The 72,089-nt window shown below is 38.5% G+C and overlaps 1 protein-coding gene across 1 annotated transcript; it reads left to right on the plus strand.

The window, feature by feature from the left end:
* The first annotated feature begins 1,503 nt into the window (after window positions 1-1,503).
* Window positions 1,504-46,614, plus strand: LOC126185123 (protein transport protein Sec61 subunit alpha). The gene is made up of 9 exons (XM_049927942.1): window positions 1,504-1,661; window positions 1,863-1,930; window positions 2,035-2,100; window positions 17,858-18,068; window positions 25,439-25,696; window positions 26,035-26,201; window positions 29,858-29,998; window positions 37,982-38,230; window positions 43,589-46,614. Exons 1-9 carry the CDS (start codon window positions 1,655-1,657, stop codon window positions 43,850-43,852), a joined length of 1,431 nt encoding a protein of 476 aa, XP_049783899.1. The 5' UTR covers window positions 1,504-1,654; the 3' UTR covers window positions 43,853-46,614.
* Window positions 46,615-72,089: the final 25,475 nt, after the last annotated feature.

The following is a 72,089-nucleotide window of genomic DNA, read 5'->3' on the forward strand; positions in this document are numbered from 1 at the left end:
AGGGGGGGGGGGAGAGGGAGAGGGAGGGAGAGAGAGAGAGAGAGAGAGAGAGAGAGAGAGAGAGGGAGAGAGATTAAATTCCAAACCTCTTCGCAATGTCTTAAGAACTGAGAGCATGTGACACTGTTGATGGCGATCCGTCCGTCGGATGTGGACGTTGAGCGCATCCATTTCGCTAACCTACGCTCTACAAAAACACACACGGCGGAATTCTTACATATCCACCGAGCCAGGTGGCGCATTGGTTAGCACACTGGACCCGCATTCGGGAGGAAGACGATTCAAACCCGCGTCCGGCCATCCTGATTTAGGTTTTCCGTGATTCGCTACAGGCAAATGCCGGGATGGTTCCTTTGAAAGGGCACTGCCGACTTACTTCCACATCCTTCCCTAGTCCGATGGGACCGATGACCTCGCTGTTACCTCCCCTCCCCCGAATTAACCAACCAACCATCTTACATATCCGCAAGGAATGGGGCCAATGTGCGGCAGGAGGAACATCCTTTCCGACAGGTGCCTGAACGTGACCCGTGGGGCTTCCCATCCAATAATGCCATACATTTACAGTGTGATTGTGCTAGACAATAAATTATTTTCAAAATGCATTCAGTCTACAAAGGAGACTTTTACAAACACACGTACGTCCTATTTCCTAATACTGTATTAAGTGTGTGAGATCCATATAAAACAGAACTAACAGGAGATATTGAACGCATACAAAGAAGAGCAGAACGAAAAATCATAGATTCGTATGGCCTATGGGAGAGTGCCACGGAAATGCTGAAAAATCTGAATTAGCAGACGCTTGAAGACGTAAGTCCATTACTCTGCGAAAATCTGTTTACAAAGTTGCAAGATCCAGTATTACATCAACAACGTAGGCGTACATTACAGCTCCCAACTTTGCCATTCTTCCCGTGCTCCCTATGAGAATAGAACGGGAAGAAACCATAAAAACGTTGTATGATAGAAAATACCTTCCGCCACGCACTTCACAGTGGTTTGCATATAATTTTGAAATTAGTAGTATACCTAAAAACAAGTTGCATGCCTCTATTTCACAAGGAGCAGATATATATATACGTGGAGACATGAAGGATTCATAACGCCGTGCTATGGATTTTATCGAACCCGAAACATCCATTTATGAATGACCTTTAGCGGGAGGTGGGTTATAGAGGTAGTCCCATAATAGTTTGCTGAAATATACAAACAGACTAGCAAACGACTCAAATGTAGGCGATGCGCTGTATCTGTAACATTTATTAATTACTATGACTGAACTGAATGAATGAATGACAGATGAAGGAAGTTTACTGCACTACGTAGATATATTAAGTGTCCGCGTCCACCGCCCTACCCAATGGTGCCACGTTGATCGAATACTGCCGTCGTGTAACTGTACTTCCATGCTCCAACAGTAGCCGCGTTGGAACCGGATGATCCCCACCACAGAGCTCTCTAGCGGTCCTTGGAACGAAACTGCGCCTGCGTCGACGAGTCACGTGACTGGTTGACTGTGGACGTGTAAAGCATAGTTGTCTTTCGAAGCGGTGAGAGGGTGGCTTGCGGACGGTGTTTTAATTGTCACGTGTTGTAGTAGAACGTATAAAACAAGAATTGCTGTATATAAATAGTGTAAAACTCCGTAAATATGGGGAGTAAGTATTGATTGTTCTAAATGTGACAGATTTATTTCCAGTTTCTAAAGTTTTGCTGAACTTCATGTGGTACTAGTCACAGTTTGTTTTTGAGTGTTTAATTATCTCACATTTCGATCTGTGATTACTGCGTTATTGCTTTTTATGTATTGCTTGGTGACATTTTAAGTAATTACTTTGATGGTTGATCGTGTGTTACAGTCAAGTTCCTAGAGGTAATCAAGCCGTTTTGCAGTATACTTCCAGAAATCGCGAAACCTGAAAGAAAGGTATGACGTTTAAGTGCTTTAATACGTTTTGTTCATATATTTTGTGTTTACCTTCTATGGCGAATTTCTTATGAAGTTTCTAACGAACCATATGTTTGTTCCAGATTCAGTTTCGTGAGAAGGTGCTATGGACAGCGATAACGTTATTCATATTTTTAGTCTGCTGCCAGGTCAGTATTAAAATGTGACTATTCGTAAATTTATTCTTGTCTTTAAAATTGTAGTTTCGCCTTGCAACTTTTTGCCACTCCCTCATTGTGGGTTAGACAACCATGTTTCTCACAGCGTTCCGTTACTTGAATTTACCATAAGTACTTGCTTTAAATTTGTTTTCACGTGTTTTGTGTGTGGAATTGTTTTTTTTAAACATTTGTAAGTGCGTCGACAGGTTTTCAGCTTCTGCGTCACACGTGCGTATATATTTGACGAACGTCAGTTTCAAACAGTGTTTCTATGCAGCAGTGTATCCATCACTGATTGTTCATGTTTGCCATATAACTTGCAAATTGGCAGCCGAAAGGCCGATTTCATTGCTTGGTGGACTCGAAAAGTCTACAAATGTCAGTACAGAACGTGCTGAAAGCTATGTTTTTATCGTCGCCCACTATTGCGCACGCCGGCCCCAGTTATTTTTATAGTTTATGTACCGTACTTCACATGTCATAATGACAAATGTTAAATATGGAACAAATGTTGGTGACTAACCTAAACCTCAGATTACTCTTCAGATTCCCCCCCCGAAAAACTTAAACAACGCTGTTTATAGGGGGGGGGGGGGTAGTAGTCAGTAGCACTGTAAAATTTGATCCCACTATCTCAAGTAGTATTATGGCTTTGAGAGTACAGAATCATTTAGGAAATAGAGATACAGTTGACAGCTGTAAGATTTGTAACCCAAGCATTTTAGCTATGCTGTTATTGTATTCAAGGCAAGATATAAGTACCTTGAGACTTCCTTGTTCTGCACTTTCTGAAGCAAAAGGTAAACTTATTGTTCATCTAATACACTGCATAATTTTAAGAACATGTGGTATCACAGTTTTTTATACATTAAGAGAACACGCAGTAATGTAAGGTAACATGATGAGTGTGGGAGCTACAAGAATGATGCAACAAGTAATGGAAGTAAGCTATTTAGTTTGCTTCAGCAATAATTCAGTATTAATTAGACTGGCTTGCAAGGGAAGCAGAACACAAATGGAGGCAAGGAACTGCTATGAACAAGACTATGTTCGAGAAGGAATAATAGACAGGTGGGGAGACTGATTCCATAGATTGGCTGGTGACATTAGTAGAAAAGCAGATGGTGTGGATGGGGAGGAGAAAAACAAAGGATGAGTTAGTGTGGGTATGTGATAGTTTTGGCAGGGAGTAACAGCTGATACTGTGACAGCATGTTCCCATGCAAGTCTCCGTGTGACACTTTTGGTATTTTGTGACTATCTTATTTTGTTACTGTGGTTTATGGAGTCAAAGTGTTTGTACCAAAGTTAAATCATTCAGGGCCATAGTACAAGGATTTAGATTAGGAAATTGTGCTAAAAATAGTTTTGTTATGTGGCTAACAAAGTAACTGGCTGTCTGGAGTAGTGAGTGTGTAAAAGGCAGACTGGCTGTAGCAAGAAAGGCATTCCTTAAAAAGAGAAACTTGTCAACATCTAATATAAATTTGTCAGGAAATCTTTTGAGTGTGGCCTCGTATGGAGGTGAAATGTGAGCTTCAAGCAGCTCAGAAAAGGAAAGTACTCTTTGAAGTAGGCTATGATGCTACAGAGGAATACTGAAGATTACATTGGTTGATTAACTAATAAGGAACTACTCAAACAGTTTGAGGAAAAGAGAAAGTTACAGCACATCTAAATTGAAAGAAGGCATCGGTTCATAGAGCCCATTGTGAGGTATCAAGGAGGTAATTTAGAGAAGTGTGGTAAGTGAAAACTGTAGAGGGGTCATATGCATTAATACAGTAAACAGGTCAAACTGCATGTATGTTGCAGTTGTTAGACGAAGCAGTATGCACAGGATAGACAATTGCGGAGAGCTGCATTAAACTGGTCTTTGGACTAAAGACCACAACAACAGTACAAGAATAGTTTATGCAGATTCTTTTGCTAGATTTGTAAATAATATTGAGTTATTTGATATAAAGGGTGAAACCAAACTCTGACAGAATTTCTGAAGTTATTTAGGGATATTTTTGCTACATTGGGTCCAGTCCCTGGTGGCTCATTACAGAGTAATAATGCAGTTGTGATTTATTTGGTTTGTTTCCTCAGTCACCTTTGTTCCTGTGGAAATACACTAACAACAGTGAAAAAGCCTGTAATATTGTCACCAAAGCATTAAATACATAACACAGAATGATTTTATGTACTTGCCTCCTTGCAGCAACAGCTAAGCGTAGCATGATTGTGTCAGTCTTCTGGTTGCAGTCAGTGAACTCGTACGTGGAATGTGTATTGGCCAACTCTTAATCAGTGAGCAAATCCGTAATACTGTGTCACTGTTAACAAACAGCTAACGCCACTGGAAAAACAATCCAGAGACAACCAAACAGTGCTGAATGCGAACTTAAAGGCAAGGAATAAACTGGGCGTTGGGCATTAATATTGTACTAAGAGTGTGTGTGGAACATGGGTTACAGTGTGGTACTGAACACCCCTTTCCCCCCTTCGTTTGAAATCTTTAGTGTGGCGATAGACTGGACAATTTGGTTCTGAGTTGTCAAAGCAAATTGACCAGTTGAGAAGCCTAATTGGTACTTACACGTTATACTGGAAAATGTGAATTGGTTCTCTTGGTGTTTAGTATAGAAATACTCAGAAAATATCACATATAACTATCATGTAGGCAATTTGTATCGTGTAAAAGTTTAGTGAATTCTAATCAGCTTTGGAATAGGGTATTTGACTGTTTTCTGGAAATCCTTGTAAATGAATGTCATTTTTTGCTAATAACATGCATCCCCTGCACCCTAATGAATTTCAGAAGAAAAAAAACAAATACGTAACCCCCACTAAAATGCTCCATTTGAGGTATGGTTCCTGTGATATCACTGGCTAGATTTCTGCTCTTTAACTGTCTTAAATATCATTCAGAGAGATCTTGCTTTGAAAAATGGGTTACAGATGGTGTTTTATACCACATTGTACAAATGCATGTACAAAAACTACTGAAATTGAGTGTTCCAAAGAATGAGGAGAATCGTTGCAGCTCTTTTAGAGATCGAAAAGAGAGAATGGTCACTGTGTTTCTTTCTGTGACAGTCATTTTGGTGTCACTAATAGTGATTATAGTACTAGTAGTGATGATGATGATGATGATGATGATGATGATGATGATGATGATGATGATGATGATGATGATGATGACAGATATAAAAAGAATTTATAGGTGTACAAGACAGGTGTTTTCTGATATGGTGAGTTCTGGGGATAGGAAATTTAGAGACTGCACCAGCTAAGCTTACTGGGAAATTATGAATATCTGGTTGGAAAGGAGGTTGTAGAAGGGTAATCCTTATTGTTGCTATATTAGTAAGTCATTAACTGTCTTCCGAAGCTGGAGATGTTGTTCAATTCTCTAATATAATGTGGGAGGTTATTCCAGAGTCAGGTTCCTGATACTGAGGACTCGGAGAAAATGGCTGAACGTTGGAGGGTGACAAAGGATTTTGCTCTGATGGGGATGGAGGTTTCTGCCGTCTCGTTCGGACAAGATTATTAAAGTTGAGGAAAGACAGGTTAGGAGGGACAGTGTTTATTGATAAGACTGTTGACAAGATTGAGGGTATGAAAATCTCTGCACTTGTCTGCATGCACAGAACAGTTGTGAATATGATACACAGGATAGTTGTGAATATGATAAAGTTAAACATCATCAATATAATGAACACAGGCATCATGACCAGTTATTGGTGCTGCATGCTTTCCTGAGAAAGCCCTGGCAGGACAACATTGCTCTAATCAGTAAGTATAAGTCTTTGTGTAAGTTTCTTTTTCAGGAGGCATGGAGAGATGCTGATGGCTTCCTGCATATTGGGGTCATGTGCTCAGTCCAGTTTAGATTTTCATTTATTTTTACTCCTAGACTGTTTGCTGAAGGAGAAAAGTTGTCTCCCATTTGGGGTTAAAGATGGTAGGGATTCCAGATACTTCAGGTTAATGAGCTGGAATGACCAGTCAGTATCACTTTGTTCTTTTATGGGTTGTGGTTTAATCCTATATCCTGCACCCATTTATGTAGTGCGCACAGGTCGGTATTGAGATTCTCAATAGGTGTCGTCAGGATAATTGGTTTTGCACTCGGATAAAACTACAGGTCATCAGTGTACATGCGGTATTTGCAGTAGGACAAAACTGATGGCACATCATTTACATACAATGAAAATTATGTAGGGCTTAATACTAAACTGTGAGGATGTCTGATAGTACCTGCCCCCATTGTAACTTTTATGGGGCTGAATATGATGCATGGATGGCGAGACATCAGGTATGAGCAAAACCATTGCACTGCACTTGGCAAAAAGTTAAGGCTGCTAAGTTTGGCAAGTAAAATGTCAAAGTTGACTGTCGAAGGCTTTTTGGAAGTCAAAGAAGCACTTGATGCTTGCCTCTTGTGCATCTATGGCAAGCTTCAGGTCATCTGTTACCTTTCTTAAGGCAGATGTGCTGTGATATTTACAGAAACCTGATCAGTATTTGTCTAGTAGGTTGTTTGTGTTTTAGCTGGTAGTGGCGTATATGCTCTCAGGTCTTGGACACTGCAGGAAGAATGCAACACCCTTTTCAGGTAGTGGCTTAATCTGTCACATTTCCAGGCCTCAGGGAATTCACATGTTGTTAAGGGGTGATTAATGTGTGTTACAGTGGGCAGTAGTGGGTCAGTAATAAGATTCATCATATGGACTGTGATGCCATTTTGTCCGGTAGATGCTGATCTGATATGAATGGTTACTTTTGTGATGGTATTCAATGTAATGTCCTTTAGATAGAATTTTTCACAGCTTGTCATTTATCTCCATGAATAAGCAATGAGTCTGTTTCATTTGTGATTCAGCTGTGGTTGTAAGTAATGTAGAGTACCAGTTCAGTTCTGTGATGGTGCCAATCAGATCAGCTGCAGCTTTTACTTTGCCTGTACGAAGACCATGTAGGTTTTTGTGTAGCACAGCTGTTCTTTCTGTTGTCTGCTATTGTAAGGATATGCAAGAGTTTTCAGTTTCACACAGCTTGATTGGCTCTGTTCCAGTTCTACTTGTAAGCAATAGGGCTTTCAGGCATGGATATAGTTTGTATGCATGATGTGCAACATCTCTGAGATTCATGAGCTGTTTTAGTTCAGATAGCCAAGGTACAGGTTTTCTTCTTACTTTTCCAGGCTTCAGGGAAGGGGAGGCATATTTGTCATATAGTTAGGTAAGTTTGTTAATAAACCCATGAAGTTTTTTTTTCATGTCCGAGAAAGAAATAGAAGACATTGCTCTATTTCTTACGCCTCAGTTGCAAGTCCAGATAAAGTAGTGTGTTTGGGGTTTGGTATGTAGTCAGTTGCAGTTTCCTTATGAGGCATTCTATCAAGAACATCATGAAATTTATGGGCAGATGTGAGGTGCAGATATTTGAGGGGTATGAATTATTCTGTTAGGGGATTTCATTGCAAATATATGTATGAGATTGTGATCATTGTTCATGTTATGGGTAGGATCAAACTGTAGTAGCAACAAGTTTGAAGAAGAAAGAGTCTGCTTAAATTTCACACTGTAAAAACTAGTGTATAGAAAATTTGTTAGTGTCACCACCTATAGTTACCTGCTTGTATGTCGATTTGAGACTTAGAGTAGTTTCGAAGCAGGCAAACCTGCCTGTTTTACAAGGTTTGTGAAGGATACATCAGGCTCTTTCTGTTCAGGGATTTGATCTCTGTGAATGAATGTATTCCACTTGTTTATCATCCATATTGTTGGATATTTGTAGCACAGTAGATGATAAATCAGAGCAATATGTGCACTCGTACTCCAGCCTGTCGTTGATTACATCTGTCGTGTCTTAGAAAGATGTAGCCCTCTAGATCTACTGAACTTGTGGCAGTACTTGGTTTGAGCCAGATCTCTGATACAGGTCTTATATGGATATCTGTGTCTCAAAATATGACAAAACTCATCAGGATGAGCTGCCAGAGATAGACTTTTGTGTGTGGAATATGCAGCTAAGTGCATTCAGGTGCAAAGCTCATGAGGATGCCACTACTGGACATTAGTGACTCTGGGCCAGTGAGAGTGGGGGACAATGCATAGTGGAGCATTCAGCAAGTAAGGGGTGCAGATTCCCAGAAGTGAAAGTGGTAGGTGTCTTCAGGTAGAAGCTTTTGTGGGCAAGACTGAAGGCTTTCACAAGTTGCCCTGGAAAACCTTTCCAGCATGGTCCAACCAAATAATAAAGTTGCAGATTTCCTCAGTTATAAGACAGGTCTACAACTTACTGCCACATCACAGTACTTTTGTTCCAGTCACCACACAGTGCAGTTTTCATATTTCTTACTTTTGGAACTTAAGTCTGGTTTGTTTCCTAAGCATGAAGAGGCCTCAGACACCAACTTTTGGAAAGTTTCCCCTATCAACCTTCACAAAATTTGTTTCCATTCTTACTTAAAAGTGGTAAATGCAGTTTCCACCACTGAATAACTGTTTGCAGGAAGTACAAAAAAAACCAAGTAATCATTGATGGAGACTTTGATCATCCAATTATTACTTGGGAAAATTTGTTTTGTTAGTAATGGGCATAAGACATCCTGTGAAACTACTGAATTCCTTTTCTGAAAACTACCTAGAACAGGTAGTTAGGAACCCTACTCATGATGGAAATGTATTGCATCTAATGGCAACAAATAGATCTGACTTCGAGGCTGCCCACATTGAAATTGGTATCAGTGACCATGATGCAGTTGTGGCAACAATGGTTACTAAAGCACAAAGAATAACTAAAACAAGCAATATATATTTTTCAGTAAACCAGATAAAAAATCAGTAGTGTCATATCTTGAGGTGGAACTTGAAACTCCTTCTGAACCAGCTTACTGTGTTCATCTCTTGGTCTCTCTCTACAATTACCCCCCCCCCCCCCCCCCCAGCACTTTCTTCCAATACTAAATTGGTAATCCATTGATGTTTCAGAACATGTTGTATCAACCGATCCCGTCTTTTGGTCAAGTAGTTCCACTAACTTCTTGTCTCCGTGATTCTGTTAAGTACCTCCTTATTAGTTCATGAACCACCCATATACTCTTTCGCATTCTTCTGTAGCACAAAATTTCAGAAGCTTATATTCTCTTCTTGTCTAAGCTGTTTATTGTCCACGTTTCACTTTCATACATTGCTAAACACTGGACAAATACGGTACTCATCGAAAAGACTTCGCAACACTTAAATCTATATTCGATGTTAACAAATTTCTCTTCTCAAGAAATGCTTTTCTTGCCGTTGGCAGTCTTCATTTTATATCATCTGTACTTTGACCCTCATCAGTTATTTTGCTGTCCAAATAGCAGAACTCATCTACTACTTTTTCATTTTCTGAACTAATTCCCTTAGCATCACTCAGTTTAATTCAACTGTATTCCATTATCCTTGTTTTCCTTTTGTTGATGTTCATCTTGTATGCTCCTTTCAAGACCCTATCCATTCTGTTCAATTACTCTTAAGTCATTTGCTGTTTCTGAATGAATTAAAATGCCGTCGACAAATCTTACAGTTTTTATTTGTTTTCCCTGAACTTTAATTTCTACTCCAGATTTTTATAGGCTACAACCATGTTTCGCTCCCTTCTCAACCACGGCTTCCCATTTACGCCCCTCAGCTCTTTTAACTGCCATCTGGTTTCTGTAGAAGTTGTAAATAGCCTTTTGCTTCCTGAATTTTATCCTAATACCATCAGAATTCCAAAGAATATTCCAGTCAACATTGTCAAAAGCTTTCTCTAAGTCTACAAATGCTAGAAACGTAGGTTTGCCTTTCCTTAATCTGTCTTCTAACAACTTATAGGTTCACTATTGCCTCGCATCTTCCTGCATTTCTGTGGAATCCAAATTGCTATTCCCTGTGGTCAGTTTCTACCAGTTTTTCCAATCTTCTGTAAAGAATTCATAATTGTATTTGCATCTGTGACTTACTAAACTGATAGTTCAGCAATTTTTACATCTGTCAGCTACTACTTTCTTTGGAATTGGAATTATTACATTCTTCTTGAAGTCTGAGGGTATTTTGCCTGTCTCATACATCTTGCATACCAATGGAAGAGTTCTGTCTCCCAAGGCTATCTGCAATTCTGATGGAATATCTTCTACTCCTTGGGCCTTGTTTTGACTTAGGTCTTTCAGAGCTCTGTGTCAGCTTCTTCACACACTATCATATCTCCCATCTCATCTTCATCTACGTCCACTTCCCTTTCTATAATATTGCCATCAAGTTTGTCACCTTTGTGTAGACCCTGTGTATACTTCTTCCACCTTTTTAGCTTTCCCTTCTTTGCTTGGGGCTGGCTTTCCATCTGAGCTTTTGATATTCATACGGCTGCTTCTCTTTTCTGCCACGCCCTCTTCAATTTTTGTGTAGGTGGTATTTATCTGTATCTTACTGAAATATGCTTCTGAATCCGTACATTTGTTCTCTAGCCATTCCTGCTTAGCCATTTTGCACTTCCTGTCGTTCAATATTTTTTAACGTTTGTGTCCCTGTTCACCTGCTTAATTTGCTGCATTTTTATATTTTTACCTTTCATCAGTTAAATTCAATATATTGTGTTATCCAAGAATTTATACTAGGCCTTGTGTTTTTACCTATTTGATTCTCTGCTGCCATCACTATTTCATCTCTTAAAGCCACTCATTTGTTTGCTACTGTATTCCTTTGCTGCCCCTGAAAATCTCAGCAACTTCTGGTTCTTTCAACTTATCAAGGTCTCATCTATTTAATCTTTTACATGTTTCCAATTTCTTCAATTTTAATCTACAGTTGTTTTGCAACCTAAAACCTGGTTCCTAAATCTGTCTCTTACCATTACATAATCAGTCGCAGACCTCCCTGTGTCTCCAGGTCTCCTCCACGTATACAACCTTCTTTTATGATTTTTAAACTAAGTGTTACCAGTGAGTGAGTTATGCTCTGTGCAAAACTCTACCAGGGTGCTTCATTTTTCTTTCCTTTCTCCAAGTTCATACTTATCTACTATTTTTCCTTTTCCAAGTATCGAATTCCAGTCCATCACCGTTAAATATTTATTTCCCTTAACTATCTGAGTAAATAATTTCTTTTATCTCGTCATGCAGTTTTTCTCTCTCTCTCCATGTGTGGAAGTAGTTTGCATATAAACTTGTATTACTGTGGTGGGTATGGGCTTTGTGTCTATCTTGGCTACAATAATGCATTCACATTGCTGTTCATAATAGCTTACCCACATTCCTTTTTTCTTATTCATTATTAAACCTACTCCTGCGTTATCCCCTATTTGATTTTATATTTATAACATTGTCTTTACGTGACCAGAAGTCCTGTTCCTCCTGCCACCAAACTTCACTAAATCCCACAATATCTAACTTAAGCCAATTGTTTTTAAATTTTCTAACCTACCTGCTCATTTAAGGAATTTAACATCCCATGCTCTGATCCTTAGAATGCTAGTTTTGTTTCTCCTGACATCATCTTCCTGAGTAGTTCCCGCCCGGAGATTAGAATAGGGGACTGTTTTGTTTTAAGCAAGAGGATGCCATCCTCATTTAACCGTACAGAATGCTGCATGCTCAGAGGAAGAATTACGGCTGTAGTTCCCCCTTGCTTTCAGCTTTTTGTGGTATTACCACATCAAGGCCGTTTTGGTTGATGTTAAAAGGACAGATCAGTCAATCATCCAGATAATTGCCCTTAAAGGCTGCTGCCCCTCTTCAGGAACCACATGTTTGTCTGGCCTCTCAACAGATAGCCTTCTGTTGTGATTACACCTATGGTGCTGCTGTCTGTATCGCTGAGGCGCGCAAGCCAGCTCACTGATGGCAAGGTCCATGGTTCAGTAGAATAGTTCATAATGGGAGGGAACATCCATTGTACACATCCACTGTAAAGAAACTTCTAAAGAAACAGAGATTACAGCATAATAGGTGTAAAACAAAGTGTAGGGTTGTAGATAGACGCTGAATGAAACTCGTTTGGCTGTTAAAGCAATACATGATGCCTTCAATGGCTGCTGTAGCAGAATATTGTCAAATGATTATTCACGAAGGCCAAAGAAATAATGGTTGTATGTAAAGGCTATTAGTGGGACCAAAGTTAGTGTCCAGTCCATAGCAAATGAGACAGGAACTGAAACTGAGGGTAGTGAAGCAAAAGCTGATGTGCTTAACCCTTTTCTAAAATTTTGTTACGAAGAAAAACCCGGGAGAATTGTCTGAATTTAATCCTTATACCACTGAAAAGATGAATGAAATAAGTGTTGGTGTCAGTGTTATTAAGAAACGGCTAAAATCTTTAAAATTGAACAAAGCCCCAGGGCCCAATGGAAGCCCTGTCAGATTCTATACAGAATTTGCAACTGACTGTCGTAGATCCCTCGAACAAAAACCCATGTCCAGCTCTTGGAAAAAAGTGCAGGTCGCACCTGTCTACAAAAACAGTAGTAAGTGATCCACAAAACTACTGTCCAATATCCAAGACATGGATTTGTTGTAGAATCTTAGAACATATTCTGAACTTAAACATAATGTGGTATCTTCAGCAAAATGGTCTCCTCAATGCCAACCAGCATGGATTCCAAAAACATTAATCATGTGAACCAAACTTCCACTTTTCTCATGTGGCATACTGAAAACTTTGGATCAAGGCAGTCGGGTGCAGTATTTCTTGATTTCTGAAAAGCATTTGACTCAGAACCACAAATACACTTATTGTCAGAAGTACAATCATATTGGGTATCAATTTAAATTTGTGACTGCATTGAGGACTTCTTGGTAGGGAGAATGCAGCATATTATCTTGGATATTGTGTCATTGTCAGATGTAGGAGTAACTTCAGATACACCTCAGGGAAGCATATTGGGACTCTTGCTGTTAATGTTGTATGTTAATGACCTTGCAGTTATTAACAGTAACCTGAGACTTTTTGCAGACGAGTTACGTACAATGAATTACTGTCTGAAAGAAGCTGCATAAATATTCAGTCAGGTCTTGACAAGATTTCAAAGTGCTGCATAGATTGACATCTTGCTTTAAATGTTCAGAAATATAAAATTGTCCACTTAACAAAATGAAAATAAAAAAATAGTAATGTATGACTATAATACCAGTGAGTCACTGTTGGAATCAGCCAACTCAGCCAAATACTTATGGTTTTTTTTTTTATATAAGACATGGAGCCCCTCCACGCCCACACCGGCATGATGGCCAACACAAAAGGTCTACTGCCATCTCTGCATAAGGGTTAGTATTCACTAAAGTGAGGTGTCGTGGGATGTGGGTACTGTGATGTTTGCGTACGTCTGGTTAGGGTTAACCATTAATACGCGCTCATCTGGAGATAGATTGGTCGAAATCGGACGAAGGGTAGTGGTTTGAAGGGCAGAGGAAAAAAAGTGCCAAGGCAAGAGCCAAGGGGAAAAAAACCTCTGTGATAGTTAGGTCGGGTGGTAAGAGCAGTAGCGGTTGTCTTGCTGCCTGTGATAGGTCGTGCAAGGATAGGCTTTGTTAGTAGTGGGTATCATGCATGTCAATACCTTGACGTTCTGCATTTGTGCTGCTCGGCAGCTGGTGCTGGGTGCTGGTACGGAGTCCTTGTTCAGCGTCAGCAACCTGCAACAGTTAGGTTTGTTATCGATCTTGTGTCCGATAGGTCATATACCGGAAGCACAGTGTGAGGGAATGTTGGCAGATTGTTTGTGCGTCTGTGGGGGAGCTCGGCAGTGTCCCTGCTGTGGCCTGTTGGTCGGCTCTAATAGCAGCTGGTAGTTTCTACATCTACATTTATACTCTGCAAGCCACCCAACGGTGTGTGGCGGACAGCACTTTACGTGCCACTGTCATTACCTCCCTTTCCTGTTCCAGTCGCGTATGGTTCGCGGGAAGAACGACTGTCTGAAAGCCTCCGTGCGCGCTCTAATCTCTCTAATTTTACATTCGTGATCTCCTCTGGAGGTATAAGTAGGGGGAAGCAATATATTCGATACCTCATCCAGAAACGCACCCTCTCGAAACCTGACGAGCAAGCTACACCGCGATGCAGAGCGCCTCTCTTGCAGAGTCTGCCACTTGAGTTTGCTTAACATCTCCGTAACGCTATCACGGTTACCAAATAACCCTGTGACGAAACGCGCCGCTCTTCTTTGGATCTTCTCTATCTCCTCCGTCAACCCGATCTGGTAGGGATTCCACACTGATGAGCAATACTCAAGTATAGGTCGAACGAGTGTTTTGTAAGCCACCTCCTTTGTTGATGGACTACATTTTCTAAGGACTCTCCCATTGAATCTCAACCTGATACCCGCCTTACCAACAATTAATTTTATATGATCATTCCACTTCAAATCGTTCCGCACGCATACTCCCAGATATTTTACAGAAGTAACTGCTACCAGTGTTCGTTCCACTATCATATAATCATACAATAAAGGATCCTTCTTTCTATGTATTCACAATACATTACATTTGTCTATGTTAAGGGTCAGTTGTCACTCCCTGCACCAAGTGCCTATCCGCTGCAGATCTTCCTGCATTTCGCTACAATTTTCTAATGCTGCAACTTCTCTGTATACTAAAGCATCATTCGCGGAAAGCCGCATGGAACTTCCGACACTATCTACTAGGTCATTTATATATATTGTGAAAAGCAATGGTCCCATAACACTCCCCTGTGGCACACTAGATTACTTTGTCTGTAGACGTCTCTCCATTGATAACAACATTCTGTGTTCTGTTTGCTAAAAACTCTTCAGTCCAGCCACACAGCTGGTCTGATATTCCGTAGGCTCTTACTTTATCAGGTGACAGTGCGGAACTGTATTGAACGCCTTCCGGAAGTCAAGGAAAATAGCATCTACCTGGGAGCCTGTATCTAATATTTTCTGGGTCTCATGAACAAATAAAGCGAGTTGGGTCTCACGATCGCTGTTTCCGGAATCCGTGTTTGTTCCTACATGGTAGATTCTGGGTTTCCAAAAACTACATGATACTCGAGCAAAAAACATGTTCTAAAATTCTACAACAGATCGACGTGAGAGATATAGGTCTATAGTTTTGCGCATCTGTTCGATGACCCTTCTTGAAGACTGGGACTACCTGTGCTCTTTTTCAATCATTTGGAACCTTCCGTTCCTCTAGAGACTTGTGGTACACGGCTGTTAGAAGCCCTGCATATAAGTGTTGCTGATATGCAGGGGCTTACAGACGTTTGTCGTTGTTTGCGTATGATAGTTTACCATAGGTGGCTATGCCCTAGCTAGCAGTGTCTTTGGCCGCTTGTGCTTCCACCTGTGGTTGTGATCGTAGTTTACCAAAGTGAGGATGAAAGGATTGTTAGTGTCTCGAGTTCCTGTATAGTCGTGTGGTGTGTTTTTTGAATACTTCCTTGAGGGTATGAAGGCGGTATTCATGGTGCAGATCCATGGTGCGTGTGCAGCGTGGAGCGTTGCTAATGATTCGTAGCACCTTGTTCTGTATGATCTGCAGGCGGCGCACTCGTGTAGGAGCTGCATATCCCAAGACGGGAGCTGCGTACGTCATCAGAGGTCTAATCAGTGTCGTGTATATGGACCTCGACACCCTCCTATTCAGTGTGCTTTCCCTGTTGAGCATTGGGTAGAGCTGTTTGAGCCTCGCGTGCGCTCCGTTGGCAACGTATTCGATGTGGTCCCCCCATGTAAGTTTCCAGTCCAGCCAGACACCAAGGTACCTGACTTTCTCTCGGAAACGTATTGGGCGTGTATGTAGTGTTATTGGTTTACAGTGTTGATGATGTTTGCGCAGTAGTTTCGGTCTGCGTGTGAACAGAACTGCTTCGCACTTGTCGACGTTTACTTTAATACGCCATCGCTCCAACCAAGGCTCAGCTGTTCTGAGTGCTGTCTGTATTCGTGAATTGATGTTCGACGGTTTCCAATCTTGCGCAAGGATGGCGGTGTTATCCGCGTAGACAGCTAACGTCGTGTTTTGTGTCGCTGGGAAGTCATTAATGTACAGGTTAAACAAGATGGGCCCTAGGATGCTTCCTTGGGGTACTCCAGCTTGGATACCATGTTGTGTTGATTGTTTATCCTGGACGATAGTATTGAAACATCTGTTAGTGAGATATGAGTGTATGAGACGTAAGAGTTCGTCCAGGAAACCAGCTTCGCTTAGTTTGCGTATGAGTCCATTGTGCCAGAGACGATCGAAAGCCTTTTCGATGTCCAGGAACACGGCCCCTGTGGCTTTGTTTATGTTGTAGCCGTGTGTTATATGTTCGACTACGCGGAGGAGTTGTTTTGTTGTCGAGTGGTGATTCCTAAAGCCGAATTGCTCCAGTCTTAGTGTGTCGGTGGCGTTTCAATGCCTAGTGATATGTTTTAGTATTACCTTCTCAACAATCTTGCTGAGCGAACACAGCAGACTGATGGGTCGGTAATTTTGTGGGAGAGAGTGGTCTTTCCCTGGCTTCCTGAACATCAGGACCTTGGCCGCCTTCCGAAAGTCAGGGAAGTGTTGGTGTGTCAGGATGGCATTCATTAAGTGTGTGAGGTATTCTACAGCTTCATCTGTGAACTCCTGCGGGACACGGTTTTGAATGCCATCAGGCCCAGGGGCTTTTCTAGCATTGCTGTGCTTGATAGCCCATGTGATTTCAACCTAGGGGTAACACTTTGTAGGGATTTTAAATTGAACGATCACATAGGCTTAGTCATGGGTAAAGCAGGTGGTAGACATCAGTTTATTGGTAGAATACTGGGGAAGTGCAGTCAGTCTACAAAGGAGATTGCTTAAAAATCACTCGTTCGGCTGGTTCTAGAATATTGCTCAAGTGTGTGCGATCCGTACCAGATAGGACTAACGGTATATTGAATGTGTACAGAGAAGGGCGACTTGGATGGTCACAGGTTTGTTTAATCCATGGGAGAGTGTCACAGATATACAACTGGAACTGAACTGGAAGATTCTTGAAGATACACGTAAACTATCGAGAGAAAGGCTATTAACAAAGTTCGAAGAACCAGCTTTAAATGGTGATGAATCTAGTAATATATTAAAATCCCCTACATTTCAGAGAGGCATTGAGTCAATCATTCTTCCCATCCTCCGTACATGAATGGAACATGAAGGAACCCTAATAACTAGTATAGTGGGACATACCGTCTGCCATGGACCTTCAGTAGTCTGCAGATTATAGATGTAGATGCAACTGCTATGTGGAGTGGCCACGCGGTTTGAGGCGCGTTGTCACGAACTGTATGGTCCCTCCTGCTGGAGAGTTGAGTCCTCTATTGGACATGGGTGTATGTGTTGTTCTTAGCATAAGTTAGTTTAATTACTGTGTAAGACTAGGAACCCTTGACCTCAGAGTTTGGTCCCTTTTCACACACTTCTTTTTGGAAGTAACTTTGGCTAGCACTCTTACAACACATACAGCTTCATCTTACTCTTATTCCTGTGACATCACTAGAGTTTCAGCCAATAACAAAACAGTTTTGATCATGTGGCCAAATCTTTATATTTAATGACTTTTAAGCTTAAATTACAGAAAAATTGAGAATATTGACTGAAAATTCTATTAAATGTTAAAATCATTCAGAATGGTGAGTGTGTAAACCATATTTTCGACATAGGAAAATAGCCTGTTGTTTGATGTAGACTTCATGAACTCTTGAATTCGGCACCCTCATTTGAAGGAAACCTGATATATTGTTTGCTTTGATATTTCAGATACCCCTGTTTGGCATAATGAGTTCAGACTCTGCAGACCCATTCTACTGGATACGTGTTATTCTAGCTTCCAATCGAGGTACTCTTATGGAACTTGGTATTTCCCCCATTGTAACTTCAGGTTTAATTATGCAGCTATTGGCTGGAGCTAAGATAATTGAAGTTGGCGACACACCAAAGGACAGAGCTTTATTCAATGGAGCACAGAAATGTAAGTATCTTTCCATTACTTAGTGTTGTATGCTAACTTGTCTGCCATGTTTTTGGAACATTTAGTAACAAAATAGATGAGATTAGCATTTTTCTCTCCATGAACTATTTATACTTGAAAATTAACTGCCAGGTAATATTTTCCTAAAGTAAGCATACTTAGCAATACATTAAAAATTGTAACAGTATTGTCAGTATAGAAGTGTTGCACTACCATTAACATTATTTTCTGTAAATGGTAATTCTGTGTTTATGTATAAGAACTAACCCCATGGGTTCTCCTGAGCAGGAATGGAAATTGTTTTTGAATAACTTGTGATGCTATAAATCGTAAATTGTACCTCTGTAGGTCATGACATATGGTATTTTAGATTTTGATGCTTCGGAAGTTAGTCCCCTTCGAACATTTAGTGACTTCTGTGCAATTGGTAAACCTACTTGCTTTGGAGGTAGTAGTTCCAACTAAGCTTCCACATATCAACATTTAAACAACCTTGAATTGGATATTATTATTTACATGAGGAAGGTAGTATTTTGTGTCATAGGCTTTTTTGAAATTTTATGTAAGGTTTAAAAACTCGCTGCTATATGCCAGTATATGTATATGAATCGAGGTTTATAACTAATTTAGTCAGTCATAAACCTTGATTTATATACATATATTGGCATGTAGTAGGTAGCAAGTATGGTTTTGTCACAGTTACCTTCTTTTCTCACACACAGTTTAAGCAGTGGATAGGGAAGGGATGAAAAGTATACAGGATATGAGTGTCTGTACTTTTTGCCCTCTTCAAATTTACCGTGGACATTTAGATTTAAAATCAAGTCAAAATGCCCTGTAGCAGCTTTATATGTACTTTTTGTATTTTGACATTTACCTGATACGAAGCTAGCTGTTCAGGGAGATCGTGTTGTAATGCTAATGAGTGTTTTGGAGACAACTTGCTGGAAACTCCCATTTCATACAGTGTTAATTAAAATGGTGTGTGTCATTGGTGACAGCATTTGACCTCTGTGTTAGGAGTCAGTTTATGAATGAAAAATTAGTCATGCATTGAGAAAATTACAGCCCGACCTATACTCGGGTGCAGTCTAAATAACACAAAGTTGCAACCTGAGCTATTCTTGGTCTCCAAAGTGTTAAGAATATCATACTTTAAAGGTAGCTTAAATATGATAGTACTTAAGATATACTAACAATTTCAGCCGATTGTTTCTTGGTACTTCGGCTCGTATTTTATGCTACATGTCAGTGTAATTTCCACAGCTGAATGCTTTCATTAAAAATAAATCCTCAGTTGATGATGAATTGTGGAGGTGAGTCGGTGAAGAATTTGTTGCCAGATCTTCATTTATCTGCACCAGTTTATTTCATCAAAACATTGTTTATGGTGTTCCTACTTAGTTGGTATTTCTGCTGTTCCCAGTTGTCATTGTTGAGAGACAAGCTTTTCTCCAGTTGTGCACAACATTTTCAATGCTGTATTTATAAGAAGTTACAGTAGGTCTCTGTTTCACCAAAGATGAAACAGTTAGCTCTTCTTGAATGAAATGCATTTCTTTTAATGTGGGTCTAAGTGTGTAACCCATGTTAACATTTTGAATCTTTGTTCCATCAAAGATGAAATTTTTATTTATAAATAGTACATTACAATATTTGGCCATATTATCAGTCATTTATCTACCTGCCCCAAATAAAGAATCTTAAAGTATTGTCAGCTAGGTTTTTTTTATGGAGGGCATTCCGCCTATAGTTACATTAAGTTTTTTTCATTTCTATGTAGGCCATGACGAATATTTATGGATATTAGAAGCTTTAATATCGGAGTATTTTAGAAAAGTAAAAGTCTAGATTGGGGCCAGTTATGTTCGTTTGTGTTCTCTGCAACAATGTTGCCAGTGCTCGCCATGAGGGTTGATGGGAAGGTAAGGGATGTGTGTGGTGATGGGTTTTTGCAGCCAATGAGAGATCAGTGGACAGGCAATGTGTTTCAAAGTAATATAGGCACATTTTTGTGTCAGTATATCACAGCCTTCGAAATCATAACACATTAAAAAGAAACAATTATTTTGGCAATTAAGATTATGAATGTAATTTTTATGAGTAAAACTATAATTTTCCAATGTAACCTAGGCCTCTGGCTAAGTTGCAGATCAGTCTAGCACTGCAACCTGATATTTTAGCTTTCACATTTGTTGATTTGCCGAATCACAACCCAGCTGTCACACACCAACCTAGTCATAATCTCATGATTTGTGACGTGTTCAGAGAAAAGGGTCAGATACCTATGACAGCAGTGAAGAAGAGTAATTTGTATTTCAGCACTAGAAATTCATTTTCTCACCCATCATTGATCCCGTGAAAGTACCATCCCAATGGATAAGTGAAACTGAAATGTTGTTAACCTATGGGCAGCAGAGAAACATTGCCGTGACTGCCACTGGCCCTGATTGAGACTTCAGCCTTTTAGAAATGGTCCACTCTATAGGCTTTGTCCAATTGTTCCCATTATATTGTTCTTCCTCAATTTGTTCTCCTGTTTGGAGAGTACTGTATAACAGATTTACACAGCAGTACTGTGTGTGTTACATAGGTGAGTCAGCTTGAAATATTACAGGAATTAATGTGTGAACATTAGTCTTGGAATAAATCTTCAACATTGTATTAGAGGCCAAGTGACACATACATTTTTAATAACTTTTAATCTTTATTAGTTTTAATGAGATCATTAGTAGGTAATTCATTAAATTGGTTCTCACCTAATGCAATAATTTTTGTGCTTTTAGTTCAGGCATTTGTCTAAAAATGCTTTGGTAATACTGACACTTTTTTTTAATGCACAAGGGCACATCGTGATAGTTCAGCATAAACTGAGATGGATAAAAATGCACTTACACTGCACATGTGTGGTAGTCTGTGACATTACTTATTTGTATTTTGTAATTTCCTTTGATCTGTAAATGAAGTTGGCTGGTATTTTGATTAAGCTGTGCTATCACATCCTGACCTAACCAGAACCTTGGAAATCACGACATGTGTAAAAACAACCAAATGTTTGTGATGATCAAGATTATAAACTTGAGCAATTTCCATTGGGCACTGTGTGCTGTCAAATGATGATAAAGATTATAAACTCCAGGAATTCCCATTGAGCACTGTGCACTGTCACCCCATTGGCTGTAACCAACAAGAAGTTGTCACCAGTACACAATCAAAGGCGCACACACACACACACACACACACACACACACACACACACAGTAAGTGCACTTAAGCCACTGAAATGCACATAAGTCAAGAAATTGTAAATATCCATGAGGGGAAAACATGGCACCATTGTGAAACGGTACTGCCTAAACTGTTCTTCACACTAAGACATCAGTGCTAGGCAAACTTACAGTTAGTGTGCCTACTACAGTCCATGTGGGAGGAAGTATTGGATATTGAAATGCTGAACAGCATTTTCGTCGTTGGGACACACCATACTTGAATCAAGTAACAGGAAGATACAGCATGCAGATTACAATGACCTTAGTAACGACCAAGTCATAGGGAGACTTCGAGGCTTACTACAATCAGTGAGAGTTTGGTAGGAAGTTGAATGTTGCCTCTAGTGTTTCTTCATGGATGTTGACCCAGTAGAAAAAATGTGTGGCAATATGGCCATGATTGACAGTATGCTTCAGCCTGTTGCAGGGATTTTTACCTTGCCAAAGTGACTAGGCATGCAGTCTGTGCCGCATGTTGTAGTCTAAGTCTCACACGAGTCTTTGTGTCACACATCCTCATTCGGTTTGTGTATCATTGGCCTAAAGAGGTTCCTCAGTACATACACAAATGCACCATATGAGTCACTGAATGTGATGTTTTGACTACTCTGAGTGGACCCAAGGAACATTGAAACGTCGTTTTGTGCACAGTTTAGCCAGGAGAGTGATTATCATTTATTCGACTGTGATGTGTTGTAATCTTGTTGAAACGTGTGTGCGTGTGCGTGGGGGGGGGGGGGGAGTTTTTATGTTGGAAGCATTTGTTCCACTGTATATGTTTTACAACAGTGTTGCAGCTGACCTTTGCACATAATTTACTGCTGTTTTGTGTGCATCATGAACGTGGTGTATGTGAACTTGGTTCCCATATGCTGCATGGTAATGCCAAATCACACAAGTGGCAATTGATGCCTGCAGCTATGTGAGGCTCTTTGAAGACATCACAGTTGTGTGCAGGAAGCTGACATCATTAGAAACTTTATATAAAATGCAGACATGCTAGGAGATCAGTGCCTGGTGCAAAGATTGGTAGCCAGCTGTAAACATAAATGTAATGTGAGAGGACAGATTATACTGTTTAGCCAAGCAGTCAGTCACTTGAATTGGTTACAATCATAAAATATCCAAGATTTCCTGTCTAAATTGATTTAAAAGGGAATGACCAAATAAATCTAGCCATTGGGAAGGCATAGCCTCATTTATTGGAAGAATCCAGAATGTAGTAATTCACATGTATAAATAACCCTTATTTGACCAATTCTTGACAGTGGCTAGTTCACTGCACTTGCATTCAGGATGATGATGGTTCAGATCGGCATCCAGCCATTCTGATTTAGGTTTGCCAGGATTTCCCTGAATCACTCCAGGTACTTGCCAGGATAGTTTCTCTGAAAGAGCATGGTCAGTTATAGTCCCCATCCTTAAAAAAATCTGTGTTTCATCTCTAATGACCTCTTTGTCGCCTTGGTGTAAAACTGTCATCTTGCTACCATTGTAACATTTCTTGAACATAATGTTGCAATCTGTGATACTTACCAAGCTGGAGTAACGATGATGATGGTCAAGATTCAAAGAAGAGCTGCCCAACTTGTCATGGTTTTGTGATGGAAATTCTCAAAATGCAGTGGTACATATTAGTAGATAGATACAGCACAGCAAAGGCAGTTTTACACAATGCAGAGAGCCCATATTAGAAAATGAGTCAAGACACACACTACTCTCTCCTATATGCTTCTTGCAAAATATCACTGGAAATTTGACTGCATATGGAGGGGTGCAAGTAGTCTTTTTTCCACATTCCATCTGTGAATGGGAAAGGGGGCGGGGGAGGTGCTGGTGGACAGAAACTATGTACTGTCCACCACAAACCATATGGCAGCTTGTCAAGTGTGGTCACCTGCTAGATCTAAGTCTAATTTACCGAGTGTTCTGGGCTGATTGATTGCAACCATTGTGTTACCACTGTGGGGCATTTCTGACATTCCTCCCAATCCATGCTGGCTAGCCTGGGCTGCAATGTGTGAAGTCATTGTTCATCCTATGACACAGGAAGGCAACATACATGTAACACCACTCTCCTTTATTTTTTTAAATATGGGTGAGATTTTGTTCAGCAAGTGGTGTTCTTTTTAACAGAGAGAATGTTGTAATTCATAACTCGCATATCAATTGCATGTGTATCAGCACAAGTTTCTGCTGTATGCAGACATATGTCTGTTGACCCTGAAGTTGTGTTGTTGGTATTTTCACCACTGTGCCTGCAGTTGTTTAGAGTTTTATCAATTCACTGTGGATGTTCTATCTTCTCATTCTGCCTATTACAGGATTTTACTTGTTCGTTTAAATTATGTTCAGTGTGATTCACCATTGGTTACAGTAATAAAGGCAGCGTCACAGATGTAGTTTATGGGTTGATAATGGATGTAGCGACGAATATTTTCCGTCACATTCAGTCATCCAGTGCTGATCAGTGTGTTCCATTTTCTTGTTACCTTATTACTTTTCATGAAAATTGATAGTCTCCTGTGTTTGGTTGCTTTTACGGATATTGAGTAAAACATCTTAGATGTAGCACCTATAGGTAAGTTAGGGAAACTAGTTTTAGGTGAAAAAATAACATAAAAATCACAGATCGAAAGCTCATGACAGCTGGCCATTTCAATCTCTTCAATGAAGATGAATTTGCCGTAGTAGAAAACTCCATCAAGACACAATAAGTATTTTGTCCCAATCATTGATTCAATATTATTGCCAAGTCAAGGAAAAAATCACTTTCATGTTACTGTAATGACAATCAATCACTTCTTGTCTGTCAAAAACATGAATTCAGTCACCAAAAGAAAGACTGGCACTGAAAAGCACCTAGTGTCGAGGCTGTGGACTTGGTACCAAAAGAGGAATCCATTCACTCTTCTTTTTGAGAAAATTCTTTCAATATACATGGAATTTCACTTGTTGGGCTTCAAGCAGATATCTGAAAGGATGCACACTAACATAGTTGAAGGAAATCTGTATGCAGGACAGTGGGTAGTAACAGAAGAGGAGGTGGACAAGGAAGAACTTTAGCCCTTCAGTCCACCTATTTATTACCAATACTTTGAGATGTCTTTCTTTCGACAATTCTGAAGACGTCACTGAATGGAAATGATAGTTTTGTTGATATGTAACAAAGATTATGTCAACATTTTTATTGATTGTCATGCGTATTTTTATGGTAAATAAAATATTTCACCTGTTTTATATCACAGGTGATGTAACTTAATTTGGGCGCTTTTATCAAGTCTATAAACATATAAAATTTATCGACATTGATGTCTGCCTCAGTAGCGCAGCGGTAGCGTTACTGCCTACCACGCAAGGGGACCCGGGTTCGATTCCTGGCATGGGATTGGGTGTTGTGTGTCTGTCATCATTTACACGCAAGTCGCCAAAGTGGCACCAACTAAACAGGTGTGCAATATGGCGGTCGAACCCCGAAGGGGATATCCCGGCCAGTAAATGCCATATGTCCATTTTTTTCATTGACATTGATAATTTGAGTAAGGAAAAACTACCCTGATAACATACGTGATCAAAAAGATACAGAAAGGACTATTGAATTTTGTGTAAAAGTTCTAATAGGTCATTAAATATATCAAGAAAAGAATGAGTTACAGCACTTGGGCTCCAAGACGCTCATATGCAAGTTCTGCCCGTGAATGATTTTCTGGTGTTCCTTGTATTATTACTACAATGTGACCAGGGCAAATTTTATTGCGTATGTCATACACAGTGCCCTGTCTTTCTTTGTAGATCTTGAAGAACCCTTAAATTGTGAAGATATAAATATTCACGACTCTCTGAAATTGTGACAGAGCCAGATGTTTTGGAAATGGTACCAATGTTGCTATTGCAGAGTGAAATTTCATAGTCACAATAAATGCCTCCAAAATTGCAATGAAACATCAGTTTTGTGTGTTCTAAATTCATGTGGTACAGTACATTAAACAGCAGCCTTTGCCAGAGTATTCAGTTTCCTGCTTACAATGCAGTACTTTCCATTTTCAGTGATTTTGTATTGTATTTTCAACCAGGTATACAAAATTTTATTTTCTGTTTCAGTGTTCGGCATGGTCATAACTGTTGGACAGGCAATAGTGTATGTTATGACTGGCATGTATGGTGATCCTTCAGAGATTGGTGCTGGCGTTTGCCTTTTGATCATAATTCAGCTTTTTGTTGCTGGTCTTATTGTTCTTCTGCTTGATGAGCTTCTGCAGAAAGGCTATGGACTTGGATCTGGAATTTCACTGTTCATTGCAACAAACATATGTGAAACAATTGTGTGGAAGGCATTCAGTCCAACTACTGTGAATACAGGTATGTAACAGTGTTGTAAATGTGTTAACTTCAATTCTCTGTTAGTGTGCTGCAAGAAACATTTACTCTTGAATCCTTCAGTTCATTGAGGTAACAGTTATGCCATCTAAAGCAGAGGATACTAGCAACAGTACTTGTTGGTGTAACAGCCATTTATTTTTGTGTATGTTAATGAAATATTAGTATTGTCACCCCCCCATACTGTGTAAGTAACTTTTAATGTTACTAATGGTGGAAGGAAAAGGTAAGTATCATCTAGAAAGATGTAAGTACCATATTATTAGTATTATCTGCATTAGACAAATGTATGTTTAACAGTTGCTCTCTTCTTACTCCAGGACGTGGTACAGAATTTGAAGGTGCAGTGATTGCCCTGTTTCACTTACTGGCAACACGTCAGGACAAAGTGAGAGCCTTGAGGGAAGCATTCTATAGGCAGAATCTGCCAAACTTGATGAATCTGCTTGCAACTATTCTTGTTTTTGCCATTGTAATTTACTTCCAGGTATGAACTGTTCTGAAATAATGTTCTGTACAGTGTATGTTATTGCTAGCTAATTTATTTATTTATTTTTCAGTGAAGATAATTCCATGAAATATCTCCGCATTGAGTTTCAAATAAGCATTTTGATAATTCTTTGCTGCTAGAATAGGACATTTTTGTGTGTTGCATTGTCATGTCAAAGTGTGTTTCCTTTTTTGTGGGTTGGGGTTGCATAATCAAATGTAAGTACAAAATACTTGTGAATAACTAAATTGTTAAAGGACAGTGGTAGAATTGACAGTAATGATTATCTTCCACATATTGTGAAATTTCAAAGTGGTCACATATTGGGAAGGTAATATGATATTCATGTCACTGTCTGAAATCAGTAGTCATGTTATTTAATGACGTGTAATTGTAGCTATTATGAAATTATTCATTGCATAAATCTTCACAACTTCCTGAACTTTACACCATTATCAGTCTATGATGTTAAAAGTAATGTTTGGAACATTCTTGAAATCAAACTGCAGAAAACTTTTGCACATCCATAACTAAAGAGGTCTTAGTGTTGAGTAATCATATTTAAGAGGGATTTGACAGTATCACTGATAAACCTTTGCTACTTTTGTTCAGTGCTTCATACTTAAATTTGGTTGATTGTTATTACTTTGCAGAGTAGCGTGGAGGTGTTATGTATGTATAATTCAGAAGTCTAGATGGAAGTTGATTTCTGTGGGGTAATTTTGGGAGATAATTATTTTGTCCCCACTTTACCCATAAGTAGTAAGTTAAGTTTCTCTCGTAATTCTTTTACTTGTGTGGTTAGGAAGTGCAAATAGTGAATTTCACAATACGTATATGGAATATTTATATGAAAGTTGAGAATGTGTGGTTGGTGCACATTAACAAAAGATAGCATATAAAAATGGAACTGTGGAGTATATAATGTTGGTGACAACTTCAAATAAGAATATCATGCGAGATGCCACCAGTAACTTCCAAATATATATTTTTAGTAGTAAAATATTGTAGTATATCTCTGGTTAAAAGATTTCTGACAAGAGTAACCAAAATGTTACTAAGTTGTCATTAAAAAGTGACATGAGGTAATTAGTGTTAATAAAGCTGTTTCTTTAGCATTTTGATAAAATGACATTAATTTTCTGTATCACTATTAATTTACAAAAGATTGGAATATTAAACAAATGCTGAATGGAAGCTGGAAGCTAAACATTCTTCAGTGCAAATTATGCACAAATATTAGTCCTAAATTGCAGCATTTTATATCATTTGAGCATTGTGGGGATGTATGATGGAATTAAGGCTACTGAAAAAAGTGAAATGTTCTTAAAACAAATATTCTCATACTTTTAAAATTATTGGTTAACCTTACACAGGAACAGCATGTGGTGGTCCTGATAGTTCAGAAACATATTTAATTTTTAAAGTATATTTTACTGAAAGGAAGAAATTGTAAATGGTATACAAAAACCACAACATTTGACTTACAAAATTTTTGTTCCTGACTTGCTAATGACTGAAGAGTGTATGGAAAGTGTGTTGATGATACCTTCAGGAGTACACTTCTTTTGCTGTGTCCAGTTGGTTTTACTGTGATAACATGCTGAGGTCTTCTCCACTCTTTTAGCAAGTTCTTCTGTTTATTTTCTGTCATTTTGTGTGATGCAACAAGTCTACAAAGACTGCAGTCAAAAGTTTTTGATCACCTGTCACAAATATGGATTTGTGGTTACAGTGGGAATTTCATTTTGATTATTCAATTGTATTCCCATCTGATAATAAAATAAGGATAAACATGTAAAGACTAAGTGCCTCTGTGTATTTGACTGATTGTTCATCTAGAGGGGCACTGATGAGTATCTGCAACACTGACATGTCTTAACCTAAGATGGTGCCATTCAAATAGGCCTCATTCCTTCAGCTGTCTCTGTAACAATTACTTTGCATTAGTTTACAATATGTTGTGTGCACATAGCAGTGTGTTTGGATACCTGATCAGGTTCATACAATTATGCCTCCTAATGGGAAGGAAGCAAGAGATTGGAAATGTGCTGTAATTCTAGCCCTTCATCAGGAAGGCTATTCCAGTAAGACACAAGCAACAAAAGTTAGTGTAGCCCAATCTAAAGAGATGTTCGTGTTGCAGTGATGGAAGAAAACTGTTGCCGATGCATGTGTTTTGTGATCTGAAGGAAATACACCAAGAAAGATCATACAGGGAAGATCATTTCATGTGTGTACAGAGTAAACATCAGAGAACTTGTACTGCACCTGAAATTCGCAAAGAAGTGAATAGTATGCAAGCTGCTGCAGTCTGTCTCAAGAGGGCAACACTGTCTTCATGAGCAAGGTTTAAAGGGTATAGCAGTAGAAAAGTCTTTACTATGTAAACTAAATAACATGAAACAATTGCAGTGGGCTTAGCAACATCAAATCTGGAGTGTGTAGAAATGTGTTTTTTCACAGATGAAATAAATTGAAGTATTTGTGAGCCATTGTCAAATGTTTGTTCGTTGACTGACTGGAGAACATATGACGAGTAGTGTGTGATGCCACTGGTGAAGCATGATGAGGGGTCGGCCATGGTCTGAGCATGTTTTGTACATCATAGTCAGTGGTCTAGTGAAAATTAATGGAACATTAAAGAAAGGAGGATATTACAGGATACTGATAAACAATGCTGTTCCATCTGGCAAGATCCTTGTTAGTCATGGGTTTGTTTTGCCGCAGGACAGTGATCCTCAACATGCTTCTCATTGTGAAAAGCATATTTCAGTAGAAAAGAGAAATGTGGGGAACTGAGGCACATGATTTGCCCAAGTCAGTCACCTGACATAATCCTGTTGAATTCTTGTGTGATGAAGGTGGTCATAAAATGGTCACCTAATGTTGAAGGTCTGTGGAATAACTTGGACATTTTGGGCGGTAATATCTTCAGAAACATTGCAAAAGCTTAAATCCAGAATTCCTAGAATTTGTGCAGATTTTCTGAGGGACAAAGGATGGAGTCTTTAAAGAGGCTAAATCTATAACATATTGTGTTGTACTTAATGATAGAGAGAATATTTATTTCATTGGTCAGTGTAGTTTGTTTGGTGATGTGTTCATACATTTAAATGAAGCATACAGCTTCCTTTATGGGTGATTTAAAATGTTAGACTGGTAATGTATCTCACTTTAATATGTAATAATGTTTAACAAATATGACTTGTTAACACCTAATCAGTGTTGATGGTTTTGGCGCTCTGCAGTGATTTTTAGTGGTTGTAGTACAATCTAACATTCATGATAAATTGACGGATACTGCATCAGCACCTTGTGTAACATTGGTCTTTCTGCATACTACATATTTTCCTCATATCTGCAAAGTGTAATCAGAAAAACAAATGGCTGAACAATTACTGTGTGCTTTCAGATGTTTTGCATGTTTGCAAAAGTATTGATCATGATTACCATTTGCTACTTTCAGTTAAGACCTGCTGTGATAATGAAATTTCACATTTCACTGGCTTAAAAAATTTAGATGACTTGTAATTTCATAATTGTTTTGCAAACTACTTATGTAGTGTGTGTTCTCAGCTGAAATATTACTGATGATATGTATGAATAGTAGTTTGTAGCTGGTTTCCTTATATCTTTTTACTTACTTACAGGGCTTCAGGGTGGATCTGCCAATAAAATCTGCTCGCTATAGAGGCCAGTACAGCAGCTACCCAATAAAGCTGTTTTATACATCAAACATTCCTATTATCTTGCAATCAGCTCTTGTTTCGAATCTCTATGTCATATCTCAGGTATGTTTCAAATGCTTGTCATGTGTGCAATAGACAAGAATTCATAGGCAAGTAGTAATGTTATAAAATGTTGTAACCAAAGTCAATGTAACAGACAGTAGCTACACATACTAATATTGTTGACGGTATCAAATGTAATAAGTAAAACTATTCAAACCGATTGCCGTAGTGGACTTCAAGTGTGTACTGGTGAAAACAATGAATATTTTGTCACAATTAAATAGTGTAGTGTGACAAAACTATCCGTTTTCTCTGCATACTAGTTTATACTTAATATTTAGTACATACTATTCTCATTTGTTCTTAATACAAAATGTGAAAATTTGTTATTAAGGTGTGGGCTAAAGTGTAGATTTGTGCAGTGCCAAGCATGGCGGTGTTTCTCTACTGCTCATAGGTTTCACATAGCCAGTGGGAGGATAGTTTCATGTAACCAATGAAAGATGGGAAAAGATGCAATGCATTTCTAGTGCTGAAATTGAAACCATTCTTTTTGCTGTTGATTTGTGGCTTTGTACTTGGTGCTTCATAGTTTTCTTCTGTGTTACGGCTGCCAGTTGCTTCAAATGAAGGTTGTGTTGACAAAATGATCTGTAGTGTAGCCTTTGCTCTAGGTTGGGTTGAAATGTAATAATTTGTGCGTTGGTGATGTGAACAAGCAAAATGCGCGCGCACACACACACACACACACACACACACACACACACACACACACACACACACACACACACACACACTCGCGCGCGCGCGCGCTCTCTCTCTCCCTTTCATTCCCATCAGCAGCTCTGGAACTGATCTAGACTTTCACCCAGGCTTGCATTTTTGTTGTAATTGGTCCTCAGTGAAAAGAAAACTTTGGAGGTACACAATTTTCATCAATATATTGCAGAATCATTGATTGACATGAAACTGGACTGTAAAGAAGAGAGGCAGACTTTCAAATGAGCCTTTATATGTACCTGCAAAGCATAGAAGTGAACTAAAACCAATAGAGGACACTGCATATGATTCTGTGGATCATTTACCATGCGTTGATTAGCAGAAATCGGCATCTAGATGGAAAACAATCCTGAGTGCAAAGCTAAAACACATACAATGTGCCAAACTCAAGCTCCATCTCTTAGAGCAAGAGGGCACAACTGCTTTCTACAATCCCATACAAAATACACTTTCCATGAAAAACCAGTGTCACCAGCACCATTTCATTTTCGTAAAGCTTTTTCTAATATACTTTTATAACTATTTCACATGAGTATTATTTAAATGTTTCATTCCTTTTAAAAACAGGTGTCACAGTACGTAATACAAAATTCTGAACACTAGGAAAAATTATACCTTGTCACAGTGTCCTCTGTAGTTGATGTGGATAATCCGGAACTTGGATTTGGATTGTCCAATTTTGGTTTCTGCTATACAAAACATTTCTTGAAAAGAAGTTCTGCTTGGCTACCAAATTACAAAATGTTCATCCCGAAAGTGAAAAGAATGACTGAAAGGATTACTAAAATGCTGCATAACCCTGAGTTCAAAAGCCAGTAATGGAATGTGGGAATGTTACTGGTCAACACTCTCGTAAACAAGACGTCCTAAGTCACTGTACCACTCATAACCTGTGCCACTCATAACCTGTGCCACTCATAACCTGTGCCACTCATAACCTGTGCCACTCATAACCTGTGCCACTCATAACCTGTGCCACTCATAACCTGTGCCACTCATAACCTGTGCCACTCATAACCTGTGCCACTCATAACCTGTGCCACTCATAACCTGTGCCACTCATAACCTGTGCCACTCATAACCTGTGCCACTCATAACCTGTGCCACTCATAACCTGTGCCACTCATAACCTGTGCCACTCATAACCTGTGCCACTCATAACCTGTGCCACTCATAACCTGTGCCACTCATAACCTGTGCCACTCATAACCTGTGCCACTCATAACCTGTGCCACTCATAACCTGTGCCACTCATAACCTGTGCCACTCATAACCTGTGCCACTCATAACCTGTGCCACTCATAACCTGTGCCACTCATAACCTGTGCCACTCATAACCTGTGCCACTCATAACCTGTGCCACTCATAACCTGTGCCACTCATAACCTGTGCCACTCATAACCTGTGCCACTCATAACCTGTGCCACTCATAACCTGTGCCACTCATAACCTGTGCCACTCATAACCTGTGCCACTCATAACCTGTGCCACTCATAACCTGTGCCACTCATAACCTGTGCCACTCATAACCTGTGCCACTCATAACCTGTGCCACTCATAACCTGTGCCACTCATAACCTGTGCCACTCATAACCTGTGCCACTCATAACCTGTGCCACTCATAACCTGTGCCACTCATAACCTGTGCCACTCATAACCTGTGCCACTCATAACCTGTGCCACTCATAACCTGTGCCACTCATAACCTGTGCCACTCATAACCTGTGCCACTCATAACCTGTGCCACTCATAACCTGTGCCACTCATAACCTGTGCCACTCATAACCTGTGCCACTCATAACCTGTGCCACTCATAACCTGTGCCACTCATAACCTGTGCCACTCATAACCTGTGCCACTCATAACCTGTGCCACTCATAACCTGTGCCACTCATAACCTGTGCCACTCATAACCTGTGCCACTCATAACCTGTGCCACTCATAACCTGTGCCACTCATAACCTGTGCCACTCATAACCTGTGCCACTCATAACCTGTGCCACTCATAACCTGTGCCACTCATAACCTGTGCCACTCATAACCTGTGCCACTCATAACCTGTGCCACTCATAACCTGTGCCACTCATAACCTGTGCCACTCATAACCTGTGCCACTCATAACCTGTGCCACTCATAACCTGTGCCACTCATAACCTGTGCCACTCATAACCTGTGCCACTCATAACCTGTGCCACTCATAACCTGTGCCACTCATAACCTGTGCCACTCATAACCTGTGCCACTCATAACCTGTGCCACTCATAACCTGTGCCACTCATAACCTGTGCCACTCATAACCTGTGCCACTCATAACCTGTGCCACTCATAACCTGTGCCACTCATAACCTGTGCCACTCATAACCTGTGCCACTCATAACCTGTGCCACTCATAACCTGTGCCACTCATAACCTGTGCCACTCATAACCTGTGCCACTCATAACCTGTGCCACTCATAACCTGTGCCACTCATAACCTGTGCCACTCATAACCTGTGCCACTCATAACCTGTGCCACTCATAACCTGTGCCACTCATAACCTGTGCCACTCATAACCTGTGCCACTCATAACCTGTGCCACTCATAACCTGTGCCACTCATAACCTGTGCCACTCATAACCTGTGCCACTCATAACCTGTGCCACTCATAACCTGTGCCACTCATAACCTGTGCCACTCATACTCGACGATGTTACACAAAAGAAGAAAACAAAGCAAAGAACTGTTTTGGAAAAAAGCAAAATGAAACATTTCAGTCAAGAAGCTCACCAATCACCATTCTGTTTAAGTCAGTATCAAAGCACTAAGTCTTAGTCTGAAGACACGTAGGTGACAATCTTTAACATTGGTATGTTTAATATTTACAAGAAGAAAAAAAAATACACTAATTTTGCCAAAAATGGATGCTATATTTTCAGATCCCTAGGCATGAGGAATCTATTTGTAGCTTATGTTTGGAAAGTAGTGCTTACCTGAAAGGTTTTATTAAGACCTTCAGCAGTCTCTTGCATACTATGCTTGAATTTGATCCCTACTGCATTTGACTTATAAAATTTAGGATTTGAAAATCCATGTGAGCTATTGACTCACTCATTAAAATGGTATTTCACCCTTTGCTTTGTCTTGGTGTGTACAGTTGTATTGCATACTGATCTTTGCCATATTGATCAGAGTGGCTGTTGTGTCTTAAATATGAAGTTGTTCCTACAACACAGTCATCTTGTAGAGAGGTATGACATTTATATTCAGTCCAGTTCTAGTGATTTGTATTTTGTATTTTTACTCTTCCACAAGGCGCTCCTACACAGAATTGTCATAAAAGTAACTTTTTTTTTTTTTTGAGTGAGTGCATTGCAAAAACTTAAAGTGGATATTTCGATGCATTACACCATGAAACACGTCTCTTTTACTAGCTTTCAGAATTTGATACCAGGAATTTATTGTTGAAAGCGTAGTTTGTAAAGTGCAGCAGGTAAGCATTTTGGAGAACAAAATTTCTCCAGTGCACTGAATCCTGTAATTCTCCGCATTGAATTTGGTAAATTTAGATAGCTGGAAGGACAAATCTGCCCCATAACATCCACTGTCCCTTTCTTGGCTGTAGAGAAATGAGTAGATACATCCTTTTTCAGAGGTCTGTGTCATGCATCAAGAGGATGAACTGATTAATGCAGCAAAGTGGTTCTATTGACACCGTATGGAACTGTGTGGTATGTCAGTCTAGTTGAGGATGACTTTTGGATCTTTGGACAATGGAAGACAAACAACAAATATTTCAGTGAAAAAGCATATTGTGTGTAAACAAACTTCATTACACCCATTAAAACAGTGCCCGTCAATCTTGATAAGACAATGTAGATGCCACAGTCCGTAACACCCAACATTCACATCTCATGTTGCAGAATGATCTGCTTATGTGCTAGACTGTGTGTCCTACCTCAGAAGAAGGTTTCTTGGTCCAAGACAAAAGGGAAGTTAGTTAAGGGGGCTTCTCCTTCTGAGATGATCAGTGTGAAGTTGGTTTCACCTGTGTTTTTCTGTAACTTTCCTAATTTAACAAGGGGATTTGAAATAATGTTTTCTGTGTTAACAGTATTCACATGCATCATCAACAGAATTCACCAGTTTTTACTGACAGTGTGTTACATTAGGCTGCTGAATTAGATTTGCTGTGTGATGCAGAGAAGGTAGCAATTTCAAAAGAGGCAGAGAAACCTGTTCATATATTGATTGGTTGTGTGATGTGTAATGCTTAGTAAGAATTTGATTCTATCAGGCAATTAAAGTGATATATTTTTGTGTTTGCTTATGTGCAAACAAGGCTATGGGGTATGAGGGGGTGCCAAGTGCTGCTTTGTCAAGAAATATGCTATATCTAAAGAAATATTTTTTAATTTAATATCTTGTAGAATGGTGTGAACAACAGTTCTTGAAGTCAGAGAATGCTATGTCCTGTTTTTCCTCCACTAGTTGCTCAGAAACATTTTTCAGTCACCAGTGATGTAGGGTAACATGAAACCTGAAAGACGAAAAATAGTGGATCCACACTGTTGAGACATCTGATGACCATACTGAAACAGGGGGAAGAAATCTGAGAAGACCGATGGGCAGCTATGAGAGATGAAATAATGGAAGCAGTAGAGTGTAAAATATGGAAAAAGACTAGGCCCAGTAGAAAACCATCATAATATGACATATACTGAATTTGACAAAAGCAGAAAATATAAAGCTGAGATTGACAAAGTGCTTTAGAAACATGCATGACTGTGGGAAACATAATTATGGCCCATATGATTCAGAGCCCTTCAGAGAAAGAAGCAGCTGTATGAAAATAATGTGCTAAGATGGTAAGCCAGTTCTAAGCAAAGAAGGTAAAGTTGTATATTAGAACAAATATATAGAAGGGCCATAAAAGAAATGACCTTGTAGACAATATTATGGAGCTAGAAGTAGTACAGTGTGATTATAATTAAAGTTCATCTTTCAACCACTGTAGAAATAACACCATTGGTCACAATGACGTCAAAGTGCAATGGAATATTATCGGAGATGGGGTAAAACGTATGGCAGGAGAAAAATAGTTACAAAATGTAGCAATAGATGGTGCTGTAAGCATCACAATTTAATAGTATTAGACTACAAATGTCAAATGAATCATACAACAATGCCTAAGGCATATGTTTGACGTTAAACAAACTGTACTACTGCATGGGTGTACAGGTGTGATGCTGTTTGTTATGTAAGCCCATCCACCACAGCAAGGTCATATCACATCGGATGGTAAAATCAGTTTTTAGTTGTCCTGAGGCCAAAAACTGCATAAAAAGCATCAGTCGGAATCAGATTGGATTATTAATTACCGAGTGACTGGCGCAAAACATGTTCAATATACTGTCCACTGTTTTCTGCAAAAAATTGAAATCAAGAAACATCATGTTCCACAAATGATCAAAGTGTTTCCGGTGTCACATTCAGAATGTGTTGCGCAATGCTTGCCTTCAATGCAGCTAAGTTTGCAGTCGGAACATTGAACACGACACCTTTCAGATAGCCCCACAGCCAGAAGTCACACAGATTAAGATCAGGTGATAGGGATGGCCAGGCTGTAGGAAAATGGCAGCCGATAATTTTAGCATTTCCGAAATAGCACTTCAACTGCAGCTTAACTTGATTTTCAATATGTGGACGTGTGCCATCTTGTATAAAAATGATCCCATTCACACATCCACACTGTTAGAGAGTTGGAATAACGTGGTTGCGCAAAAGATACTCAGTGCTTACCAGTGACAGTACAGGTAACAGGACCGGAAGCACCTCTCTCTTTGAAAAAATATGCCCGTATGAGAATTGATGCCGTAAACCCGCACCACACAGTGACCTTTCCAGGATGAAGTGCTACTGGTTGATTTGTGTGTCAGTTTTCCGTTTCCCGTATTTGACAATTCTGTGTATTGACATATCCTGTGAGATGAGATGGAAGCAGGCTTTGTCTGTCCACAAAATCTTCCACAACCAATCATTGTCCACTTCCATGCGAGCAAGAAATTCTAAAGCAAACTTCTCTTTCTGGCAGTTCAACAGGCAACAACTCGTGCACCTGGGTAATTTTGAATGAATAACAAAGAAGGATGTTTCATAGGATTTTACACACTGTGCTCACGGTTCTGTCCAATGTTTAGGCAATTCTCTGTGCACTACACGTTTGTACATAACCACTCGTCTCCTGCATTGCTGTGGTCACTGCTTCCACTGACTTTGAAACAATTCCTTTCCTTCATCTACCAGGTTGCACACCAAAAGAACTCGTCTTTTCGAATTTCCGAATCATTTTCTCCAGACTCAAGGCAGTCATCAGACCAACGCCTTTTTTCGAACACTTAAGTGTCCGGAACTTCTGCAGATTATGTGTGTACTGTCACCATTCTTGTAGACAGCTTTACAAGCACAGCACGATCCTGCATTGAGACAGTGATGGCGAACGTCGCAGACGCAAAAGGAGGAACAGCCGTGTACCCAGCGTGTTTATACCAACTTCAATGGGTTGTGTGTGTGTGGTGGGTATTTTCATTTACATATTCTGACACATACAGTGCCATCAGTTGATCAGTTTTCATGATACTTTTTTCTTCTGCCATACGTTTTCCTCCTCCTGTGATGATAATCCGTTTCAATTTGACATCATTCTGACCAGTGGTGTTATTTCTACAGCATTTTGGAAGTTTAACTTTAGTTACAATCACCCTGTAGTTGGCAAGGAAGGGATTCGAGATCCAATATTGTGAGAATAATTTGGCAGAGCATTGAAGGGCAAAGCAAGACACCTGGAGTACGTAACATTCTCTTGGAATTATTTAGGTGCTTGGGAGGGCCACCTATGACAAAACTATTCCACCTCAAGTGAGAAATCGCTGAAATGCCCTCAGATTTCAAGAAAAATGTAAAAATTCTGGTTCCAGAGAAAAGTGCAAATACAGCACAATCATTGGTGCAAAATATTGACACTAATTATGTGTGAAAGGTTGGTAGTGGTAGTTTATTTTATTTTCAGTGTTACAAAAATTACCTCTTAATGGTTACATGTAAAAATTTATTGCAACTACTTTTTGGGAGATAATTAGGAAGCATTTTGCTTTTTTCTTGTAGGATTGGGCTTCACACATTTTTTAAGGGTTCCAGTTTGGTTTTCTGTGATAGTTGTGTAAAAGCCATGAACTGCTGTATTGCTTGCCATAGTGTAATGCATTTGATTTTGTTTGATTTTACAGATGTTGGCTGTAAAGTTCACTGGGAACTTCTTTGTGAACCTTCTTGGTGTTTGGGCTGATGTCGGCGGTGGTGGCCCAGCTCGTGCATATCCAGTTGGTGGCCTCTGCTATTACTTATCACCACCAGAAAACATAATGCATATCCTGGAAGATCCTGTACATGCACTGCTGTACATTATTTTCATGCTTGGATCATGTGCATTCTTTTCGAAGACGTGGATTGATGTGTCTGGCTCATCAGCAAAAGATGTAAGTTTATTAAAGCTGAATATGATGTATGTAGTAATAGTATTTCGTAACCATGATTTTGTCTCGACAGTGACCATATATTTTTAATTAATTCCTACAGTACTTGGTGAGAAAGAGGATAAAAATGAATTGTTGTTTCGAGGCATCCCTACCCCTCCTAAAAATGGGAGTCCCTCTTAATGTAAGGTCTGTGTGCCTGGCTCTTCCTCCCCTTCCTCCAACCTCTGAGCCAATCCCTCTTTCCTTCCTGTAAAAGGAACATATAATTCAGAAAGTTAGGAATATTATTTTTATTTGAAGAGGTTTGAGATTTACACCTTCTGTATCTAAATTCTGCTGTCTTCCTGACCCTTTGTAATTTTAGCTGTATTACGTGATGACATTTTTATGGCAAATTATTGCTAAATGTGGACTTAGTTCTTCTCCATAGTTGTTGTTGGTAGTCACTTGTTCAGCCAGGACACTGTCATATTTCAGATTAATTTTTAATCCCATAAGCATCCCAATAGTGTTTCTTATTTTTTAAAGAATATTCTGTACATACAGAAAAATGAACTCCCTGGGCCCATAGCCTGGGTTGTGTGACATTCATCATGTGAAGTTGATTGTTTTAAAGCAGGAGATTTCAGTTAGTGGACATTTTCAAATGTAATGTTTCAGAATTTACAGGAGCAAAGATGGTGACGCCAGAAGGTGTGATATGAAAAAGATTTGTGTTTTGATCCTGAAGCCATGATATCAAAATACTTTTAAAACTTATTTTGTGCCAGATGTGTTTGGTAATAGTTTAAAGCTTGTGGTTTTGAGTTCCATCATGACAGGACCAAGAAAAATATCTTTCTTGTGCATAGCAAACAAGGATATAACATGTGCAGCCTATGCATTTCTCATATTCCTCTGTTAATGTTTAGGGAGCCCAAGGCATAAGATTTCTTGGATCCTAATTTTGATCACAGATGTGTGAAATATCATGTTGAGCACCTCTAAAAGGATTACATACAATTCACGTTTGTCACTTTGACATCTATCACCCTTTCATCTTCACAGTAGTTCATGTGAGATGACAGACTGGGCCATCATTGTGCGTTGTAAATCATGTACAGTATAACCCTGCTTTTATGTTTCCATAATTAACGTTTTCCCTGTGTTTGACATTTTTTATTACTCCCGTAAAATTTTCTATGTCCACAATGTTAATTTGCACCCAATTTTGCAATTTATGATTTTTGTGATTTATGCTTTATGTAAAAAATGTTCATGGAGAAAAACTGACATAGTGACGCTCGCATGGTGTTGGCTATCAAGTAGTGTTTACAAACATTGTGGCAAAGTTTCTCGACACCAGAGCACTCTACTCTACACGGATAACTCTGCAAATCACATTTAAGTGCCTGGTAGAGTGTTCTTCGAATAGCGGATTTGAACTGGTAAACGGGTAATAATTGGAACAATTCGCACCGTATCTCTTGCTATAGCCAAGCGCTACTCACTCTGGTTGCTGATAAGAGTAACCGATTTGTGTGACTGAAGGTATCGTGACCAATCAGAAACATTTCCAAACTGTCTCTACTGCACATGCACAGTTCCGTGATTGTTGTGATCGTCTTGACACCTTTGTCGAAGCATGTTTAGTGTTTTTTGTTGTAGCGCTAGTTGACAACTTCTCACTTTGTGTCACTCTAATGTTTTTGGTTTAAACACGGTGCCAATTCGGTATTCTTTCATGCTCAGCAAAATGTGTTTCAAGAATTTATTCTAATTGTCAAATGGAGTATTTATGTGTGTGTTTTTTGTGATCACACACAGTGTGAGCGGGGTTTCTACAAAACTCAGGAGGCAGAGTACCTGATAAGCTCAAAGATGACTACAATGCAAGAGCCACAGCACTGCACATATGCAAACATGACACACAATGCGTAAAAATTTGTTCTTAGCAACAAGAAAATTTTTTCGAAACACTTGTGCTGGCATGAAAAACTACATAACTGATGCAGTGTTTCGTTATTTAAATAATTAATGACAGCTTCAGCCTTTCAAAAACGTCAATTATGATGTGATGTGTGAAATAGAGGCAAACATTTCTACTTCCCAGACAGTTAACAGTTCCCATTAAGTCAGCAGTTTTTATTAGGGAATAAACCTTTATTAGATAAAGATCAGTCTGTGACAAGTATTTTGATGCTTATTATGTACATGTATCATACACAAAGTACGAAAATGCAAGGGATATCATACACGTAACTTTTACAGCTTAAAATATGGTTTCTCACATTTTATGACACTTTTTAAGTCCCTTGAAAAGTGTAAAAGTGGGCTTTCACTGTAATTTTCAAACACGTTCAACAAAATGTATTGCCTCATGATGTTATCATAAACTGACACAGTAGCCTGCAAATGGTACTTGGTATTGTTTGGAATCGGTACTACTACATCCGTATCAGTACACCGCAAGACACCTGATGTGTTATGGAGGGTGTTTCTGGTACCACTGACTGATCACTCGCCTTTCCTGTTCCACTTGCAAATGGTGTGTGGGAAGAATGGTTGTCAGTAAACCTCTGTATTATCTCTAATTCTGCAATGTTCATCATGGCCATTTCACAGGATGTATGTGGTAGCACATCGTGTAGTCAGACTCATCCCAAAAAGTACACTTTTGAAATTACAGTAGTAAACCTCTCCATGAAGCCCAATGCCTCTCTTGCAGCTTCTGTCAATGGAATTAGTTGAACATCCCTGTACTGAGTAAATGATTACATGACGAAATGTGCCACTCTTGAGTGGATCTTCTCTATCTTCCATCAGTCCAACCTAGTAAGGATCAAAGGTTAATGAAAAATGCTAGAGAACCAGTTGAAAAAATGCCTTGTAGGCCACTTCTTCTGTGGTTAAGTTACATTTACACAAGATGCTTCCTGTTATGGCGTCACTTTTTACAATTTGTTTTATGTTATCATTTTGCTGTTCATGTGATAATTCAGAGGAGGGTGAAACAATTTTGGAAGACTGACAAGGAAAGGATACTAACTTGTCATCGCCGAATTCATCCAAATTCATGGTACTTGGTAGGGTGTGGTGAGACAAGAACGTGCCCAAACTGGAAACTCCAGATGGCCAAACATTTAGGAAATAAAAGGAATTTTGATACAGATCTATCACAGTGTTCACCATATCAATTGTCCCTCTGACAGTGTTTTTAGGAAGCGGTGTTTGGCTCAGTGGTAAGACATCGGATTTTGCATTGAAAGGGTTGCAGGTTCGACTCTGCCAGGTGGCAAATATTTTTGTGCTCCTTGGCAATGTGTACACTACTGACATCACAAATAACTGCAACATCATATAGGTTATTTTATTAATCTACATAAGCACAAGAAGTATAGGTACAGGATGAAATGCAGGACTGCAAACATTTAAAAAGTGATTGTAGTTAACGCGTACATGGGAACATCGTGTATGCAAATCGATAGATCCATATCAAAATTCCTTTTATTTCCTTAACACTTGGCCATCTGGAGTTTCCACTTGGGACACTTTGTCTCACCATGCCCTACATGTACCATGAATTTCGACAAATTCAGCAATGACGAGTAGGCGTCCTCTCCTTGAGAGTTCAATATTTTGGCCGTATCTCGGCTATTGTCTGTTTCGGTGCCTCTGTGGGTGTGAATAGATGATTTTGACTTTCTTACTGATTTCATGTAAGATCAAGCATCGTAGGGTTTCTAGTTAGATGGGTTGACAAAACTTTAATTTCAAAGTAAAAATGCTTCCGTAATTGATCTCCTTAGTCTCATTTCTGCTTTCTTCAGGTTTCGTTTCTATACTAGGTTTTGACTTCCAAATCTATGGAGCAGCTCTGTTTAGGTACCAGTATTCTAACATAGTTTTTAAATCACTGTGTCTTTCACACCTTTCTTAACATTCCTTGTAATATGTGTAGTCACAATTGGTATCACAGCCTTACGGTCACTGATACCTTCTTCAGTGTTAACTGATTAAATAGGTTCAGGTCTGTCTGTAGGTAGGAGTTCTAAGAAGTTTGTTCCTCAAGTTCATTTTCTAATTATCTGCTCAAAGTAATTTTAGAATAAAAACATTCAGAATAATGTCACACAAATGACTGTCTCTGGCAGCAGTTCTGATGTCATGAGTCTCCCTCTCTATACCTATCAAGTTGAAGTATTACAAAGACATGATCAGGGAAGTCAGTTCTCTCTAAAATACTCTACCATTACAGCCCTCGGCCCATGCAGTCTATAAAAGCATCAGATTACCATTTTTGACTGATGTTTGATGCTTAACTGCACCCAGATAAATTCATATTCAGAATCCATGATAAAATCGCTAGATATTACCGAATTTCAGACAGCAGTAAATATGCAGCCACCATTGGTGACTAACCTGTCCTAACAATAACTATTCCAATCTGTATGTTTAACTCGTGCCAAAGTCAGTACAGAAATTTCTGTAATCCGTAACTGTTGGCAATGTACAGTGTGTGTTTTTCATTTTTATATATACATATATGCTAATAACTCTTTGTGGGCAGCCCTCATAGTTTTTTTGTTTGTAAGTTACGGGCAAGATGAAGTGGTACAAAAAGTGTGTCATGGAATGTATTTTATTCATTCCTCTCTCCCTCTCTCTCCTTTTTTTCTTTTTTTTTTTTTTTTTCTTTCTTCATGTTTGGGTAGTTCGTCACTATATTCCTTTCTATGTTAGATTTTCGGTGGTGTATTTAATAATACTGAAGATCATTTGTAATGAAAGGCCACATTTCCTATGGTTGGCAGCACTAACTAGACGACTGTCCCCAACAAAAGTGGCTACATATTCGCCCACAGAATGTTCAGGTGCAGTATTGTAGATAAGGTTCAAATCTAATGGGTATGTGCTGAGATATTCGACTGTAGTGGAAGTGTTCAAATATTTAGCCACCATTCGTAAACCGCAGAACATAGAGTATTGTGAGCGTTACAGGGTTAAGCTGGTCAGTTTAAATATAGGAGGAAGGCAGTGACCTGCCTCCTCCAGTACAAAAACGAGAACTATGGTGGCTGGCATAATAATTTTGTCAGTAATGCAATGCCTTTCCATAATTTGTGTGTTCAGGAAGTGCATACTTGCACCAAGTGTTTCCCCTGAAAATTTCTCTCTGTTTGCTACATGCTTTTAGAGATATTGCAGTGGTGTTGAGAGGTAATCGTTCAAGAAAATTGGAAATAGTACCATAGCAATCCCACTGCCTATATACCATTGCATAGTTTCATTTGTGTCCCTTGTCGCGCTTTCCCCTGAATTGTTCTCTCTTACCTACTTAAACATGTACTTCAACTAAGAATATTTCCTATCTTGCAGGTGGCAAAGCAACTTAAAGAGCAACAAATGGTAATGCGTGGACATCGTGACAACTCCATGATTAGAGAGTTGAACCGTTACATACCAACTGCTGCAGCCTTCGGTGGTCTGTGCATAGGAGCACTTTCTGTTCTGGCTGACTTCTTGGGTGCTATTGGTTCTGGTACTGGTATCCTCCTTGCTGTAACAATCATATACCAGTATTTCGAAATATTTGTGAAAGAACAGAGTGACATGGGCAGCATGAGTACACTATTATTCTAAGACCATTTTCACCATACATACAGGATGAAGTTGTTCCATCACAGCAGTGTCTGCTGTTAGTTGAGTAGCTGTTGTGCATCATCAGAAACATAGTTAAATGCATGATAAGTGTTTTCTTTTGTTGTAGCTGTACCAGACTATTTCCCACTATATTCTGTATGGAATTCAATGTCACATCGTAATGCAGAACTATTTGGAGGTTTCTTATTGTTTTAAGTGTCATAGACATCAGTGTTCCTGATTATTTATTGTTTTTGGGGCTGTAACTGCACTGCAAGAGACAATTGGTGACACAATGTACACATGTATAACCTGAAACAGATAGCCTGTTGACACTTCTCTGCTCTGTATGTCAATAGTGTGACATGAACATCGCCACCAATAAAAGCAGATGATAAAGATGCCACAAATATCAAAGTTTGAATTTATCACACCACTTTAACATTACTCAAATGTTCTCAACTGTGATTGAAATGCAGGAAGAATTATGTCCTATCTCTGATTCTAATTATTGGGCACTTCCTTCTTGTGGAAGGGATATACCTATCTTTCAGTATCTCCTTTACTTCCCCTGTAACCCAAACTTAAGATAGATCTCTTGAAAGTTATTTACCTAAGGATTATAATGTTTTTATGTTTTTGGCACACATTACCAAGGCTATTGGTAATAGCATTAGGAATACCTGCAAGGTTTTTTTTTCCTGTGACACCGTCTTTTATAAATCTGTCTGCGCAGTAAATTAATAAAGGTTTGACATTTTCATTCATCTCAGAAATTGATACAAGTAATTAGTGTCAAATTTGCTGTGAAAAAGTTGGACTTGACAATGACATAATTGTGACAAAGAAAAGATTGAACGTTACATTTGCTTCAAAATCTGGTCATATCAGTGTGTGTTAAGTTCTCAGATTCCTTGACATGTCATCAGAATTTTCACAAAAACTATTTGTGAATGAATTGTTTCAGGTTAAAATAATGACATAATTGTCACAGCATAATGCTTCTTAGTTATCTGAAAAAAGTCTGGGTGGAATAGCAGTAGAGTGGTTTAAGAACTGCACAAAAGATAAACCCCTCTGAATCACATTCATAATAAAATCACATAGGATTAATTTCGTTACATTGGACAGGTTACATAACTTTGTTGATGTTATAGCATTTATAAGTTTTTGTTAAAAAAATAAAGAAAGATTAAAAAAAGGTTGTGTGTGTGTGTGTGTGTGTGTGTGTGTGTGTGTGTGTGTGTGTGTGTGTGTGTGTGTGACAGAGAGAGAAGTAATTTTGTGTTGTATGTCCCTTAATAATGATAATGAGTGAACTTGGTCTTTGTGGTTTGATTTGCAAGGGTACACAGTTGTTTTTTTAAACAAAACGTGAAATCTTTCCATGTATACGTGACTGTCAGTGTGTTATTTGGTTACTTTGCTGACTTGATATATTTATTTGGTGTAGTCACAAACCATTCAGTGATCATGTGTAATAGTCACAGGTGTACAAATAGTTTCTTAATTACTATTACATTCATAGTAAATCATTTCTTTGGAAAATGGGACTGATTCAAAGTCAATGACAGCAGATGATTTTGCACAAAGAATCATTTGTACACCCAAAACAATCTCACACACCAGAGTTTTGTTACTGCCATTTAAATTTTCTGGTGTGGTTTTGGTACTGCTACTTCTTTGAGAATCTTACTAAGGAATGAAAATACGAAAGCAAAAGTTGGCATAATAAAAACAACCAATATTGTTGTGTGGTCACCTAAGTCAGGCACCACAGTGAATGGCATTAATTACAATGTGTGTAGTGGAAAATACTGAAATTTACCAACAAATATTGAGAGTAAAGCTGTTATGACTGCACTTGGAGATATATTATTCAGAGTAACACAGTGGCTTGTGAGAATAATGGTAATGCATTCTTCTTCCATGCTACATTCAATAGTACACACAGCTTGATTGTGTACCACAACCTGTTAGTACTGTGGTGGTTGGATGGATACATTCTTGTCTCTAGTTGTAGGTTTTTTGTGGTGTTCAAAAATGTTGCAGCTCATATTGTGCTGCTGTCTAGCTCTTACGTTGACACAAGCATTCATGATCGATTGCCAGGAAACGTTTTTAAACAAATATATTTCAGTATTGCATGTGCAATGTGTAAAATACCATTATAATTTCATTGGATAAGTGTCTAATATATTTGATTACCTTTCAAGATTTGATTACTTAGTGATGAATGTAGCAAGACAACCTAATGTAATGATATATAACTTGGTGATCTCTTGTAACTTCCTTTCCTCTTTGGTGACACACACACTTAAAACAGTAAACAGTGTAAGGTTTGTTTGGCATACTATAAGGAATTATTTTTTTTTAAAAAAGAAAGAAATCACTTGAATTCTTGTATTTGGCATGTTCAAGAATATTGATAATGGTGGGGATGTAAATTAATATTTCACCAAATTATCTGTTTATTTTGATAATTATTTATAGTATACAGACTAATAACGAAAAAGTTCCCTGCACACTGGGTGCTTGTTTTATATTTTGCAGATGTAATGTAATTGTAATTATGTAAGTAGGAAAAATTGTGTAGCTCTGTTATATTTTCAGAATCAGACTTTCTGCATCAGATAGTGTATTTGCACTTCCTTTGTATATTCTTTCCTGTATTTTGTGTGGTATAGATGGTATTTCTTTCAAGAAATTAGTTTTTTTAAGTGTGTGTGTGTGTGTGTGTGTGTGTGTGTGTGTGTGTGTGTAAGCATCACCTAGGATTTAAAGAGAACTCTTAAAATAGGAAGAACAGTAACATTTCATTATATTAAAACATTAGAATGTTCCCCACAAAGAAGTCAGTGAAAATATTTTGTTTCCTTTGGTGTATACTTGCCTGAATGACTGTAGCACAAGAATTTAAGTAACAAATTAAATTGTAAGAAAAGGTTGTGGATCACCATTACATGACTGTCAAAAAAGAACACATGCTACATCAAAATGCAGGAACTGTGACCTGAAAAAACATTGTAATTTGACATAATATAGATGAGGGTGTGAGTATTTGGGTAGGCCAAGGATAGAGCTCTGAAAAGAGGATTGCAGTGTGTGGGAACTGTTCATGAAATTGATATTAGAACACTGTGTAAGTACTGAAAAAATGAGTTTGAATTATTTCCAAAACAACAGTTTAGTGATAGGAGTGGCAAAAATCATCCGGTTCACTTACATTGCAAACATTGTTGGCGAACTATCTCACACTGTTTATTACCACCCCACCTCCACCACCAGCCCTAAGTGAGTGTATCTTTGGTTTAATTACTTCACTGTTACCAGTATCAAATTGACTGTGCGACTGAGTCATTAAATGCCATTTAGGAATACGATAAACAAATTCCCTTATTCAGTGTGTTTGTGTGTTTCCCTGTTAGTCTTCCAAATAAATAACCCACACTGCTTTGACGTGTTTGTAATGAACATCATAATTGTAAAAGACTTTATTTAGTTATTGTCATAAGTCAATGCAGTTCTGATGAACTGACGTAAACTGATTTAATAAGAAAGACTTTGATTGCAAATGTTAGAATTGGTGTGAATTGATGAGAATGTTATACATTACTCTTGTGATAAATCTTATAAATGTAAGATGGTTTTGGGTAGCAATGTGATGGATAATACTGGTTGAGACTTGTAAAGTTTGTATTGTGAAATGACACTAAAGTGATTGTGTCCTGAACAAAACTTTCTTCTTGAATTTGTTTGTGAACTTCCTTATCCTAACCTCCTGTTTTGTCCTATTTTTTTCTGAGACTACTTGAGAATGTAATCAGTAAACACTAAACTGTAAACGATATTCTGTAACTGATGTAAGCTGCTTGCGAAAGTCAAAGGTCCAGGGTTGAAGTCCCTGTCTGGCACTGTTTTAATCTGAAAGGAATTCTGAAGTGTCCATAAATTCACTAAGTTCTTTGGGCAAATTTGTTCATGGAAATTGAAGTTTTGTTGAAATTACTTCAGTGATGGTGTTCTTGGTAAAACTTCTGTAATTCCTTCTAAAATTTAACAAGTTCTACTTCATATAACCGTTGTCTAAAATGCCAGTGATAATTTTTGAAAGGCTAATTTCATTGTGTACAAGATATATATTTTTTCTATAATTGACATTAGGTGGAGCCTCTAATTACAGATTCGTAGTTAATTAATGTTATTACAGCTACAATAAATATACTGTGAGATACAAGTATCTGGGCAGTGGTGTTCAAGCAAGCAACATGAAAACTTGGTTTTGGGGAACTTTACTTGCAAATTCAAAATGATTAAAAGTGGGAAGGGTTCTACAAAATGATGGATGGCAGTTAGAGGAAAATATCAACTTTGCTCATTTGTGGTTTGATGATCTTAATGAAGTTGCTGACAAGTTGAAGGTAGTGTGTTGCATTTTAGTTAGTGTTGCCAGTGGTGTGGTAAACAATACAAATAGTATAAAGAACAATATGCATGAATCAGTCATTAAACCCAACTGCAATCACAACATTTCAAATTTGGTATGAGGTCAGTGAATCTTAGTACTTTAGTAGTGAATGGTAAATTTCACTGCTTTGAGTTCATTTTTCATGGATTGGTATCATCGCAAAATTTATCAGAAACCATTGCAGTGCAGCAAGACATTCAATAGCGGAAGACTGTGGTCAGTAGTTAGAGGTATTTCCATTACCACACATAAGAAAAGCAAGAAAGATATTTTATTCACCAGAACACAATTGATAATAGACTCCAAATGCAAATATATTACCCTTTTTCTTAAGTACATACTGAAACCATAAAGCATTGCACCCTTATTGATCATTTGCTTCATGTTAGGTGCCCTAAGACGTACAGTTTTAACCGTGCAACAGAATGGGGCAGATCTGCATGCACAGAAAATCATGGTGCTGAGGTGTGTGGATAAAGATTAAGGGACGTGTTCTAGGTGAGCAAGCCAGCATTCAGGAGTGCTGTGCACAAGTGTCTTGTGTGTAAATGGTGAAATTTGTGTACAGATATATATGGGCAGTCTTGGCGTGCGGTGTTTTGTCAGTTCTAAAATCCTGAGTGTTTAGTACCTTAATTGCAGCCATGATTAGTCCTAAAGTGAATCGAATGCCTGTTATCACTGGAACAGGAGGTATTGCAGTTATGGACATAGACATAAATAAGAAGCAGCACAGATACTGCTCCAATCGTACTACTTTAAGAGCTGCGAGACAATTACCCAGATGCCTATCGAACCTATTTAAGAATGGATAGTGTAAACATTGGTAGACATTGTCAAGAACAAAATCAGCTGAAGTGGTACACTTGAGAGGAAGAGAGTTTGTACTGAGAAATGTCTCTCAGATTTTTCAGGTCTTTGGCTCCCTGAAAAGTTTAAAATTTGCCACAGGAGTTTCCATTTTACCGTTTTCTGGTATAACTCCAGACACGTGAAAAGCACTTTATGATGTGCTGTGGCCAGAGGTCATAAAGGTAAAAAGTATTATTGTATTAATATTTATTATTTAAGAAATTGCTGTAAACTATATGGAAGAAAAGACATTGAAGTCAATTTTTTAATGCATCTGCTTAAAAAAAGAAAAGTCTTATTACTGTTACTACAATGTGGCCCATATAGTTGTCATACTGTTCTAAGGGAGTTTAGATAGTGCCTGGATCTGGAACAGAAGTGCAAGCATCTGTAGATGTACAGAGAAAAAAGGGGGAAATGTGTTGTGTGAGATGGTGCTGGCAACTGTATGATTTGGTATGTATTAATGTGGCACACATCAGTATGTGCAGTCAAAGTTTTCAGGAAACCTTGACACCTCTTGACCCACAGTAAATAGAAGCAAGCCATAATAACACAATGTTGATATACAAGTTGTGTCAAGAGACTTGCCTGTGCACGGACTAATACAAATTTTCTTCCGTTCCTTTCTAAATTAGCTCCATGTAATTTCTTTGCGCTACTATTCACAAGCACTGTTGCTATGTGTACATACAGGGTTGCCACAAGTTCTGGAAATCAGGGAATTTCAAATGTGTGAGGGAAATATCAGTGACATTTGAAAAAGCACTGGAAAATCTCGTTTTTGTCTCAGTAGATGAAATAGTTTGTTTACTGAGATGTCATGCACCGCCACTGGTTGAGCACAACTGAGTACGTGTACTGCCTCCATACTCCCTCATTCTTACTGCAATTCCCCTCGTCTTGCAGTCAGTGCTGCCACCACTTCTTGCCCCCCCAGCCTAGCAGTTGTCGACTAGAGGCAGGGTGGCGTTGAGGAGTGGTTTGTACGGATCTGATTCTTGGAGAGTGTTGATGCAGTGGCCGGAGACAGCAGAGAGAGAGGGAGGGGGGCGGGCGGGGGAGAGAGAGAGAGAGAGAGAGAGAGAGAGAGAGAGAGAGAGAGAGTGTGCACGTGTGTGTGTATGTGGTGTGTGGGTTTTTTTTTTTACGTTGAGTTTGCAACCTATCCTCATTAGTATTGATTCTCAGAGCATTTGCACAAGTTATTGTTGCATGGATTGATCACTGCAATCTCATTTTATCAACACAGCATCTGTGACATGTGAACAGCTAGCCACATGAGTGGACTTCTGTGATGGGCCATTTCTGTGGGTATCTCTGATTGGGCCTGCTAATCTGAAGCCCACCTTCGTTTTTGACTAATTTGCAAGCTCTGCCCATCTGGTCTCACCGACCTGCCTGCAGGCCGGGTCTGTTTGTGTGTGGCGTAATGCGGCAGATTTCTGTGGCGTATCCAAGAACCCAGGACTGTGGTGCTCCTCGGCAGGCTGGATGCCATGGGCAATGGATTTCTGGAATTGCAACTGTCTCACTGCAAGTACATAGTATAGTGCAGCATTTTATAGACATTTTACTTATTCTAGTACATTTTGGCACTTTGAAAATAATTTATGTATTAGAAAGTATGGATGATAAGAAGAAAATTGTCAGTCACTGGCAGAGCGTACACTACGTACATATATATTTCTCAAGAGAAGAATCACCCAATACTTGTAAAAAAATGGACGTAACACAGTGACTAATAATGGACAATAACGTACATAGTAGAACCAACATTTTATTGGTGGTCACCTATAGTGTTTGTTTACACAATTCTTCCTGGCCTTATACACTTCTTTCAAGATGGCAACTATTTTCTGAGGTTATTTCTGAAATCATTGAAGGTGTTTTAAATCTGCCTTGGAACTCCAAAGAAATGCGTATTTTTGTCACAAAATGTGTTTCGTTTTATTGAAATAAAATAACAACAGCGGTCTTAATGAAAAACACCATTTGGCTTGCTTTCTCCATCTGCAAACAGTTCGTTACAAAAGATGCTGACGTTAGTACTTAAGATTTTTGTTCAAACAGAGAAATATGGAAGTCCTTACATTTTTTGTTAATTTTATGTCTTTAGTTACCCTTGAGATCTCAAAATTTGTTAGAGAAAAATGTTAAAACTTGTCTGGAAAACAGGTTAGTTCACGTGGAGAAACTTGTGGCAATCTTGAAATATTTATAAATTCTGTTAAAAAGTACATGCTCCAGCAACAGGAATCTGCCATGACCTTGACACTTACTGTAGATTATTGACGAGAATCTGAAGAAGAGTGCACAACAACCACATCGTGTACTGTAGGAATAATCTGAGAGAGAGTGCACAATGGTAGCAAGTGTGGAAACTTCTAAATGTGCTGACAGCTGAACTGCGCATTTGCCTGTTTCATGTCCATGCATTCAAATAGACATTCTTGCTTACGGGTCATTCCATGTCAATTCAACCAATTTGAGAAAATGTTCCAGCTGATAGTCTCAGGTTTGGCTGAAATTTAGCACACCAATGCTACCAAGTGTGGAACACTCATGTACAAAATTTTAAGTTCCACTGCCAAATAGTTCCAGAATTATGGCTTGTGAAAGAAGGTGGCGTGACCCGGAAATTGCAACCTGCATCTGGCAATCTATCTTCAGACCCAACTTCAGGTCTTTATAACTTTGGGACTATTCTACACAGTCAAGTGAAATTTTTACAGCCCAGTAACATCCATTTAGAGAACACACTCTATGAATCAAAACACCAACAACATATTTCTGAGGGAAAATAAAAAATTCCAAAATGTGATTTAAAAAATGTAACACGTTAAAAGGTACATATTGTAGGTGCCCTCTATGCCAAATATAATTCACTGAAAAGAGTATAAATTTTTTTGTGTTAAGCTTACTGTGGCCTAAACACACACAGAACTCATCTTGCCCATATCAGTCACACAAACAGTTACATGCACACGAACATATAAAAATTTGAAAAATTACCAGAAAAACATGGATTTTCTAAGTGTGGTAGCACAAAAGGGACAAGTGATATCCAAGCCAAATTTCGAACATTGCATAAGTAGACTATAATATGTGGCAAAATTTCAACTTGTTATTGCAAGGCATTTGTGTACAATAAAAGTTGACAGATGTATTTGGTTACGTTTCTTTTAACACAGTTTAGCAAGTAATAGTGATGGTACAGACAGCTTGTTTCAGATAAAGGTGCAGCAATTGTTGGGAACCATTAGGCAACAGAAAGTTAAACAATGGTAGTTTTCAGGGGCAGAATGAGTCATTGTTAGGCAGGAACAACAAAGGAAACAAGCAACAATTGCAGGTTAATCATGTTTTTAAGATTGTAGTTCAGACTGGTCAGTACTGTTGTGGAAAGTCAGTATGGAGGCAGAAGACCGTACTAGTGGTGCTTTTGTTCAAACAAGTTGCAGTATTGGTAGAGCACAAGCATCTGAATGTCATAAAACAACATATGGAACAAAATGTGGCATTCGCTTTGTACTGTATGATCTGGATGAATCTGACGAAGATTTGTTGCTATGGAGATCCGGGATACACCCTGTGTGCACAAAAAGTACAGTTCCAGGAAACTTCAGTGTTTATCATCATATGAAAGTGAAAGTGTTTCTGGATAAGTATTCTTTGCTACAAAGAAGTTGTTTTTGATCCATTTCGGATTCATAAGAAGATAGTGAAGTGTAGCCTCAGAGAAATTGATATAAAATCAGTATTGAAAGTGAATCAGTGCATGGGACTTAACATGAAACCAGGACAGAAGTTATGTTCCAGGTGTGTTACACTGCTAAAAATGAAGAATATTCTGATAATTTACATGACAGTGACTAAGAGTATCAGCCACCTACAACCACAGCAGATCAGTTAAGTACTTCAGAGACTGCTCTTGGTTTGTCTCCCATGAAGGCACACAAAGTTGGGAAGAGAGAAAGGCCCAGCTATGGTAGAAGAAAACTACAAGAAGCTCAAATGGAATTAACTCAAAATAGCTGACATACTAATGGTGGAAGAGGAAGAACTATCTACTCCAAAGGAACAGAAGTCATGCCAGAAATGCTCTGATTTGGACAAAGTTGTGCATGATTTGAAAGAAAAATGTGCCATGTCCACACGCCAGAAAAAAGTAGCTATTCCTTCCCTTGCACATTCCAGCTGGTCTATTGGCTACACTGCAAAGGAATTCAATGTTTCTACATAAATGGTAAAGCAAGTTAGGAAAATAAAAGCAACCCAAGGAGTGTTTCCACAACTTCAGCAGGCTCAGGGTAAGCAATTGAGTTCAGAAATGAAGGTGCTAGTGTCGGAGGTTTACGAAAATAATGACTACTGCCGAAAAATGCCTGGAAAAAAGACTATGTAATGGTGAAAATGGGAAATGTACGTGTACAGATGCAAAAAGACTGTTGCTATGCAACATATGAGAACTATATGTAGAATTCAAGGAAAAGTATCCCAATACCAAAGTAGGTTTATCTTTTTTCAATCTTCGGCCAAAATGGGTTGTGCCTGTAAGTGCAAGGGGCACACACAATGTTTGTGTTTGTGAGACCCATCAAAATGCTAAGATGATGATTGCTGCTATAAAGGATTCTGGTCTGGATTACAAAGGTGCAATGAAGCTGTTAGTGTGTGACATCAGTTCCTACCAGTGCATGATACACAGGTGTGAAAAGTGTCCTGGTAAGGCAAATCTCGCAGAACACATGAATAACAAACTGTATGGTGAACTCCTTATGGATGATGAACTTGTTTCTTATAAACAAGGGACACAGGGATCGCACAAGTCTTGAAACAAAGCACAGTGCAGTAGAGGATTTTGTTGAAATGTGTTGTCCAAAACAGAAAACTGACCACACACAGCTTCACAGCAACAGCACAATCTGCTTATCTCCAGTTTTGTAAGGATAATTTGAAACAAGATGAAATTATAGTAATACTAGACTTTTCTGAAAATTATGCATTTATAGTTAAAGATGCCATCCAAGGATATCATTGGGACTACAGTCAGGCAACTCTCCAGCCATTTGCGATTTACTATAGAGGTGAATCAGGTGATGTGTTTGTCATGAACTTGTGCATTTTTAGTGACTGTTTAATCATGATGCCAGTGCAGTTCATGCCCACATTTGCACTATCATGGCAGATGTGAAAAACAAGCTGCCTCACATACATTTTGCGAAATTCTTCAGTGCTAGTAAGTACAAAAACTGTAAAAATCTCAAAAATTTATGCATGCATTACGATGATTTTCAGATTCATGCAGAATGGAATTTTTTCTGAACAAGTCATGGTAAAAATGTATGTGATGGTATTGGTGCTACCGTTAAGTGCATGGCATCACGAGCTAGTCTGCAGCACCCTACCGAAGGTCACATTCTAATTCCTCTTCAATTATTTACCTGGGTACAGAAAAATATCTCTGGCATATAATCATTCTATGTTTCGAAAGATGAGGTGAAATCAGTTGAAGAGTTGCTAAAAAGCAGACTAGAATGTGTTAAAACTGTTGCAGGCACAAGGAGCCATCATCACTTCTCTCCAGTGGACTCTGACAATGTGCAGATGAGCAGACTGTCCAGTTATAACTATAGGTTCATGAACAATGTGTGTCTTCACAGTGTGTCTGACTTAGGATTCAGAAGCAAAAGCAGCAACATACAACCAGGTCGCTATGTTGTTGCTGTTTATGATGACAAATGGTACTTAGGATGTGTTGCAGAGTGCTGTGAAGCAGAAGGTGATGTATTTGTGAACTTCATGGCACCAGCAGAACCAGCAAGATCATTTCATTGGCCACGTTTGGCAGACAGGTGTTGGATTCCTTTTGAACATATTCTTATGACAGTTCCAGTTCCTACGACAGTGTCAGGAAGACAGTACAATTTGCCACTCAATGTACAGAGTATAGTAGTTGAAGTGTGGGAGAACTTCTGTTCGAAGCACAATCGACTGGTTTTTAGCAGTTACGGTGCAGTAAACATTAATGATAGGTTGTGTTAATCTGTCTATATGTTGTTGCTTAGTGATTAAACAGTTGTGGGAGAGGATAAGAAGAGGCAGAACAGTTTACGATATGTTTTTACAAAATTGTGTTGTGGAACAGTGGCCACATCACCAAATACATCTGTTAACTTCCATTGTACACAAATGTCTTGCAAGAACATGCTGAAATTTTGCAATATATATCATCATGGTCTACTTACGCAGTGTGTGAAATTTGGCTTGGATACCACTTGTCCCTTTTGTGCTACCACACTTCGAAAATCCACGTTTTTCAGGTAGTTTTCAAATTTTTGTATTTTCATGTGCATGTAACTCAGTTTTTGTGACTGATATGGGCATGATGATGAGTTCTGTGTGTGTTTGGCCACATTAAGCTTAACACAAAAAAATTTATACCCTTTTTCAGTGAATTATATTTGGCATAGAGGGCACCTACAATATGTACCTTTTAACATATTACATTTTTAAATCACATTTTGGAATTTTTTATTTTCCCTCAGAAATATGTTGTTGGTGTTTTGATTCATGGAGTGTGTTCTCTAAATGGATGTTACTGCGTTGTAAAAATTTCACTGGACTGTATGGAATAGTTCCAAAGTTATTAAGATCTGAAGTTGGGTCTGAAGATAGATTGCCAGATCCGGGTCACACCACCTTCTTTCACAAGTCATAATTCTGTAACTAATTGGCAGGGGAAACTAATACTTTATACACGAGTGTTCTACACATGGTAGAATTAGTGTACTGAATTTCAGTCGAATCTGAGACCATGAGCTGGAGCCCCTGGTTGAACTGACATGGAATGTCCTGTACAGAACTGCCCGACTCGTCCTAAATCATGCAGTTAAGTGTGACCATGTGATGGCCCCTATTTTGTATATCTTGTAGAAGGGTTATATATATCTTTATAGGAAAAATTGAAAGTCAGTGTTCAAGGCTTCTGTCATGGGTACATAGCCTTACGTCTGGTGTAGAAATTATATCGTCTTAACAGATTGTCCAATACAAGTAAAATCAAACTCTGAATGAGGTATACTAAAAATAACATCAATAAGTAAGTACATACTCCATACCTGTTCTTCCCCCCCCCCCCCCCCCTCTCCCACCTCCCCTCCTCTAATGACCTACGAAAGACACTAACCAGAAAGACTCTAGTTTCCAGTTCACTACTATGGTCATGTAACATCCCATGTGTGCTCACATGTATGAGCCTGCAGGTGCCCATGTGCACACAGTATGGTGGTTGAGAGTGGAGTGCTGTGTGTTTGTTGTTATTCCCATTGGTGGAACTAAAGTCTTTGATCACAAAAACATTTTATTTATTTTATGACCAGCTTTGATCTATGTGATCATCATGATCATAGATGTCTGTCTTCCTAAACTAGTATACAATGCATAAAAATATTGTAACCATTATAGAAGTTACCAAAAAATTTTAAAAAATAATAAAAAACACGAATGACCCACAGTGTAGAGTCTGTCAGCTGACAGTTATATAAATGAAAAGATGACATACCCTTTTACACTCGAGGATTGTGAGTGACATTACTTCTGATTCTGAGGTTGATTTATGTCGGCTGCAACTCAAGCTTAGTAATGGCATTCTATCTTGTCAGTGTCTGTCTGACTTCTGGTACTGCAGATAGAGTGTGCATCAGAAAATGAAGAGATCAGGAGTCATAAAATTGAACTGGCAAGGACCTATCCAAAGATTGCTGAAAAGTTTCCACAGGACAAATGGGAGTGAACTCTTACTTTATGAAAGAGCAGTCAATCTTACATTGATTTTTGATGTAACATTTCGTGTGTGGAACTGCAGTAAATGAGAGAGAGAGAGAGAGAGAGAGAGAGAGAGAGAGAGAGAGAGAGAGAGAGAGTGAGTGAGTTGATAACTAGGTAATGAAAGCCTAGAATTTCTTAGTGTGTCTTCTATTAGATGACCTAATGCACTGCTGATAGGAAAAATTCCCTCCTTTGATTGTGATATTGTCAGTGGTATGGAAAAGGGGGGGGGGGGGGGTCCACATTTAATCAGCAGTGACAAATTGTCACAAATTCAGATAGATCCTTAAATGCAGCACCTGGTTGTGTACAAGTTTGTCTCATAGGAGACACTCCATGTACCGGCTGATCAAAAAGTCAGTGTAAATTTGAAAACTGAATAAACCATGGAATAATGTAGATAGAGAGGTAAAAGTTGACACACATGCTTGGAATGACATGAAGTTTTATTGGAACAAAGAGGAAAAAAAACTAAGTTCACAAAATGTCCGCCAGATGGCGCGCGATTCTGGTTTAGTAATTGCTACCGTGACGGGTGAGAGGTACACCGATATGTTACAGAATCTCGTCCCACAGCCTGGCTGATAAACACCTGCTGGAACGTACAATGTTTATGCAGGATGGCGCTCCACCCCATGTTGCTAGATGCGTGAAAGATCTCTTGCGCGTGTCGTTTGGTGATGATCGTGTGCTCAGCTGCCACTTTCGTCATGCTTGGCCTCCCAGGTCCCCAGACCTCAGTCCGTGCGATTATTGGCTTTGGGCTAACCTGAAGTCACAAGTGTATCATGATCGACCGACATCTCTAGGGATGCTGAAAGACAACATCCGACGCCAATGCCTCACCATAACTCCAGACGAGCTTTACAGTGCTGTTTACAACATTATTCCTCGACTACAGCTATTTTTGAGGAATGATGGTGGACATATTGAGCATTTCCTGTAAAGAACATTATCTTTGCTTTGTCTTACTTTGTTATGCTAATTATTGCTATTCTGATTAGATGAAGCGCCATCTGTCGGAAATTTTTTGAACTTTCGTATTTTTTGGTTCTAATAAAACCCCACGTCATTTCAAGCATGTGTGTCAATTTGTACCTCTCTATCTACATTATTCTGTGATTTATTCAGTTTTCAAATTTATACTGACTTTTTGATCATCCGGTACATTGTACCATATTTATTCTTCAGATATTCATATATTATTTTAACCCAGGTTCTGTGGAACCATCTGAGCCAAAGTTATTTGGTCATAAAGTTAGTCACTAGTTCATTCACTGAAGGCTGGTACAAATTAAAATGTTTGTGATAGTATGTAAAATTAAATAGCACATTTCTTAGAGTGCCTCTTAACCATTGTAAGGAACTACTAAGTGAGGAAGAGGACTGAGTGGAAAAATGGATCCTGCAGAAAATGCATACCTTTATGCATAATGATTAAGAAAGTGTTAGTGGGCAAATATGCAGAGCAACATGGCCCACTGGAGCCATACTTGGGAACACAACAGTTGAAATCCATGCCCAGCCATCTGGATTTAGGTTTTCTGTGATTTCCCTAAATCACTTAAGGCAAATGGTTCCTTTGAAGAAGCACAGCCGATTCCCTTCCTCAATCTGAGCAAATGCTCCATCTCTAATGACCATGTTGTCACTGACATATTAAACCCTAATTTTCCTTCCTGCCATCTGCATACAATTTGTCTGTCAGTTGGATATAGAAAATTATGTTTAACAAGAGTATGTAATAAAATTAAAAATCTATTGAAATTCTCAGATGTTAGAACATTAGTTTCACAAACTGCTCCTGCAGATTGTTAAGAGTGCCCGTCTGTGACCCAAGAATATTCTTTGTGAATGTAGAATTGATCCAAAATATGATACCAGTGCAATAGTAGAGTGAGAATGAGGAAAATAACCAAGTTGTTGCATTGCTGTTTTTATAGGCTGTGGAGATTAGTATTAGTCACTTTAACAGCGTTTGCTAAATGGTAGTCCCCAAAAAGCTTAGCACATAACATCAGTCGTAACAATTTATGATCATGTTCCACGTTGCAAATTTATTCTGTGTAAGCTACAAATAATGATACGTTCTACACTGTTTGCTAAATCATTTACATTATACTTAGTATATTTCACAGTGGCACTTTTCATGTGTCAGTCTAAAAAAATCTGAGTCATCCGTGTTATTTAGTGGAAGATTGTTGACACACTTTAATACAAACATCTTGCACTTTATGAAATCTTTGTCAGATTCATATCTGTTGCTGTGCTTGCACTGTGAGGAAAATCGTGTGCTTCATATTTGGTAGGTATAAAATGATCAGTTGGTGAATTTTTTTTTCTTAATTTTATAATGCTTCAGCTAATTCAAAAGTGTAACATGTTCCACACTATCAAGCATTAGCTCAAAGAAGAGGTTTATTGTGCTCATCGTTTAGTCTTGGCAAGTGGCTCTGCCAAAAAATAATAAACTGAATTTTCTGATGATACTCCTTCCCTGAAGCCAACCCACTGGTTTAAGAACAAATTATATGTAGTGAGATGCAGAAAAACTATTACATATTACCTTCTCAAATACATTATGTTCTCAAATACATTATGAAATGCTGGTAGCAGAGAAACTGGCCTGTAATTTATGCCTTCTCATAAAAAAGATGATGTGGAAGTTGTCCAACAGAAATTAATTTATGTTGTCAACCCAACAAAGGAGAAAATATGCATAAAGCAAATGCATAAAATAAAAAATATAGAGGTAATGCTTCAAAAGGTAATATTGCAAAATGTAATTATGGTACCTCTTACAAGGGCATTTCCCATAATCACACAAAAAAAGTTTTTCTCATGTATTAAGGTAGTAGCACAATTATTTGTTGCTCAAAAAGGGGAGTTAGCTGGAAAGTTTTCCAGGAATTTTGAAAAGTGGTTAAGGGACCCACCCCTCCCACCCAAACAGTTTTTGACAATATCTCCTCACTAACTCATTTTACAATGAAATAGTTATTAGTTTTTATGTAATAAGTTAAGTGATATAAATTTTCCAATAACTTATGTCATAACATTTATTGCTGCAGATATAAAGGAATGCACTGCCTAAGTTTTGAGGCCTGTCCTCCTATGGAATACTTTCTGACAAAGCCCTGAATCATCAGGATGAGTTTGTTGTTTTGGAGCCATGGCTTCTAAGGAAGTTAACCGTTTTGTTTGTGGAAATCCCTTGCCAGGAAGTGACATGATTGAAATGAAGGACAATGGATTGGAGACATTTTGTAAGTCAAGTGTTCAAAGAAAGGAGAAGAAGGAAAAAAAAGATGATCGTATGGCATTGTTGGCTGGGAGACCCCATCCGGGGAAGTTCAACTGCTGGGTTGCAAGTCTCATTTCAGGCGATGCCAGGTTGGGTGACTGACATGTCAGTGATGATGAGAGGATGATGACAACATAACACTCAGTCCATGAATGGAGAAAATCTCCAACCTATCCGGGAATAGAACTGGGACCTGCTGCATGATAGGCCACACACATTACCACTCAGCTAAGCAGGCTAAGAAGGCAAACATTGGAGGGACTGAGATTGGTAGTGGTTCACTGTGTATGTTTAAAAAACACTATAATAATGTTAAATTAATTTCTGTGTCTTTGTGCAGAGGAAGGGATTTCACACTTTCCCATCCACAACTGCGATCCACTGTCCCACCTATGTCATTGAGAGATCATTGTTTTCTGTGGGCTGATGAGACATCAGCAAAGTTTGTAGCGCAACAAAAACAGGCATGCTTATGTGTTCGTAATATTGTGTATAGTGTGTGTAAAATATCAATGAAAACCAGCATTTCAGAACTTGCTAGAGGTTGTAATGATGATTTGGGTTGGCCAATTGTTGGGCCTCTTGGGCATGTTAGTTATTTGGTTGCAGCTGATGGGTAGTATCAGATCTCGTACATGAAAAAATTTGAACCAAGTGCCACCAACTGAAGGTACTAAAAAACGATATCTGTTGATCCATTGTGGATAAGGGCCAGTGGCTTGTCAAATATTTACCTAGGAAAATCGCCAAACAGGCCGTATGTTTTGAGAAGTTGTCTTATTTACACAATCAGTTTTGGCATCTGAATAATGCTATCTTCAGGCCCCTATGCACTCCATGTGATATATTGTGATACTTGCACAAATGGAGCCATCAATTTCTGGATTCCGTGAATTTGTTTTAGTAGTGTCTACTTTGAATATTTGACCACAACTCAGTTACCGAAACAGATTTTTTAAATAAAATCATTTCTGAAAACATATGGCTGTTAGGCAGTTTTCCTTAGTAAAAAAAAAAAAAAAATCCATATCCTAATGAGATCGATACTGCAGTGCAGTATATTTACTCTTAACTTGAGCAATTTCCTGAAGCGTGACAGTTTTCTCTGGATGAGCTGATGGCCAAAACTGAATGTGATTACTGTCCACACATAAAAATGGCAAAGGCACAACTCCTCAAGGTATGTGGTGACAATATTTTGATTGCCTCCACTACCAATGAGACTCCTGTGGTTGGATTCTGAAATTTAGGGGATATGTTATTGAAAGTGTACTGTAAAGTCTGCTACAGCAATTGTTGTAAAGAATATTTGTTCCAAGGTCTACGAGACAAAACATTATACTCCATCAGATAAATTTTTTTCAAGAAATTGAGTTAGATATACCTGAAACTTTGTGTTTTCCTGGATGGTGTGGTACTGAAGAACAAATGTGGATCTCTTTATAAATAGAAGAAAAACAGTATTGCTCTCACACATTGCATCACAAAAAGGCTGAAATCTTTCATGTCACCACTGCAGGTTGGAGTAGCAGTGCTTTTGTTTTCAAAGTATGAATGTCGGCAGTTAACAGGTACATTATCATCTCTCAGATTTTGCTCATATACTGAAGCATGTATAACACTTAGAAATGTTATTGTTCCAGATCATAATATTCAATGATTAAAGCAAATTGAGGAATGAGAGTATTACAATGAAACTGATAATCCTCTCATGGATAACTTGGTAGAAATTTTTATCTGTGACAGTTTGCTCAGTACTGAAGACAATGATCTCGCAAAACCCACACTGGACTCGCATTCGGGAGGATGACTGTTCAATCCCACATCCGGCCATCCTGATTTAGGTTTTCCATGATTTTCCTAAATCCCTCCAGGAAAATGCCAGGATGGTTCCTTTGAAAGGGCAAGGCCGGCTTCCTTTCCCATCCTTCCCTACTCAGATGAGACCGATGACTTTGCTGTTTGGTCTCCTCCCGCAAACAACCTAACTTGCAAAACCCAGTCCATCAAAAATATGAGAGTGAAGGAGAATGTGCTAAATTTCATAATGGTGCATTTCATGTGGTTTACGCCCTGGGACACAAGAAAAAAACAAAAACACGCCACCTACACTACTTAATTGGTAGTGTGGAAATGAGCTTCTTGGCTAAAACGCTTGTAGTAGTAGACTTCCCGGTGCTCATACACTATATATATATATATATATAAAATTGAGGTTACCACATAAATTACAAGACATTTTCTCTAGTTTAATTTACTACATAACTATTTTCATTGCAAAATGAGTGACAAATGAGATATTGTCAAAAAACTGTTTCAGAGCACCATTTTTCTTGTATGAGGTGTGTGTGTGGCAGAGATATGAGATGGCAAAGTAAAAATTTGAAAATAGCATACCCAAATCTATTAAAAACACCAATTTTTAAAACTGTGTCTGGACTACGGGTTCTGTGATGAGGAAAGCCTTTCTCAACAAGCAGATTGTGTATACTTCAGACTCATAGCAGTGAAAAATAATGCAGTAGTAATGCACTGCAGTAAATGTCAGCATTATGTTCTCATAGCTAAGAACTACACTAGGATTGAAGTTATATGTGCATACTCTACGGAAGGAAGAAATAAGAAAATAGACTGTGGAAACAGAGGCCAAAATGCGTACCTTATTCGAGAAGATGGTCATGTACTCCGAACTGAATCAACTGCCCAACACGTTGGACATTCCCAGACATGATTTAATCATGTGCATCAGTTCTAGTTAAAAGACAAATATCACCTAATCTCTCAGGGTTTTTCAGCTAAATTGATTAACAGTGTGCTTCCGAGTGTTCTGCCAAGTGGTTGTTTCCATTGTATGTGTGAAACTACTACTTGGCAGAACACTTTGAAGCACACTGTTAAACAATTATTACCTGGTGACAGAGCACAACATAAGGAGAAGATAACTGACAGAAATCCCTTTCCTGGAAAAAGTAAGATTCAAAGAGGGCACAGAATTTCTGTCAAAAATTATACTAGAGTTGTGGCCACTCAGAGGAGAGAGATTCATAACCCAGGCTAAAACATGACTGGAGTCTGCATAACATCTACCTTAACTGGAAGCAATCACTGGGCCTTGAAAAAGGGAATACTAACACTGGACCAAAACAAGATACCAAAATTTGGTGTAACAAAGTACGAAGCACAAATGTTAAATATGGAAAACACTCAAATTGCAATCCTACCAGTGCAGAAAATTATAGGGAAAGGAAGGGAGCCATTCACAAAATGAAATGTGAAGTTCACGAGAAGATATGATGCCACAACTTCAATTTGGGAGTCAGAACACTCACAGTTTTTAACAGAAATTCTGAGACAAGATAGGCAGCATTATACAACTTTAATGGAATAAAATATGCATGGGAGGGGTATATGTAAAAATTATTAAGTAATAGGAGGAAAACATACCAAGGACAAAGCATATATCCACAGTAAATCGGCTGTGGGTGTGAAGACTTATATCAACTCACCGTACTAAATGCATTTCAAACGTGCTAATAATACTGGAGCACACATTGGAAAACCTACCCAATAACTTACGAAAAACTTACTGCTTCAGGTTGAAGACACAAAGCAATTACAGACTTTGGCTGTGAGCAGGCATTAGTTGAAATCAATGGGGAAAGTTGAAAATTTGTGCTGGACCGGGATTCAAACTTGGGTCTCCTGATTAATAGACAGATTCTCTGTCCACTAAGCTGTCCAGACGCAGTGGTCATTGCAACTGCATGGACTACCCTAGCACACCTTCTGTTAGACCCATATTTTCAACTTACCCACACACGACTGATGATGTGTCCCTTGCCCAGAATGAACAGACACCATATTCATATGATTAAGGCTTATCATAAAGACATACAGTAAATGATATTCAGGAGCAGTACAAGCAGTTTGTTACATTGCAGGGTCCGCATTTGACTCCGGACACAATGGGTTTAAAAATAGTCCAGCTAAATTGTATGAGGTGTCCAAATGTCATGCATGAAATCTGCGAAGTAGCAGAGGATATTTCTTTTATTTTTATTTATTTTAACATATGAAAGATGGAGAAATCTGTGGAATCCCAGCTGCATTTCAGGTTATCACATAGGGTCAGAAATTGATGGCAGTCATACTAATATTTAATATCTTCTCCGTAAAACTAGCATAGCACTGTAATAGTCACATGACTTGCGTGGAGGTTTTAATGGACATGGGGGAGCTGCATTATATTCTCACTATACTCCCAGTTCAGTGATGCACAGACTGCAACATGGAGCAATTTAAAGACATTAGTCACCTTAGTCAAAAGAAGACAATGATATGGATCATGGATGTGAAATGCCAGATCCCCACTACAGTATAATTCAGAGTAGGATGAAAGAGGTAAAGTACTGTAATGGAATTAAATGTGTAAGTGGCAGACATAAATGGAAATGATCCTTCATATGGAGAGGGTGCTGGTATACAATCCAATATAGATATCACAGTAGTTAATGAACATATGGACAGAAAGATCAGCAGCTATGAACTGGAAAGATCTTACCATGAATGATCAAAATGAGTCTGTTTATAGTTAACACCTGCAGAAACAGACTGAGAGAATCGTGCAGTAAACAAAATGTAGGATCCAGAGTGTGTATGTCCATGCATACAATCCAGAATTTCTTGAAAATACCCACGGGCAGGCTTACATTGGTGTCCATGTATATTTGAGCATGTTTCCCTAGATTAAGTATGCTGTACATTTGCCAATCTCTCACTGCGTGCCCATAGTCCACTTCCATTACGGCAGTTCCTCTAAGTTTACTGGTGAATGTGGCTCTGCTAGAAAATGTGGTTTCATCAATTCATCGCAAGCCAAAACTGTGTTATCGGTATGTACAGCTCTGGTGATATGTGTGTCCTCCTGATGCATTGCCCATCAAGTGTATGAAGAGATGCCTGCACTCAACACAGTGAATCCAGAAAGCAGAATGTAATGTTTTTGGTGACTCATTTGGAGAATGAGATGTCAAAAAATACATTATCAGGTAGAACACTAGCCTTATCACCTCTCAAACTCAAATCATCCAAATGCTCAACAAGGAAGTGAGCGTCATACCCACTCAAATTGTGAAAGAAAATGGGTGTATATCATGGTAGTTAGTATTTCAAGTTCCATGCATTGTGAGCTGAGCTGCAGTATTTCCCTATTGGATGACAGTGGTCTCTACATGGAGCTTCCACTTTTCTATCCTACAGCAGCCCACAAATACGAGTCAATTGCCTGCTTGTATAAGGTATCATTCTCCTGAGATTTGGTCATTGAAATGTTTTTCCAATAAATTCCATCAATATGCCATGCAAATTTTTCTAGCTCAGCAAGCAGCCACCTTGCAGGATACTCGCTGATGTATGATCTGAAAAGTTGAAGACTCGAGTCGTATGGAGCATACCACTTTCTATGCAGCTGCATATGGCATGTGTCATTCTGTGAGGGTACTATGGAAGTAGGGTTACTAACCCAAAATTATCAAAAGCAGGACAGTTCTTCACAAAAAGTGTGACATTTTTTTAAACAGGCGTGACAATTATTTTAGAAGCAATGAATTGTTTCTGTTTTACACAGTGGGATAATAAACATGTTCTAATCTCAATATGAGCAAAAATAATAAATTTAAAATCTGCTATAGCATTAAACAATGGTATTTAATTGTTACAAACACAATGCAATTACCTTGAAGTGACTTTCAACATTTTTCAGTTGTGTGTCTTTTGAAAGTGTATTTTTCAATAGTTTAGTGTTGAGAGAAGAGCTAAATTATTATCTTGAAGAATATAGCTATGAAATTCCTCACAAAACATGTCCTTGAAATAATTGTACTTGGCCAGTAAAATTCTTTTGACTGACTGTATTAACCAAAAGTTCCTCTCTTTCTGTGCACTGAGCAACAATGAATGAACACAAATATTCAGTAGAATCACGAAGAAAAATTGGCAAATTTTCATAATTTCTGAAAATGTTTAGACATTTTGACACGTTTTAAACAAAGAACACTGCTCTTGATCTAATCTTTAATTTTCGTCCAGCACTGTAGATTTGGCACGAAGCTTGATGTTGCAGAACTGATCATACAATTTTGAATCATTTATTTTCCTTTAGTTTGCAAGTACTGAAAACATGGAAGAATGTCCTGAAATCAAAGGTTGTTAAAGTCCTTAAGTTTAGGTCATTTGAAGCACTTGAATTCTTGATTTGGCTGCAACCATTTTTCTGGGTGATCAGTGCAAGTTTCTTAAAAACTAGACACATTTTCCATGTACACCTGAGACACTTTTTCCAAGCCAGCTTCTGAAAAGGAATTCAAAGCTTGTGTGACTTTGAGAGGGATGGACCAATTCTCGAGTCTCTTTTTAGAGAAATTAAAACAGTTTCTAATAAGTCATGCACTTCTGCAATAAAACTGTTTTACCTTTTCAACAGACATCATTGTGCAGTGAAAAATGTACAATGTCAAAGAGAGAAGCAGAAGATATTGCTCTGAAAAGTCATTCTGTAGAAAATTTATAATTTTTGTAGGCACAGATTTCCTGTCCTGAGAGAAGAAATAAGATTTTAGTGCTAGGTACAACTGCAGAATCATATCTGTTGCTGGATACAATGATAGCCATCTTGTCCTAGGATGGTTTAGGAGTCGGTAACTTATGTCCATGAATTTGCAGAAATCCTTCAGTACATCCTTCTGTACATATTGCTTAAACATGAAAAATATTGAACACATTAATAACAAAAGTATCTGTACCTGAAGGGGGAGAATCAGTTCCGTGTTGCAAGGCATTATGTAATGTATGTGCAGGGCATCCAGCTTCTGTTATTCCTTCGTTTAACAATCATATGAGGGCAGAATACACAATTCTCCACCCCACCCTCCCTCCTTCCACCCCTGCGTGCAAGACAATTGAAGTTAACATTTGCACTGCCACCAACAAAAGCAATACATTGAGAAGTATTAAGGTTATGCTTTCTCAAAGCATCTGTAATGTAGTTGGCAATTCTTTATAAAGTTTCATTTGGACCTTTGGATACCATTGTTTTCATAAGCAAAATATTGAAATACAATAGGGAAAATTTTCAGTGCACCATGATTACTTACATCTGCTCCCGTGTAAAAGTGTGGAAGTTGGCCATTCAAAGTTTTGACAAAAACATCTACAGTGTGAGGTTCAATGACATTATTTGTAATGGCTTCTGTTTTAGTTTTCCAGAAGATGAGTTTTCTTCAACCTCTGATTTTGAAAATATTTTTTAATTGAATTTGATTATACAATTCATCAATTTGTATGAATGATGGTGGAAAATCATATGGTATGACAGAGTGACTTCTATGGCTTGAACATTTCTAACTATAGGTGCATGTTTTTCACTCATAAAACTGAGCAGTGAGCTGGATGTGGAGCTGGTTCATACCATCCTTTTATTTTTTTCTGCTCTTGGATGTTTTTCCAAGTCCATAGCACCCTTATATCCCATTTTAATGTGTCTATTACGCACTGTACATTTACCTTTACTTATGTTTCATCCAAATACAAAGCATTGGTACTTTGCTTTTAGTTTGTCTGATAACGCACACTTCTTTTTTCAGCTATCAGTATTATGTAACTTAGAAGATGATGTGTTTCAAATCAAACATTAACTAACAAGCTTTTGTTTCACCACATGGAAATATTGAGACAGTGCTGGACAAATTACAATACCTCAAATCAACATATTGTAAACATTTCTCCAACAGTTACACTATTGGTAGTGAACCAAATGAAAAAATATATACTGAAGTGTGTGCAACTTGTGATTCAATCTAACTTCGTTACAGTGGTATGGGAGGGAGTGCTGTCATCTTTACGGCATGCTACAGGAGCAAAGAGGCACTTGAAAACTGCATAAACGACAAGGGGGGCAATGCTCCTGGTGATGAGCATTCTTAAACTGTAAGAACTTGTTTGGCTCAGTAGACATCTCCATATGTACCAGTTTCCTGCTAAAGCAATCAATTAGATGCTTTGCCAAATTCTCACTCAAAAGTAAACAATTTTAGACATCAACAACAAAAATCTCATGCTCCATGATGCTGGGGGTACAGAAGGTGGGACATTCTTTCGCTCCAGACATAGTGCTGCATCTTACCCTCAGAGGACAGCAACAAATCTAGATGTTTAGGGTGTTGAATGACTGCTATAGAAAAACAGAGGAGTTCAACTACTTTGGGCTTTGACCAGGCTGTAAACATGAAATGAGTAGTTTGGATTCTGCCTCTCAGTTTTTGGTAGGTCCTGGAGTTTACCCTGCATTTCAGAAAATGGCCCAATATGATGACACTCATGGTAAAAGTTCTGAACCAATCTGCATCTGAGTCACACTGTGATATTACACTATTTTTCCTCTGAATGTCACCGCAACTTTTTTTTTTTTTTTTTTTTTAGTGCGGTGGGGGGGGGGGGGGAGGGGGAGATTCCACAGCATAGAAATGTGTTACACTTAATGGCAGGATACTGTGAGTAAGGCAGGAAGGAACAAGTTAAGGAAAGTGACAGGGTCTCAGTCACCTGCTTTAGAGCTGTCTATCTAAGCTTGCGAGGTTTGATCTTCAAAAGCACCAGCAACTAGTAGTCAGATGTGGACATGTGATTTACCTGGTGATCATTAACAGGACAAGCTGGGGGTCTGCTGCTAGGTCCAGGATGCCAGTGTCAAGATGGTCCTAAGCAGTGTCGTGATGGACCAGGAAAATGGCGAGATAATCCATGGTGCAGGAAGCGCGGTTGTGGTGGCCCAGACCATAGCAAACATGCCAATTTTAATAGTCTGAACCAGGATAATGGAGGACAAGGATGAGGCAAATGTGACATTGATGGGCCCTTGTGCAGTAACGGTGACAACTGCATCATCAAAGGATCTAGCCATGTTCTTGTTATTGTGGTTGTTTTTTATCTGTAGTAGTGGTGGTTGCGGTGGTGGTGGTGTAAGCCTGCCTCTGGACAGTTCTGATACTCCTAAAAAGGAAGAAATGACATTGATAAATACTGTTTGCATAAGACACATATGCAGACATCAACTATATGATCCAGTCACATTAATGTGATCACAACCTATGTTCAATGTCAAAGTGCAATAGCCAATAATAATACTTTATTCAATATCAAATTATTCATTGCATATGTATGAAAACAGGTTACAATTCTTGATACATAGGACAATAATACGTGCTTGTGAATACATCATCAATTAACAAAATGATTAAATTACAAATAAAATGGTTTACTTAACACTATTCACATTTTTTTGAAGCACTTCTTATTCTACATGTAAATATGGTATTCTTCTAATGTGTAAAATGGATTTTGTAACAGGAATTTCTTTAGCTGAAATTTAAGCTTCATTGTGGGTAGGGTCATAACTTTACAGAGCAGTGCATTGGCTAACTTTAAATGTGTGTATTGTGGATCTTTTTCATAGAGTGCTTTCTATGGCTCCTGATGTAAAATGTTTCTTTATTTCTGGTATCGTACTGATACAAATCAAAACAAATGTTGCGCTGCAGTCTTTTACCAAGTAATATGGCTTTTAGAATGCACATGTTTACTATGGTTAGTACACCAGTTTTTGGAAACAAGCCATGGCATGATTCCTTATATTTTGCTCCACAGATTATTCTTATCACCTTTTTTTTTTGAAGTAGCAATAGCTTATTTAGATTTGCTTTGGTTGTTGCTCCTCAAATTTATATTTTGTAATTCAGGTGAGAGGAAAATAGAGCATGGCATGCAGTTTTTAGGACAACAGTGTCTTTGCTGATCTTGCTAATCATACTAATTACAAATATATCCTTAGACAACTTACATGCTAGAGTGTCAACATTTGTGTCCCATTTTAGACTGCTTTGAATTGTTAAAAAAAGGAATGTTACTCTAAATTCTTTTTTTACTAATTCATTGCCTATGTATAGTTTTATTTCATCATTAAAACTACTGTTGTTAAACTTCATGAGACATGTTTTACTACTGCTTACATTTAAGTGACTTAATTAAAGCATTGAACAATTTTATTTGTCAAGTTATTACAGAGGGTCTATAGTTTGTTAAATGATTTCTTTTTGCACACAATGGATGTATCATATGCATACAGAACTATTTTGGAACTTTGAGTGCAGTATCTTATGTCATTTACATAAATCAAAAACCGAAGAGGACCCAGTACTGAGCCATGGGGCACTCCATATTTTATATCTTTGATTTTGGATTTGTGATCACCACTTTGTTTTAAGCAGTACAAACTGTTTACGGCTACTCATGTAAGATTTTATTTGGTCATGAGCAGTGCCTCTGATGCCAATGTTCCATAGCTTTTCTAATAGGACTGTGGTGTTCACACAATCAAAAGGTTTCTTAAGGTCGAGATGTATACCTACAACATGTTGCTTGTGCTCGATGCCACTTATTATCTCTTCAATTAACTGAGCAGCTGCTGTGCTAGTTGATTTACAGACGAAGAATTAATTTCGATTTTCAAACGTAAGGTTGTGCATCTGGAGAAAGTTTATAATTCTGCTGTATATGATTTTTTCAACTATTTTGGAAAAGAGAGGAAGTATTGAGGTTGGTCTGTAGTTTTAAATTTTGAGTCTGTCTCCTTTTTTAAAGATTAGTGTTATCTAAGCTATTTTTAGTCTGTCTGGGATATAATTAACTGCTACAGACAGATGTACATAGACATTTTGTCTGCACACTTTCAATACATCTATACTGAGGCCATCCTGCCCTGTGGAACTGGAAGATTTTAGAGAGCTAATGATGTTAATTATTTCTTTGCGGGGTCTGGATATATGCTATGCTCACATGAACTGCCTTTAAAATTATGCTGCAGGTTATTATGTTTCTCATTGGCAGCTTCCCTACTGAAGAAAAATACTCATTGAATATATTAGCAATTTTAAATTGGTCTTTTACTGCCATCCCATTATGGTCAGTAATAAAGTCCATACAGGATTTGTTCTAAAACTTTATTACTCCCCAGATACCAGTAGTAACATTGTGCGAAGCCTAAAGCTTGTTTGCAATGTAGTTGCTCCTGGTCTGCATTAATAAATCTTTATAGTATTCTTGGTAAGTTCTGAAGGCCTCCTTTAGCTTGAGATCTTGTCTATCATTCAACATTGCACTATGAAATAATTTTAATTTTTCCCTTGCTTCAATGACATCATTATTTATCCAGTCCAACCCAGGTAGCTGAGTGGTCAGCACGACAGATTGTCAATCCTAACGGCCTGGGTTCCCTTCCTGGCTGGGTCATATTTTTTATTATTTATCCAGATAATTTTGTTTATATTTTTAGTTTGTTTAAATTTTTTGGCTACAACTGGGCATATTGCATTGAAACAGTAATAGAAGTCAGCAGCAAAGCTATCTCAGGAAAAGCTATCATTCTCAAACCATGGTATGTGTGCTAACATGCAGTTTGGTGTATTGATGTTATCATAATACATAATTCTTTTGCTTACATATAGTTTCTTTGTAGTGATGAAGGGGATCTTATTTGACTCCAATTGAAGCTGTACTGCATGGTGATCAGAGATGGCTAGTTTTAGAACAGATGTACTGTAGGAAAGATGGGTCATGTTTGTTATTATACTATCCAGACATATTTTGCTGTTGCCAATCCCTCTAGTTGGCTCATGGATAAGTGGGGTGAGATTGAATTCACTGAGTAGGAGGTGTAGCTTTTTGGTGTT

Source organism: Schistocerca cancellata, chromosome 4, assembly GCF_023864275.1.
Source record: "Schistocerca cancellata isolate TAMUIC-IGC-003103 chromosome 4, iqSchCanc2.1, whole genome shotgun sequence".
NCBI lineage: Eukaryota > Metazoa > Arthropoda > Insecta > Orthoptera > Acrididae > Schistocerca > Schistocerca cancellata.

Excerpts from the sequence above, each read along its gene's own strand:
- LOC126185123 (XM_049927942.1), top strand. Across the intron at positions 1,931-2,034 it reads TCGCGAAACCTGAAAGAAAG|ATTCAGTTTCGTGAGAAGGT; the intron begins GTATGACGTTTA and ends TGTTTGTTCCAG. Across the intron at positions 29,999-37,981 it reads ATCTCTATGTCATATCTCAG|ATGTTGGCTGTAAAGTTCAC; the intron begins GTATGTTTCAAA and ends TTGATTTTACAG.